This window comes from Gossypium hirsutum, chromosome A05 (assembly GCF_007990345.1).
Source record: "Gossypium hirsutum isolate 1008001.06 chromosome A05, Gossypium_hirsutum_v2.1, whole genome shotgun sequence".
In the NCBI taxonomy this organism is placed as follows: Eukaryota; Viridiplantae; Streptophyta; class Magnoliopsida; order Malvales; family Malvaceae; genus Gossypium; species Gossypium hirsutum.
In genome coordinates this window covers 9,028,407-9,099,629 of record NC_053428.1, presented here as the reverse complement: position 1 = coordinate 9,099,629, position 71,223 = coordinate 9,028,407, and the positions used below count along the sequence as shown (strand labels likewise).

General features: G+C 32.6%; 7 protein-coding genes across 11 annotated transcripts; 3 read left to right on the top strand and 4 right to left on the bottom strand.

Moving 5' to 3' along the window:
• Positions 1-3,777: 3,777 nt before the first annotated feature.
• On the top strand, positions 3,778-5,542 carry LOC107959103 (dof zinc finger protein DOF2.2). Of its 2 annotated transcripts, none has more exons than XM_016895080.2 (2): positions 3,778-4,042; positions 4,194-5,542. In XM_016895080.2, the coding sequence occupies exons 1-2, from the start codon at positions 3,992-3,994 to the stop codon at positions 5,076-5,078; spliced, it is 936 nt and encodes a 311-aa protein (XP_016750569.2). In that variant the 5' UTR covers positions 3,778-3,991; the 3' UTR covers positions 5,079-5,542. The 2 variants fall into 2 exon arrangements, with proteins under 2 accessions (XP_016750569.2, XP_016750570.2); XM_016895081.2 differs by having other exon boundaries at positions 4,197-5,519.
• Positions 5,543-16,246: 10,704 nt separating this feature from the next.
• Positions 16,247-17,164, top strand: LOC107960833 (uncharacterized). The gene has a single exon (XM_016897103.1). It carries the CDS (start codon positions 16,247-16,249, stop codon positions 17,162-17,164), a length of 918 nt encoding a protein of 305 aa, XP_016752592.1.
• An 8,548-nt stretch (positions 17,165-25,712) lies between these two features.
• LOC107959104 (U-box domain-containing protein 13) lies at positions 25,713-30,532 on the bottom strand. 2 transcript variants are annotated; one of them, XM_016895082.2, is made up of 4 exons: positions 29,992-30,532; positions 28,432-28,548; positions 27,600-28,052; positions 25,713-27,186 (listed from the first exon to the last, which is right to left on the bottom strand). In XM_016895082.2, the coding sequence occupies exons 1-4, from the start codon at positions 30,259-30,261 to the stop codon at positions 26,011-26,013; spliced, it is 2,016 nt and encodes a 671-aa protein (XP_016750571.2). In that variant the 5' UTR covers positions 30,262-30,532; the 3' UTR covers positions 25,713-26,010. The 2 variants fall into 2 exon arrangements, with proteins under 2 accessions (XP_016750571.2, XP_040969157.1); XM_041113223.1 differs by lacking the exon at positions 29,992-30,532 and adding an exon at positions 28,749-29,093.
• A 16,265-nt stretch (positions 30,533-46,797) lies between these two features.
• On the bottom strand, positions 46,798-47,769 carry LOC107959105 (18.1 kDa class I heat shock protein). Its single transcript, XM_016895084.2, has one exon. It carries the CDS (start codon positions 47,442-47,444, stop codon positions 46,971-46,973), a length of 474 nt encoding a protein of 157 aa, XP_016750573.1. The 5' UTR covers positions 47,445-47,769; the 3' UTR covers positions 46,798-46,970.
• A 3,333-nt stretch (positions 47,770-51,102) lies between these two features.
• LOC107959106 (putative E3 ubiquitin-protein ligase XBAT31) lies at positions 51,103-54,455 on the top strand. 2 transcript variants are annotated; one of them, XM_016895085.2, is made up of 8 exons: positions 51,103-51,627; positions 51,772-51,831; positions 51,913-51,984; positions 52,090-52,211; positions 52,313-52,453; positions 52,545-52,652; positions 52,821-53,079; positions 53,734-54,455. In XM_016895085.2, the coding sequence occupies exons 1-8, from the start codon at positions 51,448-51,450 to the stop codon at positions 54,127-54,129; spliced, it is 1,338 nt and encodes a 445-aa protein (XP_016750574.2). In that variant the 5' UTR covers positions 51,103-51,447; the 3' UTR covers positions 54,130-54,455. The 2 variants fall into 2 exon arrangements, with proteins under 2 accessions (XP_016750574.2, XP_016750575.2); XM_016895086.2 differs by lacking the exon at positions 51,772-51,831 and having other exon boundaries at positions 51,175-51,627.
• A 1,885-nt stretch (positions 54,456-56,340) lies between these two features.
• On the bottom strand, positions 56,341-58,770 carry LOC107959108 (uncharacterized protein At3g17950). 2 transcript variants are annotated; one of them, XM_016895087.2, is made up of 4 exons: positions 58,385-58,769; positions 58,221-58,262; positions 57,966-58,115; positions 56,341-56,952 (listed from the first exon to the last, which is right to left on the bottom strand). In XM_016895087.2, the coding sequence occupies exons 1-4, from the start codon at positions 58,394-58,396 to the stop codon at positions 56,494-56,496; spliced, it is 663 nt and encodes a 220-aa protein (XP_016750576.1). In that variant the 5' UTR covers positions 58,397-58,769; the 3' UTR covers positions 56,341-56,493. The 2 variants fall into 2 exon arrangements, with proteins under 2 accessions (XP_016750576.1, XP_016750577.1); XM_016895088.2 differs by lacking the exon at positions 58,221-58,262 and having other exon boundaries at positions 58,385-58,770.
• A 10,205-nt stretch (positions 58,771-68,975) lies between these two features.
• LOC107959109 (uncharacterized) lies at positions 68,976-70,502 on the bottom strand. Its single transcript, XM_016895089.2, has 4 exons — positions 70,300-70,502; positions 70,063-70,185; positions 69,806-69,967; positions 68,976-69,735 (listed from the first exon to the last, which is right to left on the bottom strand). Exons 1-4 carry the CDS (start codon positions 70,404-70,406, stop codon positions 69,189-69,191), a joined length of 939 nt encoding a protein of 312 aa, XP_016750578.1. The 5' UTR covers positions 70,407-70,502; the 3' UTR covers positions 68,976-69,188.
• Between the last annotated feature and the right edge of the window lie 721 nt (positions 70,503-71,223).

Here is a 71,223-nt window from a genome sequence, read left to right as displayed (position 1 = left end):
ATTAACCACTAAATTGACTTCGTAAATATTTTTAATAAATATTTACGAATCCATTTTTCAGAAACGGAGACCCGAAAATACACTTTTTCGATAACAGTAAAATTCGGGTCGTTACACATTTAGTTTTGTGAATGGGAAAATAAATGATGTTGAGAAGCACAAATAAAAGAAAATTCGATGTAAAAGGTACGGACTTGGGCTCATATATGATTGTTACTTTTGTCAAGATTGTGCTTAAATTTTACTAATTTTGTTATAGATATGAATTCCCTTTGCTTAGGTCATAATAATAGTTTGAGAATTAGCTGTGATTGTGTCAAAGGATAGGAAAATGGACAATTTTGATATATCAGTATACAAGATTGCAAATAGCTTAAAATTCGTTATAAGAGAGTGCATGGTTGTTTTGTGAATAAGTTGTGCAAGTAATGTCTACCTAGTAATCACCATTTTCAGCTTAACCCACCAACTATGAAACTGGCTGTCCTTTGGAGTTCATGGTCTTTTCCTCCTTGCACAGGTGTTTAAGAACAAGGAGGAAACATGCCCTTTTTGGTGTTATCAAACATGTTATGCTGATGTCAGTATTTAATTTAGGCTATCATGACTGAAACCAAACATTGTGGTTTATTATCTTGTGGTCTACCAAGAATAGGTAACCCTGGGGTAGCATTAATGATAACCTACAGAGGCTTAACAGGGAAACGAAGTAGCTTAGGTTTCTTTTTTTGTCGCAGAGAAAAATGATAAATTTACGCGTCATTCTTCAAGTTCATCGATTTCAGTGATTCGGTAGAGCAAACAAGTATATTGGGTTGTTGGCTAGAGGTACATTGATGTATCAATGTCTAATAGTTTCTTTTTTATTGGTGGTAAAAAAAAGATTGTGGATAAAATTTTATGTAGCTCACACTAAAATTTTCCACTATTTATCAAATAAATAATCTACCGGCTAAATAATTTTTGGGATTTTTCACCTAAATATTATAAAAAAAAGTATTTATTTATATAATGTGTTTTTTATTAAAACCATTCAAAATGAACAATATTTTAATAAAAAATTAACAATAAATTGTCATTATTCATGGAGATTTGAGATGGTATGTCATACATGGATTTAACAAGACAGTCATTTTGAAATCTCAAATCACCAGCGTCATTATTATTAAAAATAATATTTTGATAAATAATTTAGACCGTATGTATTTTTATATTACTTTTTCATATATTTAACACGTGTCAAAATTGAGTGTATATTGGTTATGCGGTATTATGTCTTTACTTCAAAATTGAGTGGTTTAAAATTTGGGATTTTAATTTCCACACCCAATAATGAGAATGATTGTGATTCAAAAGAAAATATTGTTAACATTTATTTAATTGAAAGAAGGAAAAGAAGAAAAGGAGAAAAGTTGCGGCCAATTAATGTTAAAAGCAGAAAGCAAAAAGCTGAAACTGAATTTTCTTTTGGTGTAGGATGTGGGGAAAAGCAAACATACCCCGTCCCTTATCCCTTTTGCTTTTCAGAAGAGATTGATATTTGAAATGCATACTTAATTCCAGCCGAACTTTGGGCCAAATGACTACTGCTTGAATTTGATTGGCAATCTATTACATAAAATTATAGCTGATATGACAGGCCACTACACTTGAAGCTCAATATTACGGAAATCATTGTGAATTTGGACTCAAATTCAAACACAAAGTTGAGCCAAATTGCTTTGAAATCCAATGAAAGAATACAAAAGAAAAAAAAAGGAATACCATGTTTTTGGCTGACGTTAGCTATGAATTATTAAAGTAATGGAAGTGTCTTTTTCTGCATGCATCCCCAGCTCTTTTAACCTTAAGAACTGAGTCTATGGTAAAAACCATGGCCTAACCTGATAAATTACTGATCTTCTTATTAATGCATGTTGAATACCCTACAAATCTCTCTCTCAAAGAACGCTGATGAACGATATGGTGAGGTACAGAAACAACGTTGAAAACTGTAGTATTGCATAGCTTCTGTTTGGGACCTAAAAGTGACAGTGTATCATATTGTTGTTGTCAGATTTTCATGTGCAATTATTACGAGGTAAAGTTTCGGTCAATCCAATGGAAGGTATCCAATCCAACTTCAATATCTACATTTCTCTTTTATTTTCTCCATTACGATTTACTTCGTGTCCAAAAAAAACAAACAAGATTCGGTTGGCAAGAGCTTGAATTTTTGTGAAGGGTCCAAATCCAAAAATTAACGCGCTGCCACATGTATTTCAGTGTTTTGACAGCAGATAAGGAACTGTATCTTTCGTTTTTGCAGAGTGGGAAACCATGTCTGCGGGACTTATCTAGTTGCCCCCCTCCCCCTCTCCTCTTATTCCTCCATTTTCTACCAAATAAGTACATAATATTCTTATATATATATGTGTGTGTGTGTAAAAGAAATAGAGTTCATTTGCAGCATCATCTAGGTACAGACCATCCTTGGCCCGCGGGTTAGCTATACATTCAAAATTATAACAAATAATAATGTTGAAACCGTGGTTGGTGCATGAGTTCATAGGGACAGAGAGAGGAGAGTGGAGACGCGTCTCATTGTCTCAGCTAAAACCCTGGTTAATTAGATTGCAGGTGAGTGGTGGTGACATCCATATGTGTATATATATATGTGTATATAAATAAAGTATACGCGGATTTGCACTTTTCCTTTGAAGTAAATGCTGGCGGAGGGAGGGGACAGACAAATGTGTTAAAGCTGCAAATTTACTTCCTTTCCAACTATAATTAAATCTGTACGCGACAGCTTTTGAGTATGAAATTCAGCCTAAGGTCGTACTCTGTCCATAAATTGATAGGGAATTAGATTCCAGGGCCATCAACTCCATTTCTTGTAAGCTTTAGTTAATATATTCAATGTGTGTATATATATGTTCATCATCATGCATGCAAAGCAAAGCAAAACAAAGAAAAAAAAAGGAAAAAAGAAAAGTTAAAGAGATTGAATAATTAATGGCAATAAAACAAAACTACATGCACGTGGAAGATAAACTGTATAACCCCCACTCGAGAACTATAGCTATAAAGCAATGATAATATTAGATGTTTGCTTCTTTTTTTCATATTGAAGAATATATAGGTTAATATATATATATGCATGGCTAATGAGCTTCAAATATTTAAGAAAAACATGCATTAACTTTAAGAAGAACAAAGAAAATTATTCAAACATCTAGAGTTTAGCCAGCCTAGAGCTTAAAGAACAAGGCTGAGGAAAACTAGGCTAAATGTCGGTGCTTAATTATGAATGATGATATGTTATGCTTTATAAACATTTATACATAAGCTGCCCTAAAGTACTAATAGATAAAGAACAAATATATATATTTAATTAAGGCTTTTTATTGAAAAGTTGATCATGATTTCAAGGAAAAGGAGACGTTAATGGGGAACTCGAGAATGTACAACTGTAATAAAAGAATATATACATAGAAAATCAAGTGCAATATTTCTTTTACAGAAACATTATTTTTTACATTCACGAGTGTAATTCAATCGTTAAATTCAATGATGAATTGTATAGCGTTTAGTTGATGAATACGTATCGTGGGTCACTTTGATTGATTCCGAGAAAATAATGGTGAAATGAAAAGGTGATAATTTGTTGAGCACTAAAACTAATAGTAATGAACAGTGGACAAGATGAAAAAAGAAGGCTTATAGGTGAAGAAAAAACTTCACCCACTCAAAACCCTAATAATATAATAAAACAAAAAGGAGAGATGAGAGAATAATGAAAGAATAATAAGAACCGAAATAAATAAATAACTAAACAAAAGCCATCTCCTTCCCCCCACCTCCCCTTCTTTTTATTTCTCTTTTCTCTTTGCTTTCTTGGCTTCTGGTATTCCCTTAGTGTGATTCTCCGCCTTATTTTTCCTAAAGAACATATCAACCTTTATAAAAGAAGGGGGAAAAAAAAAAAAAAGAAAGCCAAAAATTAACCATGGTTTTCCCATCTGTTCCAGTTTATTTAGATCCTCCCAATTGGCAGCAGGCAAGTTTTTGTTCTCTTATCTTTTTCTTCATCAATTTCTATCCACAGATAAAAGCTAATTGAAAAGATAAATATTCGTATTCCTTTGTGATATTTTCCTGAATATACCAAATTTTAATTTTCGTTGTTGTATATTATCTATGTTTTTCAGCAGCTTAATCATCAACAAGGATCTTGCAGTGAAAATCCTCAGTTCCCACCTCTTCCTACTGATCATCATGTTGGAGCTTCTGGTTCCATTAGGGCTGGTTCCATGGCTGATCGAGCCAGGCTAGCCAAGGTTCCACAACCAGAAGCCGCTCTGAAATGTCCACGCTGCGAGTCCACCAACACCAAATTTTGCTACTTCAATAACTACAGCCTGACACAGCCACGTCACTTTTGCAAGACTTGTCGGCGGTATTGGACTAGAGGAGGAGCTCTCAGGAATGTCCCAGTAGGCGGAGGATGCCGAAGAAACAAGAAGAAGAAAAGTAGTAGTAGCTCAAAACCCTCGGCTTCTGCTGAGAGGCAAAGTGGTTCAAATTCAATCAATGCTGTTATTCCTTCTGAAATCACCGCTCACCTGCCACATCAAACACCTCATTTACCTTTTATGGCTTCTTTGCAAAATTTTTCTCAGTATGGTATAGGAAATATTGGCTTAAACTTTGGTGGAATTCATGGTCAGATAGGGGCAACAAGTGACTGTGGTGAGCGATCTGATATGGGGTTTCAGATAGGAACAAACTCAGACGTGAGCAATGCCATTTTATCAGTAAGGTCAGGCATTCATCAGCAGTTCCCATTCATTGAGCCAACTAATGGTTTATATCCATTACAAAGTGAGTATATAGAAGCATCACCTTCAATGGTGGAAGAAAGCCAGCTTCTTCGTTCCACAAGTTCAAGCTCTAGGGTTTCTCAGCGAGGTCCAGTGAAAATGGAAAACAACAACCAAGGGCTAAATCTATCAAGACCACTGCTGGGTGTTTCGGATCAGAATAATCAGTATTGGGGAGGGAACAGCTGGACAGATTTATCAGGTCTCAAGTAGTCATCTCGTACTGATCATCTCTTATAGCTAGTTTCAATCTCTCTTGATTGACAGCAGCTTAAAGCTGGCCTTGAAGCTTCGGCTGCTTCATTCAAGCTTTAATGGCAAATGATAGTTGACATAAAGTAGCAATGTCCCTTTATCAGTCTTTCGCAAACTCCAAGTCTACGGTAAATTTGCAAGGTGCAATGTGGAACTTATCTCTTATCATCATCATCATCTTTCTGTCGAAGGAAAAACAAAGATCGGTAAAATTAATCTTTGTTTCATACTCTATGCTTTTAACTTTGGGTTTTCTTAAAACATGTGTTTGGCTTTTCTTTTTCTTTTTTTTTTTTTTTTTTGTTTGCATGGGCTTGTTTGCAGATTTTTCCTATATTTGTGTTTGAAGTTATGGGATCTCTTATCTGACTTGAATGGTATAAGCTAATTACTCTGAAATATCCTTTATGGTAACTTCATTCTCTTGATTGTTTTTCTTCTTTCATTATTGTTTGTACGAAGGAAGCAACACCATGAAGATTGAAGTAAGAAAGTAGTCCTTTCGGCATTTGTCACCCACATTTCGAAAATTACAAGAATAAGCAAGAAAATAATCTAACACTACTGTATGTTGCATAAAATCATAGTACTAAAATTTGCTTCCCATATATTTTTCCTGTTTTTTTAAAGAATATTGTTGGAATTGTAGCTGAACATGAAAGCTGATGAAGCCGTCTGCAAATTGGTTTCTCATCAACCAAATGCAACTAGAGGGTGAAATTTATGATCATGACACTATATATATATATACATGCACTTGGAAATCCGTTTGGTTTCATTCATGATTCATGAATTCCCAATCCCCCATTTGAGGTTAAGAATCTCTCACCATGTTTATTGGCTTAGAATCGATATTTCATGTTGCAACTGGCACTTGTTGGTTGTCAAATATTGATTCCTTCTCCCATGGCTTTTCCATTTCCTTTCTTTTATATAAGTACGTGCTTGGATAGAGGTCGAAGTAAAACCACTAGTTCCACAATTTTAACTAAGTTTTTATCAATCAAACCAAAGTTTGAATACCTTTATATCATTCCCAGGGGAATCTGTTCATCTGCATGGATCTGATCCTTACCTTTTATTAATAGTTTTGCATGTATACAAGCATCATTAAATTGAGTGTATATGTATATATAATAGGGACTTCAAATTTTTAAGTTAAATTAAGACAAAGAATCCAAGAAAAACGTCAACAATCCCACCAAAAACCGAAGTTGATTGAAGTATTCTAGCTGTCTAGAAGCTTTATAGAAAGAATAATAGCTAGTAATGTTTTTTTTTTTCTAGTATATAGGAATGGGACGGTCAAAAGAAGTGAACATATCTGTTTTGTTTCTCTTTTCTTTTCTTTACTTTTCTTTTGAATGAGGGTAAGCTTTCAAATAAGATCCCAGAAAACTAAAGATCAGATTTGATAATTAAAAGAAATTAAAGGTGCAAGATCTTTCACTAACAATAATTACAGAGTAAAAGATGAAATAGGGTAATATTATAAGATTTAGAACTCAAAAACTAGGGTTGGTTTTGTCTTTAAAGGAAAAAAAGAGGGGGGGGGGAATCAAAGATTCAAGGGAGGAGAAATTTGCTTTTTGCAAGAACCAAGACACTGCCTGTAAGAACGAATAAAGCAAATCCAAACCCAACAAAAAAGACCAAACCAGTCTCCGTCTTTCTGATAGTCAGTTGGACATAGAACCTAGAATAATAATAACAAGAAAAAAAAAAGCAAGTTCAATCACTTTGGCTACGAATTGTGAAGAAGAAAGCCACAATGTTAATTTGATCATATTTGGGTGGGAAATGGCGGGGATTTGTGGTAATAAAGAGCAAATCAAACTATGAAACGAAGCTGGCAGGCCCAAAGCTCCAAGGTTAACTCTATCACACTCATATATTATAACAACATTTCGTTATAATATTCAATTTTTTTAAAAAAATAAAATTTTATATTTTATTTTAACTCTTTATAATTATTTTTTATTTATAATTGTAAAGTACAATCTTTATTAAATTAGTTATATATTACAATAAATGATCTAAATTTTTAAGCGAAGTTATAACTATTTCATATAAGCAATCTTAACAATTATTATTTATTAAATGAAAACTATTTTAATTAAAATATTGTTTAAATAAAATGATTAAATTTCACATGAAGAAATCTAATAATCATATTGAAAATAATCTTTAATTAGTGAAATTAAATATATCAATTTAATAAACTATTAAGTTTCCTAATTAAATACTCTACTATGAACTTGGAACATCATAAACTTATAAATTGATTACTCGAATTTAGTAACTCATGATAAATTAATTTAATTTGATAACTCATTGATTAATTATAACTTGTTAGATTTATGAACTTTATAATTAATCATGTGAAAGAATGTAAAATAAAATATGCATAAAAGCAATAATACTTACACCTGTTATATGTTTTTTAATTTTATTGATTTGATTTCCCCTTTCTTTCTTTGTTTGATGAAAATTCAAAATGATTATCTCTCTATAACATGTGTTATAGGTGTATAATAGCTGCCTCTCACTAAAATCTGGATGGAAAAATGAGACTATTATAAAGAAGGTTAACTACATTTTTTTATATAATGTCTTTACTCTACAAAATCATAATTTTTTTTTTAGAAATAATAGCATTACGCGATTACAATATTAAAACATAGACTAAAGTATTGATGAACTATTTCTATCCCTCAACAATAAATCATGCATCGAACTTGGAGGCTCTTCAAAGTAGAATAATCCTGAGACATCATTAGGAGCATATTTTTCCATTTGGTTTGCAACTTCGTTTAGAGATATCAGAAAATGGCGAAATCGGACTTTCCAATTCCGGGTTAACAATTGATCTAAGTTTTATTCATGAACTTTTTGTACATTTAAAATCTAGTCATTTTACTTTTATTTGAAGGACTTTAGTCTTTGATCTACTTTTTGGATTTAAAATGCAAGTCTATTAATTGTTAATGCTATTGAAATTCTTTTGTTAAATTTGAGTTCATTACCACACCATTTTTTTTGTTACATGGCTATCAAGTGAGTATATTTTTATTTCAAAATGTCACACTAATGAATCTAACAAAATATTTTAACGATGTTAAAAATTAAACCTAAATTTTAAAATATGGAAAATATAGTGATTAAATTCCTGAAAGTAGAAGTAGAGGTATTAAATTTCAAAATGTATGAAGAATACAAGGATTAGGACCATATTTCATCCACAAATAAAATTAGTATTACTTAAAATTAACAACTTATTAATAATAAATTAACTTTTGTTAATAAAAACATCAATAAATATGTTAAATTTAGAAATTTACAGCACATTCTAGTAAAGAATTTATTGAAATATTAATATAAAAAAGTACCAAATGCCACCTAGCTAATTGGGTAAAAAGACCTTCGGTTGCTCTCAATTTCAATATTTAGTAATTTGGCCTCTCTTAAAAAATAAGCAATTTAGTCTCTTTCAATTTTGAAGGAGCAGTAAAAGACAATTAATCGTTATGTTAATTTCTTTGGCCAATTTATCCTACTTTTTATTGATATAATAGCCCTAATTGTTTACATGTTCTGTCAATTTTGTCTTAATTTTAAAAAATTAACAATTTTAACCCTAAACATTTACACATTCTATCAATTTAATCCTGATTCTAATTTTTTTGATATCCAATGAGGGTTAAGTTTGTTGATTTTTTTAGAATCGAGACCAAAATGACAAAATTTGCAAGCATTGAATGTTAAATTTGTTATTATACCAATCAAAAGTAAGATAAATTGACTGGAAAAAAAAAGTCACCATTAATTATCTTTAATTGCTGATTTTCAAAATTTAGAATCTAAATAATTCTGATTTCTGTAAGATAGACTAATCTGCTTTATATCAAAATTAAAAGGGATGGAAAAGTGCTTTTTACCGGCCCAATAGTTTAGTATCTACATGATACACTCAAGGAGTAAAACAAACCGTTAGATCTAACATTCCTGTTTTTGAAAACATAGCTGAATCCCTATCTCTAATTGTTCAGAGTCTTGGGTTAATGGAATCTGGTATGAAATTAACCGTAGCTTTAAAAAGAAAATAAATCTAAGGCGCTCCATTACTTACTCTAATGTAGACTGAGTTTGTGTTAAGCATTAGTCATTTCTTTCCATACTAGATACGTACTTGCTAACAATCCAACCAAGGGGTAGTAGTGGCTACATGTTAGTTGAAGCCCACTCAAGTTCATTATTCTAGCTAGTAGATTTTTTTAAGCTACTATATCGATGTATATATGGTTGGGTTGAAAAATATTAAATTAATTTTATTAAAGTTGTCAAAATTGGTCAATTTATTATATTTAAATGAGACTTAGATATTTTTTAATTGAGATGCTTTTTAACTAATAAAAGAATTGTTTATTAGCTTCAAAGTGCAATTTGAACTAACTTGTTTTGACTCCAAGAGCTTAATATATGATTGTTTCAGTGAAGACTGTGCGAACACAATTATATAAACTTGATTAAAGTGGGAATAACAAGTTTTAAATTTTATTTAGCTCTTAAATTTGATTATATATAAGCTCATTATTGTATTTATGAACTTTTCTGTGACAGCCCTATTTTGACCTTAGTCGGGAAGTGGTTTCGGGACCGCTAAACCGAGTCACCGAAATATTTGAATATAATATTTTATGTCTAAAATATGTGTTTATGCCTGTGTGAATTTTTAAATGCTTTAATTTTTGCAAATTGATGTGAAATTAATTGAAAATGGACTTGTGTGAAAATTTTGAGAATGTGTTAGGTAAATTTTGAAATGGCCTTGTATTATGTGACTTTAAAACACAAGGACTTGCATGTCAAATTGACAAGTTTTTTTTATAGTGGCCGGCCATGTGGAATAATCATTTAAATGTATGTATTTTATACATATATTTGTATTATAATATAATTATAATTATATATATTATTGGTGTTAAAATAAAATAAATAAAATAGAGAAAGGTGAAAAGAACAAGGCTTAGTTCATCTTTTGTTCTTCAGTTGCCGAATATAGGAGGGAAAGCTAGGCTTTCGGTCACTCTTTGATTTTTGCTTGATTAAGGTAAAAATTTCATGTTATTTCCTTTGAATTTTTTTTAAGTGTGGTTGATAGCTAAGTATTTGACTTAGCCCATTTTGAAATTTTGAATTCTATGGTGATTTGGACATTCGGCCATGATATGGATGGTAAGAAATGGTGGTTGTTTTATGCTCTTATGAGTAAAAGGTCGATAAGTGAGGTTTAAACTTGTTAGATATGCATAGTAGTGGTTTAGGTGCTTTGGGGAATTTTGGCTAACATGTTTGTGCTTACCGAAATTGAATTTGAGGTTTTGAGCATAATTTGTGTAACTTGTGAATGAAATACTTGAAATTATGAATTAGGAACATGAATTTAGTCGGCTACTTAAGACAAATTGTCAAATAATGCTCAACATTAGTGTTATTTACTTAATTGGCAAATTAAGCTTAGAATAGGTGAATTTGTGGGTTTGGGGCAAAGTATTTATATTCGGCCATTAGCTAGATTTTGTTAAGATTTGGATAATTGAGAATTTAGTCAATATGCTTAAAAAGAAGCTTTCATGGTTGCCGAATTGTAAAGTGAGAAGTTGCTAAGTAAAATTGATGTTAAAATCAATGAAATAGAGAATGGTAGGTTTAATTGAAGAAGTCATGCTTTGTGTGCCTTATTTGCTTATTGAACATTCGGCTTTGTCCCTAGAGAATGAATGAATTGATGATAATTGTTTATGGGAATTAGCTTTGCCATGTTTATGTTAACAAGACGAGAAATGAATTAAGATGGTCCTAGTGTGCCGATTGGGAGCTAGGAAATTGCGTTAAAGATAGAAGATAGTGAGTAAATATTTCATAGACATTTTTGACACTTAAGTTCACATGAATTTAAGCTTACTAAGTGATCACATATTCAGCTCTTGATGATTATTATGTCATGAATAATGAGTTTGATTAAAAGATTATGTAAACTTGATCAAATCAATAATTTAGTTGTGACTTGTAACATAGTTGTATTTGGCCGAATGTGTATGTAAAGGAAAATTTTGTGTGTGGGTGTGTGTGTGTCATATTGGAATGAAAGTGTAATTATTGAATGAGAGGTATGAATAAGGTTTAATATAATTAAACTTGTTTAACATAGCTCAAGAGCATAGAGAGGCAACATCGGATAAGGGAAAAGCTAAAGTCACGGAATAGCCAACCCGAAATTTGTTCAGAAAGATACAAGGTAAGTCTTTGAGTAATGGAACTTAGCTTATGATTTGATAAAATCATGATATATAAGCATAATAAATAAATTGTGACCTAATGGTTCTACTTGAATTACGTAGTGAGATAAATAATTTGTGCATATGACTTGTAGCCGAATGGTTATAGAAATCATGTTGGATAGCGAAACGAAATCGTGTTCTTTGTATGTGGCTATTGAGCCGAAAGTGGAATGGTTGATAAGCATGTTGTGCTTGTGTTCTAGTAATGTAAATGAAATGATAATGTGTTATGATATATATATGTGCATGATAATTGAGGATTATAACCAGGCTAGACCCGCAGGCCTTGTGTGAGATTTATATCCGGGCTAAGTCCCAAAGGCATTCGTGCTGGTGTTATATCCGGGCTAAGTCCCGAAGGCATTCGTGCTGGTGTTATGTCCGGGCTAAGTCTCGAAGGCATTCGTGCTGGTGTTATATCCGGGCTAAGTCCCGAAGGCATTCGTGCTGGTGTTATATCCGGGCTAAGTCCCGAAGGTATTCGTGCTGGTGCTATATCCGGGCTAAGACCCGAAGGCATTTGTGTTGGAAATGTGTGATCTTGCTGTAATACTTCCAATTAATGTGCTCACAACCCTAAGATGGTCAGGTATGTACCATATATACGTTGTAAAATTTGATTCGGTTTAAATTGTGATTATTCATTTGGATAGTGCTTTTCCGGCCATTGCTTAGGGTTGTATGAAGTCTATAGCTTATTCAGGATACATGTATTTTGATTCAAGTGGAAATATGTTAAGATTGGCTCTGAGTGTAACGCCCCAAAAATTGGGCCTAGAAGAGTTGGACTTTGAGTCTGGGATTCGGATAGAAGAAAACCTGAATATTGAGAAGTTTTAAATATTACTAGTGTTTAAAAATATATATATAAATTTATAAAATATTTATGTTATTACTAATATTTTAATTTTTATGAAAATTATTATCATTATAATTATTAGATACAAATATATTTATAAAATTATTGTTGTTAATTTAGTGTTTAAATTAAATTATTATTAGAAAATTTTACTGTATCTATTTTTATTGATTTATGGAAATTATAATTATTATTATTAGGAAAAAATATATATATTATCGTATTTGAAATTTTCATTATTATGGTTATTATTATTATTATTTTAGTTTTTAAATAAATTTAGAAGTATTTAAAGTGTGGGAAAATTTCGGTCCAAGACTCTAGCAAAAATTATTATTTTTGTTTCTTTAGGGGATCTGGGCATTAAGGTTTATTAATAAGTTGGGCTAAAATTTGACATGAGGAGGAGCTTGGCCTAGTGGTTAGGCGTGTTAAGCAATAGGAAGGGAGCAGGGGTTCGATTCCTTGCGTGCGCAAATGTGGGTTTTTATTTTAGAAAAACCAAGGGCTGTCGCAGGTAGGCCTTATTAATTGTTCAGGCTAATTCATGTCAGAAGCAAGCATTTGGCCTAGTGGCTAAGTATGCTAGGAGGGCGGAAGAGGTGCTTGGGTTTAAGGCACGGCGTGTGCAATTTGGGTGTTTTTTTAATATGCAGATCGCAGCTAGAATAAGGGTTAAGAGGAGTTGCGAGTATAATTTAACACAAAAAGAGCTTATGGCGCAGTGGCAGTAGGGTGTTAGGAGTTTCACAAGGGTATGGGTTCAAGTCCAAGCGAAGGTATGTTTTAATATTATATTTTTAAAATGAACGGGACTTTAGCAGGTAACCTTTAAGATAAAATGTGATGGTTATTATATTTTTAAAATGAACGGGACTTTAGCAGGTAACCTTTAAGATAAAATGTGATGGTATATTATTGAAAACAAATGCGTCCTAGTGGCCAGTGGCCAGCAGTGTGTTGGGCAACCTGGAGGTCCCAGGTTAAAACAGCTTAAAACAGCGTTATGCGTAAAAAGGTGCTTCTTTTTGTTGTACGCGCGTGGGAGGGACCGTACGGTATTGAAACGCTACTAGCACCAGGAGGAGTCGGCTGAACGGTGGACTGCTGCTCAGCAGTAGGGAGTTTGAATTAAATTCAAACTTTGAATTTGGCCATGAATTAAGGAGATAAGGAAGGAATTAAAATTGGAAAAGGATTTTATTTTATTCTAATCTTATCTTATTTCTTTTGCTCATATTCTTTTTTATTTTTCCCAAAAGCTGAACAATTCTCTCCTTTTTCTACTTTCTATCCTTCTCTCATCTCTTTCCCTCTTCTCTTTTCTTTCTCCTCTTGCCGATTTTCATCATATCTTTTTGTCGAACCTAAATCCTTCATATTCTTCTTCTTTTCTCTCATAAATCCTCAACAAAACTGGTTAGGCGAATTTCCATTGAAGCCAAACCTCGTATCTTTTCTTCCAAAACCGAAATCTTACTACTTTGAGGTACTGCAAAGGCCGAACCCTTGGTTGAGTATTTTCCCTTCTTGTGCGGTGGTTGGATCTACAATCGATTGGGAGTAGTTTCATAACGATATAGGTAAACGCTCGAATCTTTCTTTCGTTATTCATGAATTAGGGTAAAAGCCGAAAAACCCCTATATGCAAAGGGTGCCTGTTGATTGTACTCAAAGGGTTTAGTGGTGATATTTGATTTGTTTTTCTATAGTGTGGATTAAAGGCAACTGATCGAAGGCTTGGATAATTGGAACGATTGAATCTGGATCTAGTTCATATTTCGGCAAAGGTAAGAACACAAGTGCCTAAAGTGTTAATGGTCGATTTTTGGTAAGGAGTTTTGCAGATAAGTTACTATGGATTCATAGTTAACGTATTAGTAATTGATTGTAGGCAGTTCGTGTGTCGAACTCGTCAGCGTTTCGTCGCAAACAAGTATGTAACTGTCACTCTTTCTTAGCCTAGATCGGTAAAAGCCGAAAAGCCAAAATGCCGAAACATTGGTATTTTGTAGATTTACGAATGTGCGAATGCTCGTGAGGTAAATCGATTAATGTTTTTGGTAAGCTGCAATGTTTGGACTGCAAAGTGCATAATTTCTGTGCCCTCGATATTTTTAGGCTTAATGGGCCAAAATTGGAATAATAGGCCAACGGGTCCAATTCGGTAAGAACCCTCGGTAAGTGATTCTGTTAGTACGTGAAAGGTAGGAATATGTATGAAAAACCCTAAAATAGATAAATTACTAAAATACCTTTAAAAGTGGAAAATTTACAGTTTTACCCCTAGGTACAAAATGACCGTTATACCCCTAGGGTTAATTTTGACTGAAATGCGTGATATTCTGATTTTGTTTGTTGTATACCATGACATGTATATCTGTTGCATGGGGTTGGCTTTTGTTATGGAGGAAGAACCAGTTCTGGTGGCTGTGCTATATATTCTGATATAAGCAGCTTTGCTGCGGATTATAGTTAGTGCCCCAACCGGTGCTAACACTGTAAGTGTAGGGATGACGTGGGTGATTTATTCCCCATAGAAAGTGTAGGGATGGACGGAAGCAAGTGCAGGGTTGGATGGGGTTATCATGCATTAATCATATGAGACTGTATTGAAATGGGCCCAACTGTGTTGATATGGGCAAGGCCCAATATATCTCGACTTGTATAGGGCTACGGCCCAGATTGATACTAATATGGGCTAGGCCCAGTATACTTTGTTACTGTAAGGGGCTATGGCCCAGATTAATATTGATATGGGCTAAGGCCCAGTTAACACTGATTTCTGAATAGGGCTTAGGCCCAGTAAAGCTTGAACCGATTTGGGCTCTGGTTAGGATACTTTACACACTGAGTTTTCCAAACTCACCCCCCCTTTCTCTCCCATCCTTGCAGGTGAGCCCTAGTTGGTAGACTTGGAGCTGGGCGGGGTTCAAAGTGGCTACGAAGATTAAGTTTCTGTTTTCTTTAAAATATGTTTCGCATTTATTATTTTGATTATTCTTATTCTGGTTTAAGTTGTAATAAGGCCGCTCTTTTTATTATTTTTAATATTTTGGGTTATTAAATTGGTTAGCTCTAGGGCGCGTTTTATAAAGTTACTTATTTTCAAAATGTCACGATTACCGAGCAAAGCTTCCGCAACGTAAATGTTTTTAAAGGAAATAAATATTTTAAATGGACTTAAACTTAATTTGTTGTTCGTGGACAAGTAATATGCTTTAAGTGTAGCAATGGATGTGTGCATGTCTAGGATTGGATCCATAAAGAGCTTGGTACTTAAGCAGTCCAATAGACTCACCTCCTCTTTTCTGGCTTCCTACCTGGTGCACAGCTTTCATTCACTTTAATCTATAACAAAAATATTATTTTCAAAGATTTTTAATTAAAACATGAGTTTTACAATAACACTCCAATGAGTTTTACATCAAGAAGGGTTTTCAATAAAAATATGGTTTTCGAAAAACACTTCAATGTGAGACGCCGAATTCGGCCATAACGTCTGGGCCGGGTTTGGGGTGTTACATTTAGTGGTATCAGAGTCCGGTTGCAACAACTCGGCTGTGGATCGGGTCCAAAAGTTTTTATAATTTTGAAATCTAGTTCTATGGAAAAACACTAAAATCGATTTTGCGGAAATGTTAGAAAATTCTTTTAAATTTTGTTTTCAAAATGCACAAAGAATAAGTTTGAATTGCTGATTTCTGAAGAAGTGGCACACTGGATCCCCGGCACCAAGTCTGTAAGTACCTTTTCTGAACTTTACTAAGTATCTGTTATATTACTGAGACTCTGCTATGACATTGTAGTTAAAGCTATATTGAGACTATAAGATTGAGACTGTAGCTAGGCTGAGATTTGCGAAAGCGAACTCTGAAACTCTATCTGTGCATAAAACTCTTAATACAGACAATTCGATAGATACAATGAGCACACGTGGTACTCGTGGACGGGGTACTAGGGGCCGTGGTAGAGGCCGTAGAGGGGCTCGAGCTGAGTCCCTTGCCTCTTATACTATACCTGTGGTGGACGCTAGTGAGACACCGGTATCGCCTACAACAAATAGTGGGACAAGACCGTATGATCGTACGGCTAGGGATGACGCACTGTCCCAAGCCATGTTTCGTATTCTGGAGAGGGTCGCTAGACCCAACACTGGTACCGAAAGCCGTGGGTCAGTTTCGGAACGTCTTCGATCGAATGGAGCAGAAGTTTTTAAGGACGTTTCTGGAGTAGCCCCAAATGTGGCTGAGTACTGGTTGGAAGCCACGGAGAGAATAATGGACGACCTGGATTGCACGGCTGAACAAAAGCTGAAAGAGGCAATATCACTACTTAGGGAGGAAGCTTACCAGTGGTCGTTGACCGTGAAAGAGGGTACCCAACTCGAGCGGATTACCTGGGAATTCTTTAAATCCGCATTTCAAGGGAAGTATGTTGAGGCAAACTATGTAGATGCCCGGAGGAAGGAATTCTTAAACTTAACTCAAGGGGATCGGTCTATGGCTGAGTATGAGGCAGAGTTTTTGCGACTTAGCCGATATGCCCGTGGAATAGTAGCAACAGAGTACGAACGTTGTGTTCAGTTCGAGAATGGCCTCCGGGATAGTCTACGGGTATTAATAGCTCCACAGAGGGAGCGAGATTTTGCAGCATTAGTAGAGAAAGCCAAAATAGCTGAGGATGTGAAGCGCGCTGAACGCCAGAGCTGGGAAAAGAAAATGAGTAGAAACAGAATAGATTTAAAGCCCTCCAATTCTGATCAAAGGCATAGGAAAAGTGCTAGGGCAGATGGGCCGGTCCGAGCTGAAGCCCCTGTTGCTGCTGTTAGATTACAACTGTAACGGGCTAATTTTCAGTGGTGTCGGAAATGGTGATTTGAGATCACTAAATTCGACAAATAAGATTGAACAAGATAGTAATTTAATATTTATGAGTCAAGTAAGAATTTAGAAGAATTTGTGAAATGGTGAAATTAGTGAATTAAAAGAATTTATTAGGTCAAACGGGTCAAAAATGAGGTATCGAGACCTCAAAGTTGAAAATCGAGCTATAAATATTTTTATAAATATTTATGGAGTGTCATTGAGTTAGTATTAAAGTTTCGTTAGAAAATTTTAACGTTTGGATGGCTAATTAATTAAAAAGGACTAAATTGAAAATAGCACAAAATTTGTTAAATTGTGAGTAAATAGCTTAAGTATTTAAAAATATGGATTTAAAGAGCAATTAGACCCAAAGGTTAATGGCTGGACGGTTTGGGTATGAAATAAGCAAGAAAACAATGTGAACAATGGGCAAAATTGGAAATAGCATAAAAGTTAATAGTTAAATAATGATGTAATTGAAAAATCTAGACATTTCTTCATATTTTCTCAGCCAAAACGCCATAGAAGGTCTGGAGAAAGATTTTTTTCATATTTTTACATAATGTGACTTTAATTCTTACTTTTCTTAATAATTTTTATGTTTTTATGACTTTTACAATTAGGTCCACTTGTAGAATTCATTAGTTTTTGATTTTATGGGTGAAATTGGAAGTTACCCTGGATGGATAAGGGAATTTTATGATGAATTATTATGAAATTTAAGTTCTAATTTCATATTAAGGTGGTTTTATTAAGTGATTTTGATAGGAAATGATATTTAGGACCTAATTGTGAAAAAGTTGTGAATTGAAGGTTTCTGTTGAAATTAAGAATATAAAAGGTTTTGAAATAGTTTATAATGATAAAATAAAGTGTTAATTGAGAAACATTAGTTCAATTGATGGGTGAATTGAGTAGGGACTAAATTGTGAAAACTGTAAATTTTGGGGTAAAAGTAAAATTTCGAAATTTGAACAGCATAAATTGTGAAGTGAAATAGAATTGAAATGGATGCTAATGAAGGAATGATTTTATAATTATAGATCAAGAAAACGAACTGAATCGTGGAAAGGAGAAAATTCAAGAATAGTCCCTGAATTTCTTCGACTTTTGCAAATTAGTCCAGGTAAGTTCATATGGCAAAGTTTAATGTTTTGATATGAAAATCTTATGATTGTTAAAGTATTTTATTGTTGATGAATACTATCAATTTGCATTAACTAATGAATAATGTGTAACTAAAAGTACAAATTAGTAGGAACAATGGATTTGAGTGCTTCTATTCTGTGACCCTGATGAATTGACGAAAAATATGTGATAAGTGTGCCCGTTTAAGACCATAGCTGGGCTATGGCATCGGTGCAATGTGATAATGTGACTCCGTATAAGACCATAGCTGGGCTATGGCATCGGTATAATGTGATAATGTGATTCCGTATAAGACCATGTCTGGGATATGGCTTCGGTATGATATGTGAACCATGTAAGACCATGGAAAGGCTATGGCTTCGGTGTGTGATGCGTAACAATGTGAAAGTCCATAGTTTACTATGGCAATGTGATAATGAAGCACTCAATTCCCTTATTGTTCCCTAATTTGACAATGAAGTAAATGAGAAATGGGCCTAAGGGAGTTAAATTGTGAGTAGCCATATGGAAATTATTCCAATGAGTTATTAATGAAATTGTGATTTGGAGGATGAAATAGTTAAACTAATAGATATATGATTGTGTACGATATTTGATATGATTTGTGTTTATATGCCTATGAGCTTACTAAGCTTCAATAAGCTTACTTGTGTGTGTTTAATATTTTTATGTAGATTGACTTGAAGTGAAGTGGGTAGATCGGATCAACACAACAGGGCACACTATTCAGATCAATTCTGGTAGTTTTTGTTTTATGTTTAAAGATTTATATGGCATGTATAGAGTTTGAATGAATTGAAGTAAAGATGTTATGAACTAGTTAACAATATTTGTACTAAAACAGTTTTTGGTAAGTAGCAGTAGTTTGACTTTGAAAATTCACCATAAATTGTGGAAATTGAGTTAAGGGCTGGAAAAAAATGAGATTAAAGCCTAATGAGTTTAGTTTCATATAGAGGAAACGGTGCATGCAATTGGATTTTATGTTATGAGATATTTAAATTGTGGTGAGACAGAGTCTGAATGTCTTCGAGTTCCCCTGTTCTGATTTTAGAAAATCATTAAAAATTGCAAAAAATTAATTATGAGTCATACTATATATGTATGGATTCCTCATTTGGTCTATTTTTAAGAGAAACAAACGGCATGGTTATTTGAATTTTTTACAGAGAGAAATTTGGTTCGTAGTGCACAGGGGTCAAAGTAGCCAAACCCTGAAACAGGGGAGGATTTAACTAATAAACTGTACTAATTGGACCAACCAAAAATTATAAAAAAAAAATTGGTAAGTAGATATATGAGTATAAATTCGGGGAAAATTTACGGATTTGGGTTTCGAGTTTTATAACTCGAGATATGAATTATTTAACAACTATGACGCAGTTGGACAGCTTGTCTGAAAAGTATGATATAAATTATCTAAATTTGGTTAAGTGCTCAAATAAGTTTAGTAGTGCCTTGTGCTCGAATCCGGCAACGGTATCGGGTAAGGGGCGTTACAACAACCTTGTGTTGATTGTGGGAAAAGTCATTATGGCGAATGCTGGAAAAGGATTGGAGCCTGTTTAAGATACGGGTCGATGGTGCATCGTTTCAGAGAGTGTCCTCAGAGACCAGATTATGGACAAACTACTGGTACAGGTAATATACAGCCGCCGAGGGGTGGTCAGCAGCGAGCAAGAGGCGTAGCAACGGAATGGGTCGTGGTCGTGGAGCACCAGATAGGAGTATGGAACATGCTGAGGCGAGACAGCCAGCTTTGGTCTATGCAGCATGTTGCCGTGAGAATGGAGACGCTCTGGAAGCAGATGCTGGTACGTACTTCTCTCATGGTGTATTAATTACTTAATTTACAATTAGAGCTAGAGTGCCCAGCAGAAGCATAGTGGTTTGACTTGAGTAATACAGTTAGTTGATAGTTGGAAATTTCGAGGACAATATTTTTTTTAGGGGGATAGAGTTGTAACGCCCTAAAAATTGGGCCTAGAAGAGTTGGACTTTGAGTCTGGGATTCGGATAGAAGAAAACCTGAATATTGAGAAGTTTTAAATATTACTAGTGTTTAAAAAATATATATATATATATATATTGATAAAATATTTATGTTATTACTAATATTTAAATTTTTATGAAAATTATTATCATTATAATTATTAGATACAAATATATTTATAAAATTATTGTTGTTAATTTAGTGTTTAAATTAAATTATTATTAGAAAATTTTATTGTATCTATTTTTATTGATTTATGGAAATTATAATTATTATTATTAGGAAAAAATATATATATTATCGTATTTGAAATTTTCATTATTATGGTTATTATTATTATTATTTTAGTTTTTAAATAAATTTAGAAGTATTTAAAGTGTGGGAAAAATTCGGTCCAAGACTCTAGCAAAAATTATTATTTTTGTTTCTTTAGGGGATCTGGGCATTAAGGTTTATTAATAAGTTGAGCTAAAATTGGACATACAGAGGAGTCTGGCCTAGTGGTTAGGCGTGTTATGCAATAGGAAGGGAGTAGGGGTTCGATTCCCTGCGTGCGTAAATGTGGGTTTTTATTTTAGAAAAACCAAGGGCTGTCGCATGTAGGCCTTATTAATTGTTCAGGCTAATTCATGTCAAAAGCAAGCATTTGGCCTAGTGGCTAAGTATGCTAGGAGGGCGGAAGAGGTGCCTGGGTACAAGGCACGGCGTATGCAATTTGGGTGTTTTTTTAATATGCAGATCACTGCTAGAATAAGGGTTAAGAGGAGTTGCGAGTATAATTTAACACAAAAAAGAGTTTATAGCGCAGTGGTAGTAGGGTGCTAGAAGTTTCACAAGGGTACGGGTTGGAGTCCAAGCAAAGGTATGTTTTAATATTATATTTTTAAAATGAACGGGACTTCAGCAGGTAACCTTTAAGATAAAATGTGACGGTATATTATTGAAAACAAATGCGAGTCCCAGTGGCCAGCAGCGTGCTGAGAAGCTTGGAGGTCCTAGGTTAGAACAATGTTATGCGCCAAAAGGTGCTTCTTTTTGCTGTACGCGCGTGGGAGGGACCGTACGGTATTGAAACGCTACCAGCACCAGGAGGAGTCGGCTGAACGGTGGACTGCTGCTCAGCAGTAGGGAGTTTGAATTAAATTCAAACTTTGAATTTGGCCATGAATTAAGGAGATAAGGAAGGAATTAAAATTGGAAAAGGATTTTATTTTATTCTAATCTTATCTTATTTCTTTTGCTCATATTCTTTTCTATTTTTCCCAAAAGCTAAACAATTCTATTTTCTATTTTCTTTCCTTCTCTCATCTCTTTCCCTCTTCTCTTTTCTTTCTCCTCTTGCCGATTTTCATCCTATCTTTTTGTCGAACCTAAATCTTTCATATTCTTCTTCTTCTTTTCTCTCATAAATCCTCAACAAAACTGGTTAGCCGAATTTCCATTGAAGCCAAACCTCGTATCTTTTCTTCCAAAACCGAAATCTTACTACTTTGAGGTACTGCAAAGGCCGAACCCTTGGTTGAGTATTTTCCCTTCTTGTGCGATGGTTGGATCTACAATCGATTGGGAGTAGTTTCATAATGATATAGGTAAACGCTCGAATCTTTCTTTCGTTATTCATGAATTAGGGTAAAAGCCGAAAAACCCCTATATGCAAAGGGTGCCTGTTGATTGTACTCAAAGGGTTTAATGGTGATATTTGATTTGTTTTCCTATAGTGTGGATTAAAGGCAACTGATCGAAGGCTTGGATAATTGGAACGATTGAATCTGGATCTAGTTCATATTTCGGCAAAGGTAAGAACACTAGTGCCTAAAGTGTTAATGGTCGATTTTTGGTATGGAGTTTTGCAGATAAGTTGCTATTGATTCATAGTTAACGTATTAGTAATTGATTGTAGGCAGTTCGTGTGTGGAACTCGTCAACATTTCATCGCAAACAGGTGTGTAACTGTCACCCTTTCTTAGCCTAGATCGGTAAAAGCCGAAAAGCCAAAATGCCGAAAAATCGGTATTTTGTAGATTTGCGAGTGTGCGAATGCTCGTGAGGTAAATCGATTAATGTTTTTGGTAAGCTGCAATGTTTGGACTGCAAAGTGCATGATTTCTGTGCCCTCGATATTTTTGGGCTTAATGGGCCAAAATTAGAATAATGGGCCAACGGGCCCAATTCGGTAAGAACCCTTGGTAAGTGATTCTGTTAGTACGTGAAAGGTAGGAATATGCATGAAAAACCCTAAAATAGATAAATTACTGAAATACCTTTAAACGTGAAAAATTTACAGTTTTACCCCTAGGTGCAAAATGACCGTTATACCCCTAAGGTTAATTTTGACTGAAATGCATGATATTCTGATTCTGTTTGGTGTATGCCATGACATGTATATCTGTTGCATGGGGTTAGGTTTTGTTATGGAGGAAGAACCCGTTCTAGTGGCTGTGCCATATATTCTGATATAAGCGGCTTTGCTGCGGATTATAGTTAGTGTTGCAACCGGTGCTAACACTGTAAGTGTAGGGATGGCGTGGGTGATTTATTCCGCACAGGAAGTGTAGGGATGGACGGAGGCAAGTGCAGGGTTGGATGGGGTTATCATGCATTAATAATATGATACTGTATTGAAATAGGCCCAACTGTGTTGATATGGGCAAGGCCCAATATATCTCGACTTGTATAGGGCTACGGCCCAGATTGATACTAATATGGGCTAGGCCCAATATACTCTGTTACTGTAAGAGACTATGGCCCAGATTAATATTGATATGGGCTAAGGCCCAGTTAACACTGATTTCTGAATAGGGCTTAGGCCCAGTAAAGTTTGAACCGGTTTGGGCTCTGGTTGGGATACTTTACACTTTTGCAAACTCACCCCCCTTTCTCTTCCATCCTTGCAGGTGAGCCCTAGTTGGTGGATTTGGAGCTGGGCGGGGTTCAGAGTGGCCACGAAGATTAAGTTTCTGTTTTCTTTAAAATAAGTTTCGCATTTATTATTTTGATTATTTTTATTCTGGTTTAAGTTGTAATAAGGCCGCTCTTTTTATTATTTTTAATATTTTGGGTTATTAAATTGGTTAGCTCTAGGGCGCGTTTTATAAAAGTTACTTATTTTCAAAATATCACGATTACCGAGCAAAGCTTCCGCAACATAAATGTTTTCAAAGGAAATAAATATTTTAAATGGACTTAAACTTAATTTGTTGTTCGTGGACAAGTACTATGCTTTAAGTGTGGCAATGGATGTGTGCATGTCTAGGATTGGATCCATGAAGAGCTTGGTACTTAAGCAATCCAATAGACTCACCTCCTCTTTTCTGGCTTCCTACCTGGTGCATAGCTTCCATTCACTTTAATCTATAATGAAAATATTCTTTTCAAAGATTTTTGATTAAAACATGAGTTTTACAATAACACTCCAATGAGTTTTACATCAAGAAGGGTTTTCAATGAAAACATGGTTTTCAAAAAACACTTCAATGTGACACGCCGAATTCGACCGTAACGTCTGGGCCGGGTTTGGGGTGTTGCACTGAGTATGTGAGTATATTGGTTGAAGTGTGAAGTAACATGAATATGTGAATATGCGTATATGTATTTATTTAGCCTTGTAATTGAATTAGATGTATTCGGCCAAATGATGAAGTTGGTTGGATAAAAAGAAGTTATCTACGTGATATGAATTTGTGTTTAAGGAAAAATTTAAAATGACATGCATGAACAATAGTGGTATATTTAGTCATGGTTACATTCGGTCAAAGAAAAGATGATAAGCCTTATGAATGCTATGCTTTAATTTTAAATGATTTCATTGCTTAAAACTTACTAAGCATAAAAATTCTTACTCTGTTGTCCTTAATTCTCTGTTTTATAGATCTCGTTCATTAGCTACGGTCTCGGGAATCTCAAAGTCGAAGTCGTCCACACTATCTAAGCCCATTCGGTACTCTAGTAGCTAAACTTTGATAATGGCATGTATAGGCTTGACTTTTTGATGTTAAATAAGTATCTTTTTGATGATGTATATATGTATAGCCATGCGAAAATGGCTTGTTAAGTTACTATATGTGTTCCACATAGTTAATGTGAATGTGTGGTTGATATTCGATTAATATTTTCCATGTTTTGATGTGAATTGAACTTAAGAATGAATCAATGTACCCATTAACTTGAGATGACTCTTTTGTATATCGTATAATTGAAAAAAAACAAGTTGGAATTCGGTTTTATAAGTGTGCCAACGGCAGTTATTCGAATAAAGTTAAATGGAATTTCGTGCTTGTATGGTAATACTCCTTAACCCTCCGGCAACGGGTACGGGTTAGGGGTGTTACATTTTCTATTTTAAAGTTTTATTTATTATGAATTTTTATGTATTTTAGATATGACTAGATTAATTGCTTGAAGACATAAGTAAAGGATTAAATCGAATTTTTATAATTTTAGGGGAGGACCAAAGTACAATTTTACCTTTACTAATTTAAAATTTTTAAAAAATTTTAAAGGCCAAAAGAGCAAATTTACATTTTAGGGGGGTCGGGGCCCATGCCAGCCCCCCTCTCCCCTGACTTCTCCCCTGCCATCGTATACATTGTATCTTGATTATTTTTATTAATAAAAGTTTGATTAATACAATTATTTTAAGGGAGTTTCAAGTTCACCAAAAATAACTAAATTATCTATTCAACTATTTGCTATCCATTCATTTTATTTCTTCTTTTCATTAATCCATTTATCACCTTTTATTTCTTTTCTTTAATTCTTTAATTATTTCTTTCTATTAATTTATTATCTAATTTTTATTAGAAATTTTTAAATTTGAATCTAAAAACTTTAATCTAAAAATTACTCTACAAATAATAATTCAAATTCATTATCTTCGAATTAATTGTTAACACTCTTAAAATCTAATCCTTGCACATTCCATATGTTTTTTAAGAAACTACGTTATTTCAATTTCAGCTTGATGGACGGCACAAATACTGCCCATCCTCTAACCCCCCATGCGGTAAGTTTGTGTTTGGCAGGTAGCTTAATCCGAATAACCCTTTCATCAATCTTAGAAATTTAGAGAGGAAATCATTTTCCTGCATTTAATATTCTCAAATTTATTCCGAAACTTCCGCCTTGAGTATCTGTTACCTATGGATTTCCTTGCACTTCTTCCATCCAAGATTGCTGTGAATTGTGCTGCCACTTCTCTTTAACACCACAATCCCTTTCGCTAAGGCTTCTAGATATCATAGGAAAATATATGAATATATATACAACTGCTTGGAAGTTCAAGGTTGACAAGTTTGCGCTTGAGCAACCACATCCCCTCTTTTGGTTACATATATATATATATATATAACACTAATGACTTTGGAAAACAAAGTACGATCTGAATTTGGAAAACATCTCTCGTATAAAAACTGAGGATGATTACCGTCGTAACATATGTCATAATGGTACAAATTCAAGTTCATGTCAAGTACAAATCAGCCCTTTTCTTTTCTTTCCTTTCACTTCCCTTTATCTTTAGGGAACTTTGAAGGTTCAATGAATAATGTATTCTTCCACACAAACAAATGAATAACTTACAGGTTTGATAGGTGATCTTTCATCTCTGAAGCAAAGCCGCCTCCCTCGATACTGAAAAACAAACAAGGTGATAAAAGGAACAAAAATTAAGGCAATTTGAACCTCATCTATTAACAGTGTATGCCACAGAGGGTGGGTGTGGTTGTTGAATCTCAGACTGAGACTGAGACTGGGACTGTTGAGCATGGGCCTCAGCTTGCGCCTGTGCAAGCTTTTGCTGCTCAACAAACCTGCTCATGCGCTCAAGCAATTGAGCAGCCTTCCGCTTCCCCCTATCTGTACCATTTTGAGCCAAGTCCAACAAAGGACCCATCACTCCTAGTTCCTGGGCCTCTGCTAAATGCTGTTGGTCTCCGGCACAGAGGTGCACCAAAACCGCAGCTGCATTCTCCCTATTCCTAGGAGATCCATTACCAATAACATCTACCAAAACTGGCACTGCCTCTGCTGCTCCTATGGCAGACTTACCTTCCGGGTGGCTAGAGAGTATTGCAAGTATGGCTAATGCCTCATCCACCATTCCTCCTCCAGGTTCTGTCAACAAACGCATTAATGTTGGGACAACTCCGGCTCTCACTGCTTTTCCCTTGTTCCCTTGGTAAATGCACAAATTAAAGAGTGCTGTTGCTGCATCTTTTTTCCCCCTTTGTGTGCCTTCACTTAGCAATGTCACTAGGGGAGGAATTGCTCCTGAGGCACCAATTGTCACCTTATTTTCATCCACTACTGAGAGGCTGAAGAGAGCAGCTGCTGCATTCTCTCTAGCTTCCATGCTTCCCTTCTTAAGCACCTGGACTATACCGGGAACTGCTCCAAAAGATATGATACTTCCTTTGTTCTCTTCACAAATGGAAAGGTTAAGGAGTGCCGTTACAGCATGTTCTTGGGTCCGTGAATCAGGTGTCGAAAGGAGGGTCACAAGGAGAGGTATGGCCCCAGCTTCAGCAATTGCCACACGATTATCTGCATTTCGTTTGGCAAGAAGACGGATTTCACCTGCAGCCATTCTTTGATCTTCAGGACTGCTGGATGCAAGCTTACAGAGGAGAATTTCAATCTTGGTACGTTCAGCGGGTGAGCAGGCAGATGTGACTTTATTGGGTCGAGAACTACCGGGTCTTTTAGGCGGCTCAATGCCATTTGCCTCACACCATTGAGCTATTAGACTACGCAATACATAATTGGGCGTAAGAGCAGGGCTACTGAGGGTCTGTTGTGTCTTTGGACATGTTCCGTGACCTTGCTCCAGCCATTTCTCAATGCAAGAACGTTCATAAGTCTACAGAAGAGAATAAGGAAACCTGTTAAAAATATAGCACAAAAGTAATGGAAAACAAGATTTCAGCATCTGCTTAAATGTGCAATCATCCAAAGTACGCATTTGAAGACACAAGTTTCTTAAAAACACCTTTTAGTTAGCATCTGACTTCTGTTGCAACTTCAAGTCTAGTTACTTAAAGCAATTTAAATAGAGAACAAATCTATGACTAGAACCGTTTCATGAACTATCCCTTCGCCAATGCAAGATGCTAGGTGTATAGCCAAACAAGTTTAGCAAGCAAATTTAAGCATTTACAGACAGACATTTAAGTAAAGGAGAGAGAAGTGGTTTTCATTTTTCAAGGCTGGAAATGATCTAGAAATAAGAAAAAAGATTGGTCTATCGGGGCAGGAAATCTGCAACAAATGTACCTGCCCTGTGGAAACAATGACAGGGTCCTTCATCAACTCCAGGGATATTGGACAGCGAAAATCATCTGGTATAACTGGAGTCTTGTGATTTCCATCAGTGGTTGCTTGCCCACTACTACTAGGAAGATTCTTTTCCCTTGCAGAAGCATCCAAATTAGGATTTTCTGTCTGTACAAAATCCTTGATTATCTTTAGTAAGTTTGACATCTTTTCAAATGTTTCCCCAGGATCTCCACAACTGGCAGAAACCATCTCATGTAGAGCTAGTGATTCTTGCGTAAGTTCAGCTATCCCAACCAATTGTAACTTCTCGGCTAATCTCCTTAGAACATCTGGATCTGCTGCAGCATCGTTGCTTTTATTGTAGAGTGATAATAGATCCTCGTACAGTTCAACATCCGGAACATCAACCCTTCCTTTAGCTCTCCTGAACTGAGCTAGAACAAGCTCCACCTAAACATAGAAATATTCTACATGTAAAACCTTTTTTTTTTAACAAAATGACATATGAAGTAACTTAAAGTTTCTTTAGAGCTTCAAACTCTAGTTGAATAGTTTTAAGATAAAATGATATGTAGGTTTCGTTCCCCTCCTAGAGTATCTCCATGCTTATAGTTGCTATCCATTCGGTTCCTCAAACCAATTGCCACTCCTTTAAAACTCAACCAATCATGATTGTTGTGATATCTTGAGGTCACTTTCTTCCATGTCAAAGATGACTACGGTTCAAGTAATCATCTTTTGTCATACAGAAAAGGACCTATGACATGGCAAGAGGAGAAGTATCTACAGTGGAATTCTTCAAAAGACGTGTCTACTGATAAATCTATACCTGTTCCTTAACTTCATCTGATATGTCAAGATTCTCATACGAAATTCCACTCAAAGCTTGCTCCACCCGAGCTGTCACTTCATGAAATTTATGCATAATCTGATCCCTCTCTAGAACCTGTAAGCAGAATAAAAAGAGTTTATTGGTCAATAGCCAAATGCAGTGGCAAAGGGTTCACCAACATATAATCAGTTTGGGGTAAAAATTGTCATTTAAAGTTGAACTTGAGTTTCAAACAGCTGATTTTAGAGTAGATAGATGTAGCAAAAATTAACAATATACAATAATATTTATTCAAACAAAGAACATAGAAACACCTTCTCTGAAGGCTATGAACTCATGGCTTCCATCTCAAATTATACAGTGACCAAATATAAGAATAATACAATCATTGGCCATTTTCAAGGATTGATTTTCTGAGACCGTAATTTTCTTAGTAGGCAAGAGCAACACTGTCAATCTCAACCAGAACCTAAAAAACAGTGTTGTAATACAATTCCAGCTTGAAATCCAAAGCGAAAACAGTAACTATGCCCACCCAATTAAGTATCATCGCTTCTGCCAAAATGTTCAAAAAGTTATCACTAAGGCAAGAAACTTAGGATCCATATATTGGGTATGCTACTAGTACCAAGTACCACCTCCCGGCTCCTTTCCCTTTCCATCTCTCCTCTTTTCCTCCATTCACTCTCAATTTCACAACCTCAAAGAACCTCCGGAAACAGAGCAGGCAGTAATATGTCTGCAGAAACAAATCTCCATAATCAGAATGAAAGACTCAAAACGTCCAGCGGTAAAACTTCCTCCTTAAATTTCACAGGCTCTCGAGCATATCATGTTGGCAATTACAGTAGGGATGATGATACCACTTAGTTTCATAACCTTATAAGCAAAGTAACAGAGGCTGAGATAAGGATGTAAAAGACAACTAATGGAAACAAAAGAGGATCAAAATAGTTATATAGTTATATTAAATGAATGATTCAGAGTTGACAACAAGTTCATACACAAAGGGACAATCCTATAATTTAATCAACAACGTTATGCAATTTTTATGAAGTAAAACCTATTGCAGGACTACATATTATACTTTAGCCTTGTATTTATCGATGACTGTGACGCTTGAAAATCTTTGAGATGAGAATTTCTTATATAATTATCTGAATGTGTAAAGGGAAATTAAAGATAATAACAATCAGAGATGAATGCAACGGGAACTTAAAATAATAATCAGATGAAGTTGTGGCTAGAACATCTACTGAATTGGCTTGAGTGGTTTTTTTTTTTAACAATATCGTTTCCTAGTACTATTAAAAAAAAAAACAAGGCATATCAATTTCCTTTATGAATTAATAAGAAAATGTAGCAGTAATTATCATATTAGAATTTCAATATTCCATTATCTTCCGCTGGGCTAAGCTAAAATTAAGCGTAATATATTATCAATTGATTTTAGATAATGTTATGGTAAGAAATGTTCACACTTGAGAAGCTAGTTTTCCTCGACATTTTCAGCAACCAAATAGATCCAAAAGAAATCGAATAACAATACTCACACACCAGGTAAATCTTGCTGCCTTCACTGCCAAACCTGAGCAACTCCTTAGCTGAAACCAAAGCTTCTTTCAGCGAGACCAGAGCTTTAACAGTTTCTTCGGGGATTTGCTCTTTGCTTTCTCTAATCTCCTCGAACATTGGCGTCAACAGCTTCAATCTCCTAGCGAGATTGCAAAACTCCTTCTTCACGGCGCATCTGTAATCGCCGATTGGAGCTATCTGGTTCACCGCATCGATCAAGCTCCGCAGCAGCTCTCCTTTCTCTTCTTCCATTCTGAAATCTGGATCTTGCTTAAACACAGCGTTTTCAAACTTAAAGGCTCTGATTTGGATGGAGATTCAGCTAAGTTTCCGAAAGCTAAAATGAGAAGGAACTCGCCTCCGTTGAAGAGAACACTTTGACGGGCGAGAAAGATAATTTATATGCAGCCTACTTGGACCTTTTTCTTCCCCCAGCTCGGCTTAGTGAGCTGAACCGGACCGGATTGAAAGAGGAAGAAAATCGAAGAGCGGAGCCGGAGAGGGCTCAGAATTAGAAATAGATGTTAGATGGACTCATGTCATGTGGTCTTTTACCTACGACTCGTTGCAAAGTTCAGCTTGGCTCGGCTCGGCTAGGATTTGGACTGGACGTTGACTTTGTGTTAAACTAGCGCCGGTCGTCTTGCGGTCAGTGAAGACCGAAAAGGAGTTTAAACAGTTAATTCTTTACAATTTCATGTTTAATTTTGCCGAAAAATCTCAAATTTTCATAACAATTTTGGTTTAATATATAATTTTTTTATAAAAATTTTAATTTTATATAAAATTTTAATTTAATTTAATTTTCATAAATTATTAATACAATTATTTTTTTACAAAAATTAATACAATTATTCACATGCAAAATATTTCAGTAATTTGTTAATTTTGTTTGTTATTACTTGATTTCTTTTGGAAACAATTTAATCCTTTTAAAATCATGCATATTTTTAAAGGCGTAATTGAAAAAAAATTAAGGTTAACGTTTATGATTGTTAATTTAATAAATAAAACCAATAGTTAGAGGGTTTTATAATTCTTAAAAAAATAAATTTTATTATTTAAAGGTATAATAATAAATTTAATTCTTAATTATTTCATCTTTTATTTATTTAGTATTTGTTCTTTTTTTAGCTAAATTTTATTATTGTTTAAAAAGAATAAAATTATTTTTTTATGAAAATGTTGATTATAACATCAATTATTTAACCATATTGGTTTGGTAACTTGTGTGGCAATCTGCATGTACTTTGTACTGACATAATAATATTTATCATATATGACACATCAACAAATAATTTAAAATTTATAAAATATTCAAATATAAATCATTTATAAAAATTCAAAAAAGTTATATAAATATTGTCATGCGAGCTGTTATATTTAAAATTTTAATATTTTAATCAAAAATTTTATTTTTAAAAAATGACAATTTAACATTTTTAAAAATATTAATAATCAAATTTGACTTATTTTAAAATATTTAATATCAAATTAAACTATAAAAATAAAAATTAAATTGATAAAAGACATAAACATTAAAAAATTAAATTTATCATTTATTAATTAAATTGGAAATCAAACAACCTATTATGCAACATACTAGGGAAAATTTTGGTTAACGAAGGCCGTGCGAGAAGGATTCAGAGCTGAAATTTGTGTGTATATTCTCCACTAATGTGCTGTAAAAATTTTAGACTGCACATAAACTTTGTAATGTAATATAAAAAAGTAATTTTGTCTATTATACATATAAAATGTTAATTAATTTTCTATTATTTATTTATTTACTAAATATATTAGATTTTTTTTAAACTGCATAAGTTATAATTTAGGAGAGAAAGCTTATATCAATAAAATTGGAATAAATCTTAACCACTAAACTTGTATGCCGTGGACACCCCTAATAGTGCCGACCGAAACTTGAATAGAAGCTTTTTTTAGGGACAAAGAACTTAAAAGGCCAATTTTTTAACATTTGGAAAAATAAAAATGAAGAAGACATTTAAGCGGTTGGCTAAGATCCTGTTTAGTATTATTTTTCTAAACTGGCTTTTTACTTAAACGTATTAATATCAGTAAAAAAGAATGATACGGTATTGAGTACTTTAGGTTGACAGTACACTGAAGGATAATGCGTATAAATAGACTGTCTTGTAAGGGTCAATGGGAATTTGATTATGATGGTGATTGGCCTACTTTGTCAAGTTGGCTTGTCCTCTCTTTCACATTCTCTTAATTAATAAACCACGTGTCTGGTTAAGTAATAATTATAAACCACTTGTGCCCTCAGTATTAATACTCGGAGAAGACCAAACCCATTTGTCATTTCAAAATTCATGACATACACGATAGGTTAGGTCAGGATATGCATACATACATAACCCCAAATCCATTATGTGCACTTTCTTTTTTTCAAATTTCTACTAATTAAATTTAAATATAATTATTTATAATTAGATATGAGTGACATATTTAAATAATCATGGTAAATAGCAAGTCACACTAAAATTAGTATAAATGGATTTTCTCAATTATGCTTTTCAATTGTTAGGAGGAGGTTAAGATTTGAGATAATTACACAAGTGATCAGAGGTAATTATCCTATAATTTTTTAAATACTTACGTGATTTAAATTTTTTAAAAAATATTATATAAATTTATAAATATTATTTTATATAATAATATAATATTTTAATTTTAAGAGATATATTTTATTCCTAAAAATTATGGTTATATTTCGTTATTTGATAAAAATATTTTGTTATTGAACATAAGTTCAAATATTTCATCCAATTTTTTATCTAATAACAAATTAGATTTATAGAAAATGTAATATGAATTTTATATTTGTAACATCTCCAATCCATATTCGTCGTTAGAACAGAGTTATGGAGCATTACCGGACAAACGAAACATTAAACCAATCAAACCATACATTAATACAAACATAATCAAATTCCATTCAAATACATCCATAATGTCCCTTAATTGAGCCCTCGATGCCCTAAAAATACTATAGAAACAATCCGGGACCAAATCAAAAAAATTTAAAAATTTTGGACTGCAGGGTCACATGGCCATGTACCCATCAAAATGATCTCACGCCCACGTGCCAGACCGTGTGCTAGGCCGTGTAACAGCCTAACTTGCGTACCTTAGACCTATAGAGGACACATAGCTGAGGCGCACGCCCGTGTCTCAAGACGTGTGGCCTCAAAATGAACCTTAAAACATAAGTTTACCATTTCAATTTACTTGAACCTTAAAAAACTCAAATACTAACTAAAATATCAAATCAAAATGACATTAATCAGGTCAAAAATGCATCATAACCGACCTAATATGTGCCTAACCAATGTACCATCATTGGTACCACAATTATATACAACTTTACCTCAAAATACACATTAATTCAATTCATCAACTCATTCAAGCAATACCAAAACAATATACCTAATAAAGTTACCACAATCACAACAATTCAAATATATACAAGCCACACATACTAGCATAACAACTATACTTCATTCTCTTGCCATTTGCAAATTGGTTATTTGCACAAAATATCATTCATCACATTTACATAAGTCAAACATTAACCAAAATAGCACAAGAGCCTATACATGCCATATAATCTGAATTAAACGTTTCAAAAACTACCAAGATAAGCTGGATAGTGTGACTTAAGTGCTAATCCGATCATCCGAACCTTTCAAAAATCTATAATGACACTAAACAACACAAGTAAGCTTAATGAAACTTAGTAAGTTCGACAAGTTAAATAAAATCTTATCGAACTAACTATAATAAATCAAATAATAAATATCATCCAAGAATACTCCCTGTCATTCACAACTTCAATCGATAAATACATTCGTATTCAAATCAATACAAAAATAAATAACATGTCTTTCAAATTCATTAAATAAATCACCTTACCGGCATTTTTCCATTCGAAGAACGACTTACTGGTAAGAGTACATTGTCAACAAAAGCTCATAAGAACTGGTCCTCCTGAATACACCAACAAAAGCTCGAAAGCTGAACAGAAGCTCATAAGAGCTGAATAAAAGCTCGTAAGAGCTGATCTACCCAATCACGCCAAACAGAAAGTAAAATATGAGAGTTCGCAACAAATGCTGAACCCCAGTTTACCTAGGTAAACTGCCAATATCTCCTTCCAATATCATCTCCACTCCAAACTCCCGTCATACACCAAATCACGAATATACTCAAATCCCACGTTCAATTCAAACCGAATGTCAATTTCAATATTATAATTCAAACAATATAATATATGCATAATATCAATCAACAATTTATAAAAAATTTAAATTTTAACCGTACGAACTTACCTGAACTGAATTGTAGTAATTGCAGAAGTTCAGGGACTATTCCGCTATTTTTCCATTTCCACGAGTATTTATGGGATCTTGATCTAAAATATAAAATTACTTATTTATTAGCATATATTTCATTTCCAATCTATTTTACAATTAATACCCTTTTATTTTTTCAAATTTATGCAATTACCCCAACTTTTACAATTTTTGTAATTTACTCCCTTAATTAGATAATCTATCAAATTAACTAAAATTTTCAAATCAATAATCTATCCAAATATTCTAAACTGTCATACAGTCCCTAATAAACCTAAAATTCACTATCAAACCCTAATATTTTGATATTTTTACAATTTAATCCTAAAATCAATATTTAACAAAAATCACTTTACAAAATCATCACACAACACAATCAAAGCTCTAAATCCATGCTATTCATAAAAAATATCTAATACTTATCAATGGAAACTTCTAAAATTTTTAACAGAATCAAAAACGAAGGTACGAGCTAGCTGGACCTAATTGCAACGATTTCAAAAATATAAAAATGATAAGAAACAGGATCAAAATGACTTACATGCAAAGAAATAAGCCAACCAAAGCTTTCTCCTCACCCTAGTTATGACATTCGGCTTGTAACAGCCAAATTTTTCAGTGGTGTCGGAAACAGTGATTCGAAATCACTAAATCCGACGAGTAAGTTTAGAAATTTTAACAAATAATAATTATAGGCCAAGCGCGAACTTAAAAGAATTATTTTTAATTAGTGAATTTTGCGATTTTAAAAGAATTAATCAGGTAAATTTGGTTGAAAATGAGGTATCGAGACCTCGGATTTATAAACGAGCCATAAATATTTTTATAAATATTTATAAATATTTATATAAATATTTATGGAGTGTTATTAAGTTAGTATTAAAGTTTTGTTAGAAAATTTTAACGTTTGGTTAGTCAATTAATTAAAAAGGACTAAATTGAAAATAGTGCAAAATTTATTAAATTGTGATTAAATAGTTTAAGTGATTAAAAAGGAGGGATTTAAAAGGAAATTGGACCCAAATTGTATGGGCTGGACGGTTGGGCAAGAAAATCAGCAAAAAAGACAAGGAGAAACAAGGGCAAAATGGGAAATTTAGCAAATTAAACATATAAAACAAGACAAATTTGAAAAATCTAGAGATATCATCATTTTTCTTCAGCAAAAACGCCATGGGAGGTCTGAAAGCTGGTGGTTTTTCATAATTTGACATATGTGAGTTCAATTCTTGCCCTTTTCTTTGAGATTTTTATGTTTTTGTGACTTTTACAATTAGGTCCAAGTGTTTAATTCATTAGTTTTTGATTTTATGAACAAAATTAAAAGCTATCATTGATAAGTGTTAGCTGTTTATGATGAAATAAAATGAATTTGAAGCTTTGATTTTGTTGTTTGATGATTTTATCAAGTAATTTCAATAGAAATTGATTTTAGGACCTAATTGTGAAAAAGTTTTGAATTAAGGTTTAGTGTTAAAATTCTGATTTTCAAAGGTTGTGTAATAGTTTAGAATGATGGAATAAAATTTTAATTGAGAAAAATTTAGCTTAATAGATGGGCTAATTGAGCAAGGACTGAATTGTATGACCTATGAAATTTAGAGGAAAAATGGTAATAAACATCTTGAACTAAAACAATATTGGACAGCAGCAGTAGACTAACTTTGAAAAATCACCATAAATTGTAGAAATCGAATTAGAAGATGAATAAAATATTAAATTAAAGCTTATTGAGTCTAGTTTTTCATAGAAGAAACGCTGTAAGCAATGGATTTGTAAATTATGAGATATAATAAATTTTGTGAGACAAGGTTAGAATGAATTTGGGTTCTCCTGTTTTGACTTTGGAAAATCACTAAAAATTGGAGAAAATTAATTAGAGTCTCAAATTTATATGCTTAGAATTCTTAATGAGTATATTTTCAATAGAAATCAATGGGAACATTATCCGAGTTTTGTACTGTGATATAATTAATTTTTAGTGAAGAGAGGTCAGAACTGTGGATAGTGAAACAGGGGAAACTTAAATGAATAAAATGTACTAATTGGCTAAACCAAAAATTCTTAAAATTTTATGGTGGAATGATATGTGAGTCTAGTTTTAGGGAAAATTTACGGATCTTAATTTTGAGCTCTGTAGCTCGAATTATAAATAATTGAGTGACTATGACTCTTGTGAACAACTTGATGTGAGCATTAATAAGTAAATTGTGAAATCGTACTTACAAGAATGTTATATACATTAAGGATGTGGAATGGAGAGGAGGAGGAAAAATATATATGAATATTCAGTTAGCATGGCTAATTTGCATGTTTTAAGCTCATGGACTAAATTGAATAAAAGTAAAATTTTAGGGGGTAATTTTGTAAAAATGTCAAAAATGACTAAATTGAAGGGAATAAATTGTTTTATTATCTAAATTAATAAATTGAATGAAATTATCAATTTAAGATTGGGTGAAATTTGGGAAAATGGTAAATTACCAATATGCCCCTAAATCTTGGTATTTCTGCAATTTAGTCAGGTAGGTTCGGATACCCTAAATGAGCATGTAAATATAACAATTTAAGTATTGTATCGTATTTTATATGATATTTTGAATTGAATATATGAAAATGATGTTACATGAAACATGAAACATGAATACTAAATAATATAAATTAATTGAAATTATTCTGAAAATTTCGGCAATGCCTCGTATCCTATCCCGGTCTCAGGTACGGGTATGGGGTATTACATTTAATGGTATCAGAGCTAAGGTTTAGTCGGTTCTCGGACCGAACGTAGCATATGTGAAGTCTAGAAATACATGTCATTATATAACTTGTGATAAGATAATGTAATATCTTCCAACTCTGATGAGATTTATTTTACTTAAAGATAGAGATACTTTCCCAACCAAGCTACTTACGATAATGTTGAAAGCGATACTCAAATATATGAGCAAAAGTAGATCATGATGAGTCGGAACTCAGAAAGGTATGAATAAATGTTATATTTAAATTTATGTGTATGGTAAGTAAAATTTTAAGGTAAGTATTAATATTGAATTGAATTTGTATGGATATATGTGATTGATGTGGAAATAGAATTTTGGATATATGTTATATTTGAAAATTTTATTGATTGGGAATGTGATGAAATTGATATTAATATGTGATTAATTGAAATGTGTATTGATTGGAAACTAGAAAGTGAATTGAATACCCTATTAACTGTACCGGACTGAGTCGGATATAGTTGGCATGCCATAGGATTTTGAGAAGGCATTTGGAGATGAGATTTGGATATGCTGATGTTTATATCCTTCGGATTTATCCGAAGAGGCACTTTGTGCTATTCTGGTGTGTTTTGGATGGATTATATTATTCTGGTGTGTTTGGGAGGATTATATGATACTGGTGTGTTTTGGAGGATTATACTGGTGTGTTTTGGTTGGACATTTTGGTGTGTTTGGATGGAATCCGTGTATCCGCCAAAATCCGAGTCTTGTTAATAGGGGTAAATATGAATATTAAGTGAAATTGAAATGAGAATTGAATTCCCTATTAACTTGTCGGACTAGTCGGATATAATTGGCATGCCATAGGAACTGGAAGTGTACAGGATTTGTCGGCTATACTGATCAGGCACTTTATGTGTCGTATTTCAAGCACCTTGTGTGTCGTATCAAGCACCTCGTGTGTCGTTTCAGGCACTTATGTGCCGTATATTGATCAGGTACTACGTACCGTTTTAGGCACAATGTGCCGTACTGGTGTGTTTGGTTGGATCCATGTATCCGTCTGAGTCCGAGTTATGTTAATAGGGTTGAGTAAATGAAATGAGAAAGTCAAATGAATTTGATCGAATAAACTATTGAAAGTGTGAAAAAGTGGAATTATGAAAAGAAATGTGAATTGTGAATTGAAATAGAGATATGAGATTGAAAGCTTGAACCATGAATTGATTAAAGATAATATAGATGATATATGATGCAATTTGATGAAAGACTATTGCCGAGATATGAAATTAAAGCATAATTAACACATATGACTTATATTGTTACATGTTTGATGTCTATTATTTATTATAGTATTTATAATTTGAATTATGGTAATACCACTGAGTACAAACATACTCAACATACGATTATATTATTATAATTCAAATTATTTATTATTAAGTGTTAAATCGCTATCACTCCATATGAGATTCAATTCTATTATGTTTGGAAAAAAAAAGTCAATGGTGAAACTTACATGAGACTATTCTTCTGTCTCTTCCGGTTTTCTCTGAGAAATCATTTGGATATTTATTATTATTTTCGTATGAGTTATGTTCTCGGATTTCTGGTATGGTATCGTTTTTGGAGTTCTTTATCTCAATTTTCCTATCACTCTTATTTCATAAATTATCGATCATGATTTATCCTTAAAGTATGTTCTTTGGTTTATGATGACTATGTCTATTATGATAAGACTATCCGTGTCTGTTTGGCATGTCTACGATGTTATGTGCCCAACATGTTTGATTAAGTAAATTTTATTCAAAACTGAATAAGTGTGTGTTTATGTACACTTGGTTGAATAAGTATGATTAGTAAATTCATATGGCTAAATTTAATGTTGTGATATGAAAATTTCATGAATGATATAGTATATTATTGCATATGAATGTCATTAAACTGTGATAGTTGTAAAATGATATTTGAATAAAAGTACAAATTAAGTGGAACAACGGATTTGAGTACTTTCGTTCAGTGGCTAAGACGAATTGACGGAAAAGACCATGGTTGGACCATGGCATCAATGTGATATGTGATTCATGTAAGACCATGGCTGGGCTATGGCTACGGTGTGTGATATGTGACTATGTACAAGACCATAGTTTTACTATGGCATGATGAAAACGAAGTACTCAATTCCAAAATGGTTCCCTAAATTGATTAAGAAAGGTAAGTGATAAATGGACTTAAAAGATTGAAATTGATTAATTGTTGATATTGAGCTAAACTAAGTGAATTCATTGTTTGAAATTGTCGATGGCAGAAAATATTGATAGACTATATAAGTGTATAAATTTTCTTGAAGTGAATTATGTGAAAACGATGATGTTATGTATGAATGTCAAGTCATATGTGTGTAGTTATGAGAGTTAAGTTAGAGGCTTTACACGGCTATTTGAAGAAGATAAGGATAAAGTTTTGTTTTTCATTCTTTAATTTAACTTAATTTAATTAAACTTCCATTTATTTATAAAATTGTCATCCAATTCGCACTATTTTATTATTTCCTATTTAATTGCCATCCCATTATTAAAGGCATAATTGTCACTTAATTATTATAATTAACATATTTTGTACATTTTACAATTTAGTCATTTTTTTTAATTAACTAACTAAGCGTTAATATTTCAAAATCAAATTTTAATACGACTATAATGACTCTATAAATATTCTAAAAATAATATTTATGAGTCGATACGACAGAAATTTGTGGTCTCGAAACCACTATTCCATCACCACTGAAAATCGGGTTGTTAAAATATTGTTCTTATACCCACAAGTATTTGAGCACACTAGTATAATTGTTATAAATTCTATATAGTAATTGAGATATTATAACAAAAACATATATAAAGGTGGTTTATTATCTGACTATAACACCCTCTAACTCTAAACCGTCGCAGGAACAGGGTTATGGGCATTATCAGACAATCGAACAATTTACGATTAATATTCAAATAATTATCAAATATATTATATTAATAAAATAATTATAAAGTCCCTTAATTGGACACTCAAATCCCAAAATACGTATCAGAGAGGAATCGGGAGTTGTTCGGGTGCTTCGCAGATTTTTTTTTAAATTTAATATAACCCCTTTATAAATATCTAACATTCCCTGCAATTTCAAACAGGGACCAATCCAAAACCAATATTTCAACCAATGCAATTTCATGTTTAATCGTATTAAAATCATACCTATAACATTAATTTTGTAATTTACTCTATGAACATTTATGTCACCATTAAAAATTAAATTAGAATTTCATTCATCCATTCTAAATTTAGCACCAATTATACCATGTATATCATATAAATTTTCATACCATTTCATTAGTTTAAACACCAAAATATCAAATTCATTCTTTACAACAAAAAGCATATAGCATTTTAAAGTGACCAAATTAACATCTATGTACATGCCACTTTTACTAAAAGAAGAATATATCACCGAGATTTGCCTTGGAGTCGGGATCGCCTAGATGCTGAACTGAGACTCTGAATACCTATTAACCTGCGCAATAAAACAACCGTACGCTGAGTATTTTATATTCAGTGATATTACCATAATTCAAATTATAAGCATAATAACCATATCATTAAATCATATAACTTTATTTATATATATATTTTTTACTAAACTAATTCAAACATAAATTTGTCATTCTCAATATATTCATACAATTTAATTTAGCTAATCAACAATTGAAATCATATACATTCATGTTGAGCCATTATCCATCTCATGAACCATTGGTTCATGCTTTCCATTCTCATACTCACATTCAAATCACATTTTTTTTATTCGCGTTCCATTTTCACGTTTCTTTTAATGGCTCAACCAATTCATTTTATTCAATTTAACCTTTCCTTTAATTACCCTTATTAACAGACTCGGACTGTGACAGATACACGAATCTAACCAAACACTCCAATATGGCACCCAGTGCCTCATTGGATAGTTCGAAGTAAATAATTGATGGCCTGTGTCTCATTGGCCAAGCCGAAATAAGTTGGTACCCAGTACCTCATCTAATCTATTCGAAGTAATATAGTGACACCCAGTGTCTCATCGACTCGAGGTCGAAGTATCCTTGAACTCTTCCAATCCTATGGCCATGCCAACTATATCCAACTCAGCCCGACTAGTTAATAAGGTATTCGATTCACTTTCTCAATTCAATATTATTTTCAATTCATTTACGAATCAATTCAATTTCACTTTTCATCAATATTCAATTCTATATCAATACTTATCCATCATCAAATCAATTTCCTTTTCAATTTCATAATAATGCTTACCTCATAATTTACTTACCGTACATATAATTAAAAATTTAACATTTAATAAAAATAACTTGAATTATAGTAATACAAACCCGGATTTCGCGATTACTCCTCGATAACTTTCTCCTTTCCTTTTTGTGTCAATGCCTCGGGTTATTTGTTAGTTATGAAAATAATAATAATTTACACTATTAATTACAGCACTAATTAATAATAATAACTAAATTTCTATCTAATTTATACCCTAATTCCAATTTAATCCTAATTAACTCATTTACTTTTCTAACTCAATTCATACTTTATTTCTATTCAATTTCCTTCCATATTCTACATAACTATATAATGTTCATAATAAAACCCTAATTTAAAACTTCTTTCAATTTAATCCCTACAACACAGAACTTATAGCCTAGTTTACAATTTGATCCTTTAATCAATTCTAACTTAAAATTCATTCAATCAAATCCCTAATTCATTATTTTGTTCAACGTGAACTATGTTCAAAAACCTGAAAACTTCCAAAACTTCAACTTAATTTCAATAAAACATTGTTCTAAAGCTTCTAAAACATCAAAATTAAGTAAAAAGAACTAAATTGAATTACAAATTTAAGGTCCAATTTCCCCCTTTTTCTTTTCTTTCCCTTTTTATAATAATAATAATTTTTATAATAAATATCTATTTAATAACTAATATTGATGTTACATTTGTACACACATATATTTTACACTTGTCTATTATCATCACCAGCCAATTGTCCTTATTTTATTTATTTTATATAATTTAATATTTTAATATAATAAAAATCTATTTACTTAAATAAAAATTAATTAAATAAATATATTACAATTGTACAAATATAATTATTACACATGTATATTTTTATTACCATACATTTGTTTTTATTTTAATTTACTTCATAATATAATAATATAAAATCTTAGATTTTTCAATTCATTTGCCGCCTCAATTAGGACAAATGGCATAATTGTCATTTTGGTCATTTATATTTTCTTTTAATATATAATTCAACTTTTTCTCTTTATTCAATTTAGTCATTTTTCCTAATTATTCTTAATTAAGCTAAATTCACTTAGTTAAAGCCTAATTAAACACACAACTAGACTCGCAAATATTCCTAATCAATATTTATGAACTCGGTTTACTAAGATGGAGGCCCTATAACTCACTTTTTCGGTGCCCGTAAATTTTTAGGTCATTACACTGACACCTTAAAATAAGTTAGGAGCAAATTAGGTTTATATAAATTATTACAATTGAATAAATACGAAATTAGTTTACTTGAAAAATGTTATTTGGTAGAAAACCCTAAATAAGTTAAAAAAAACATATGATAATTCAAAATTTTGATTATGTAGTACACAAAGTTCTCTTGTATCATGTAATAGGATACAATACCATGTGAAAGAATGGAGCTACACACAATCACTAAAACCAAACTCTTTAATCCCAAGACATTCGAATATTCAAAATGTGATTAAAATGACATTTGTTATTAAAAAAAATTATCATATTAACAATATCATCTCAATATAGTATAAAAAATCAATATCAGATAGCATGTTACATATTTCATAACTTCATTAATAGATGGAACTAGGATGATCCAAGCTTTGAAGAGTACATATAAGAAGTTCATGGTAATCTATATACATTCATATTTCGAATGAGACGATGAAAAAAAATTGGCCAAACATAAGGGCGGAACTAGGGGGTTGACAGGGGCCTCGGTCCTCTTAAAATGAAAAAAAATTCCTTTTAGCCCATTTACAACTTATAAAAATTTAAATTAGTATATGGTAAAAGTGCATTTTACCCTCAAATGAAAAAATTGATTTAGTCATTTAAAGATTATAAAAATATAGGCTATTAAAATTATGAAATTGTATTTTTGCTATTGTAAAAATATACAACTTAATTCTGACCCAAAAAAAATATTTTATGACTTTGCTCTTAGGCAAGGTCTAATAGATTAATGAGTAAATGTTAAATGTCAACGAGGGAATAACCCACTAAATGTAGAATGGTAGAGCAATAAGATAAAATTACATATGATATTTTTTTTTATTATTGTTAGTTGCAAATGCATTATCAACTATTTTCATAGATTAACATATGATTATTTAATTTTAATTCTATTATTTATTTAGAATTTTTTTTACAAGTATTATTAATATTTTTATAGTAAATATCATGTTTTAAAACTTTAAAAGGTAAGTTACCTAGTTGATGATCTAAAATTTTTTTAATATTTTCATTTTCGTCGTTTAAATAAAAATACCTACAATTTAGTCTACAATTTAGTCAGGTAGTCAGGAGAGAAAAAATTCATTTTAGTCGCGCAAACCGTTAAATCTCTAAGGCACGCCTCATCATATTTTTGACCCTTTTTTGACCCACCACTACTGTTCATCATCTTCTTCCCCTCCACCCCACCCCTACTTCCACCGTTCTTGTTCTTCTTTCTTTGTTCCCTGATTCCAACCACCACCCCATCTCATTTTTAAATGGGACAAGATTTCAACTCTAAAGTTTACAAGTTGTTCCAATAAACAAAGAGAAAAAACCCGGTTTCTAAGGATTGCAGTAAGATAGGGAAATCAAACCAAAAACCCAGTAGTAAAATCTCAAAAACTAGACAGTGATTCAGCAAGAATACTAAAAGAACATTCTTACTTCACTTCAAATACTAAAAAATAACTCAATTGCTGTTTATCCATTAATATGAAGAAAACCAACAATTGATCCGAAATCAAACTATATATTAAAAATAAATAAAAACCTCGAAAAATTCAGACCACAACCCCCCAAAAGAAAGGATTTCTTTTTCCCCTGTTTCCCACTGCGTGTATGGAAAAAAAGTATGACATTACAGCTAAACTTCAAAAGAAAGGATCAAGGCCAACAATGGCAACACAGGGAAGCAAAATAAACTTATAAACTAAAACACCCCCATCAAGAGATAAAACAACACTCTTACTTGAAACCTGGAGTATGCATATATGAATATGTATTCTTTTATATACATAATAGTCAAATTATGAAATTGTCTATCTATTTTAGACAAAAGACAAAAGATCAAATATAAAATAATAGTTAGCTTTCTGTTGAATGTAGGTTTCCATAAGTGAATAGTAACGATTGCTTCAAAACAAAACGAGAGGCATAGATTTTTGCCTGTCTACTCTTTCTTACAGTTTCTTCAACAGTCGGCCGGAGACTCTCATCTACGATTTTGGTAATGAGTTTCTCGATAAAAACGCGGCGTTCCAATAACATCGACCACATTCCTCTTCCTGTCAACTTTGACATCCTCTTCTTCTTTGGTAGCATCTTTTAAAAGCTTGTGATCGAACAGTGAGGTTCTTAGGCGCTTAAAAAATTATATTGTAATTTTCAATCTGTTAATCAAACACATTTGTAATTCTTTATAATTTCTAGAGATACTAATTACATTTTACGTCCTCTTAATTCAAAATATATGAAAACTAACAAACAAATTACAGTACTCACAACCAAATCATTATTATTTATCATTATAAGTAAGAATGCAAAGGTAATATTCAAAAAAGAAGAAGCAAAGATTGGCTTTGGATGAGAGGTAAAGTCTGGGTTTACGTGTCTCGATTCTAGTGTATATGCACTTGGCTCAGCTCAGTCCGGCTCTTACAAGTAACAACCGAGCCGCTCTATAGGGATAAGGCGATAAGCTACGGAGAAAGTTCATGTCCCTTTCTGGGTCCCATTGCACAGGGAAAGAAAACCGCGGCACATGGTCTACGCGGAAGTAATGATTCTCTTATCCCACGTGGACTATCTAATTTCGGAGCTGGACGACAAAATATCAAATTTTCTTTCCGTTAATTTTTTTACATGATTATTTATTGTAATTTAATTATCATTTATAAATATAAACTTACAATTCATAAGCAAATATTACACATATAAATTTCGATAATTAATATAATGAAAATGTAAACTGAATCTCAGTTCAGTATTAGATTTAGGGTGAGTTTGGATGGGTGATTGGGTGTTGTGCGTTTAGCTTACTTTTTGTTTTACACTACAGTATTGCTACAGTATCTAATTTCACCGCCACCGCTGTTTTTACACTAACCGCAGGTAAAACTTAGTTAGCGATCGCATGTAGAATCTTGCGTTAAATTCAATTATCCACCGTCCATTGGAGCGTGGGTTATGGGGGCCACAGACAGTGACGAAGGTGCACGTGATCCGCTGGAAGGACAGCTCAGATTTCTAATACACGTGAACTATATATATGATTTTCATCTAGAAGTTCAGTTAAGGCTTTAAGCTGGAAGGGATATATTCAAAGTTTTAATTTTTATTTAAATCCGTTTCAAATGGAGAATCAAATTTACCGGCTTTTTATTTTATTGTAGGCGCTGTTTCTTTTTGGTGGTTGAATTTTTGTCATATGATTCGAAAGCCCATTGAACCCGACAATTTTGAAATTCCGTCCAATTGTTCGCTGGAAATTTCCATATTTCTTACTTGACATCAACAATACTAATATATGGAAAAACTTTGGTGTTTATTTGTATTTTATTGGTAGCAAGTCGTTGTAATTATCATACTAAGTCGATGCAGGGAAATTCCTGTGTTTTCTATTATTGAAGTGGCATTAATTGTATCAAGTTGTGCATGTAGTATCAATTTCTCAAGTCATTAGTATTTCATTTTATTTCATAAATTTTAAAAATAATTTGATATGTGGTATATATAGTGTTGGAATTGACCTAATTAAGCAGCGAATAAATAAAAATTAACGAAAGCAATTGAGAAATTGAACAGATAAATTTAAGTGAAAAAATCTCTCTAAAGAGAATAAAAAATCACTTGTAAATATAATTTTACTATAATGATAAAAGAACAAAAAGTATAAAAAATGAAAATAAAAATTAAACCTCCGAACTTGAAAATAAAAAAGGCTCAAAATTCTTCAAAAATGATATGAGTTCTAATGATTGTAAAGAAACCTATTTATAAACTAAAATTCGACTAAAATAAATAAATAAAATTTAACTGTGAGATTATCTTTTAAATTTAATGAAATATGAGATATACTCAATCTATAATATTAAATTTAACTATTTTTGTAGCATTTCTTTGTCTCGATGCCTGAGCTCCTTTTCAGATGAATTCTGTCTGGAAAAAAAAAATGAAACCAAATCTTAATCTGCTTCTCTGTTATATAGGGTTGAAAGGTTTAATGAATATCATGATACTGCAAAAATTGGCATAATCAAGGCTCATGGCACTGTCTGCATCAGTGACCGTTCTGCAATCATGAAGCATTGACAACCAAATGAAACCAAGCCACATTAATTTATTCATAACTCAAACACCTATAACATACTGTTACTGTTACATCATTTTCAAGGAAAACACAGGTAATATCTCACGTACAAACAAAATACTTCAACACCCTTTGCTTATTTTTCTCCATGCATTACTGAAACCTAGAAACATTTGAAATGTTTTAGCCAGAAATATCGATAGTCTTGACCTGAGGTTTCTTGTCTTCTTTCTTAGGGGCAGTCACAGTTAAGACGCCATCTTCCATGCTAGCTTTAATCTGATCCATCACAGCATTCTCCGGCAACCTGAACCTCCTCATGAACTTGCCACTGCTTCGCTCAATGCGATGCCATTTATCATTCTTTTCTTCTTCTTCTTTGCTTCTTTCTCCACTTATCTGAAGAACCCTACCTTCTTCAACCTCAACTTTCACTTGCTCTTTCTTCAGCCCTGGAAGGTCGGCTTTGATAACATGAGCTTGGGGTGTTTCTTTCCAGTCGATCCTTGCATTAACAATGGCTGCAGTCTCACGTGCTGATGAAGGCACGTTGTTAGCCAATGCGGAACTGAACAAAGGATCCCATACGTCTAAAGAAAATGGATCAAACACATTGGTTCTTCGACCGCCAAAAAGGCTAGGAATGAGTTGGGACATCCTGCAAAACTATGGGAAAAGCTTAACACCCAAACGGAAAATGTCTACGAATCCAGCTACTATTCTTCTTCAGGATGGAACTCGGTTGAGATCGGAATGCTATATATAGAAATGGTTCAAACTGAAAGAGGGTTCTAGTGTTTGGTATTCCGGAATGGAGAATAATGTATAATAGTTTATTAGTTGCAATAGTTTTCAGGTAGTTTCATGGCCTTTCTCCCATTATATTTATTCATCACTAACTTTAGCAAAAGAATAATTGAAATAAATGTTCTTTAATGGATATGATTGCATAGCCTAACTATATATTATTCTTCTACGATATTCTACAACATTCGCTAGATTGTAATATGGAAAATTAGGTACTTTTGAGACTATTAGCCATTTCTGAGCTTTGAAATATAGTTATATAATTTTTTGGCATTTAATATATTTTAGGGTCTAAAATAAATCAATTTTGAGTTTTTTTAAATACATTAAATCTTTTGTTTTTAAAAAATTAAATATGTTAATATTGAGAGAGTAAGAAGAGATCCAAAGCATGATTTTGTTTGCCACCGTTTTATGTACAAGTTATATTCTTCATTTTCTTGCCTTCTTAGTTACCTTAACCTGGGTTGTTGGGTGGCCCAAAATTGAACGACTTAAGTAAGGCAGTGGCCTTATGAGATAAGAAATAGGCTTTAGGTCTTCTAGGCTTTAGCCTAATTTTGCAGCTTATATCTTGTGGTTCATGTTACAGGATTCTTTTCTGAATTTATGGATATCTAATTTGGGTAATTTTTCATGTCTGAAAAATCATAATTTCATATTTATATTTCGGATGCAACATGTGGAATCAGACGTAAATCTTTTAAAGAAAATGAAAATTTTGAGTGGCGTAGTCTGGAGTTTATTAGTTTTGAGCTAGGTATAAATCTGCGTCTTAAAAGGTTCATCCTTGCCATCATGCTCATGCATAAGGGATGATAAAATAGCATATATAAAATAAAAACACCACCAACAGCGTCAATGTTGGAACAACTTACATGAGAAGCCGAAACCAAACACTAGTGTTATTGTGAAACAAGTTAAAAATCCATAGTGAAATATCAACCAAAGTATAGTCTTTTACCAAACAAACTTGAAAACATGATTCAGCTGACAAAGCAGCAATAAAAATCAAACACTCTACCCTTCAAACTTGTAACCATCTTGATTATTGCTACAACAGTTACGTAAAAGATCATGCAAGCCTGAGAACAGGGAAGAGAAAGATTGCATGTAACCTTCCAGGGCTTTAGCATCCACAATATAACTTGTTATGTGAGCGTACAAGCAAACATCAGATCTTCAAATGGTGGAAGATCCATGATGTCCCACACTAATTATTATATTATTTAAAAATCATCAATAATGCCCCTTACTTTTTTTTACTAAACCGATAATCAAAGCTTAATCAATCATTATCATTAGTCTTTTCCATGGGAAGAAAATTAAAAAAAAAAAAAGAAAAGAAAGTAAAAGTGGTAGTTAGATGTTGCATACTTCTTAAAAGAAAAGAGCTTGGTGAAGCAAAATATCTTCAAATATTAGGAATTAAATAACAATTTGAATTTAGGGCTTTGGCAATGCTTGCATCATGTCAGGTGTAGCTTTCAACGATTGATCTGATAGGAAAAACAAAAATATTTATGATACCTGGAGAACAAACAGATGTAATCTTCCATTAAAATAAATGGTTTGAAGCTTATAGATATAGATATAATAGAGGATGATGTTGCTGATGCAGATATCATGTTTATCAAATTTTATATAGTGATGAGGTCACAAATCATACTTAATTAATAACAAATTAATTATAGATTTTTTTCTAAATTAATGTGTTTAGTTGTCCAAATGGATAGAACTTGAACTGAGATATTTATATTAATTATATATTTGAATGAGTCTAAATTTCAAGTGTTAGAGAATATGAGACTTGCGTTTTGAAGCTCCTTAGCTCTAAAATATTGAATCAACCATGTAAACAAATTGACCAGCCGTGAGAAGAAATTAATATTGTTGATGGCAGCCATCGGCAATGTGACATATTTTCTACATGTTATAGTTAATTAAAATTATATTTTACTCAAAGTTTAAGGTGGGAGGTCTCTTTGGCTTATAGTTATACATGTATAAAATAATAGTATTAGGTAATAGGTATAATTTTCTTTGATTGTACATATAAAATGTCATCTAAAACTATATCGTCTTTTATCTTCTTTGACGGTAGGCAAAATCTCACCATCTCTTTTCCAAAAACATTTCTTTCAAACATCAAACTACATATACAAACACATCAAAAAGGGAAAAAAACCAATGATATCAAGAAATCTAAGTTGTAACCTTTCTAAAATCCTAGAAAGGCAAATTTCTTTTAATATTGTAGGTTAAGTTAGTTAAGAATGGGGTTGAAATTGGTATAATAATAATAAAAAAGCATTGTATGGAGCAAAGGGATTCAATAATGAGGATTTTCTACAATGATGGATACAAATATAAAGTGGCAGTAGTAGAAGGCAATCCTTGTGAACCATTAGTCATAAGGGGATAAGCTTCACATTCCATTTGACTGATATGATTCGGGAGTAGCATAGCCATTTGTAGTTGATAATGTGGAGTGAAGAGAGAAAACACATGGCCTCCATAGATAGCTTTGGATCCACACGTAGAGGTTTCTAACTTGGATATGCATATATTATTAATTAGTGTATGATTGATGGGCATTCTCAAAATAGGGAACCCCACCAATAAACAGTGAAACTAAGTGACTTGTTATGGCTTCTTATCTTTAAGCTTTTTTCCCAAAATTATTTCAAATGGACAGTTTGCATTTGTTTTCATTTTCAACGTAATAATTCACATAACTACTGTTTTACTTTTCTTCACTTAAATTAATCTTATAATCGAAGAAGAGAATTTGATACCATTTGTTAATAAGTTGGTTTCATTCATCACTAGTATTAGCTTGAGAATTGAGATTGGTCCCAAATGCTTTGCTTCGGCTTTGACATCTACCCAAGGTTCCAAAATGGTGGTTAAATTAAACAAGTTTTATAAGAGATATTATTTAGCAGTTTATTTAAATATATAAAAAAGAAAATACTGTAATCCAAATTGTAAATACACAAAGGGATAAAAAAATCCCTTCCTTGAAATGTTTTCTTTAGATTGCTTTTTGCTTTTTGCTTTCTGGGCGAAAAAGAATGCTTATACTATACAAAATGTACATTCCGTTTAAGGAAATTAGCCTTTACACAACAATTAAAAAACAATGGAGTAATAAAACTTTTATTTACATTTTTTTACTGTTTAATTTAGTAATGAAGTTTCTTTTCACGGGTTAAACGACGCCGTAATTTTGTCTTTCGACACACACTGTCATTGTCTATTTGGTAAAAGATAATAGGAGGGAATTGACTTGACAGTGACCAGTAGACCGAAGACAAATCGATAAAATTTTACAATGAGGGTATTTTAGGTAATAGAACCTTAACTTTGACTTACTCGCTGCTACTTTATTGGCTGAACAATTCGCTTTCTTTATTTAATCAACCTATCCTCCCCTTTTTACCCTTTACAATCGTACGGCTAGAGCCCACTTATAAAAGAAATCTACGGCTGAGATCTTTCATTTGGATTTTATGTACAATAATCTAATTTGATATATCTGATAACTGCCTGACAACTTCGTCCCCGTAGCTGACACGGGCAGCTCTTACTTGTCTCTTCGGGCAGCTAAAAAGAAAACTCCAACATTTATAAAAAAGGAAAAACTAAAAACTAAAATAGAAAAATACTTTTTTTTTCTTTAAAATTTTTTTTCCCATCACTCGCTTTTAAAGGCAAACTACTTGAATATGAATTTTTTTTTGCTAAATTAAGAGAGGCCAGACCACTACCCGCCACCACAGGAGGGCGTCGCCGGCGACGGTGGTGAAGGGTCGTAGGAAGTGTAAAGCCCGTTTTGTTATCTTAAAAGATGGGTCAAGGGCTGAGTTGTGGAGCGAGTCAAGAGAATGTATTGTTTAGTGCAGTTCAAGTTGGAGACCTTGAAACTGTGGAAGCTTATGTAAAGAGAGAATCCAATCTTTTACATCATACGACTGTTTATGATCGCCACTCTGCTCTTCATATAGCTGCTGCTTATGGCCAGATCGAGGTGGGTAGTCCTTCTGGAAGTTTTTGTAAGATAGCTTTTTGAATTAAGTTTTGTTCTTTTTAACTTCATTTACCTTAGTTTTGAGCTGTTGAATCCATATTTGGTTTCATTCGCTTGATGGGTAGATGAATTTTGTTTTGGTAGATTTTGGCTATGCTTTTGGAGAAATCCGTGAACCCGGACTTAGTGAATCGTCAAAAGCAGGTCATTTTTTTTTCAAAGTTGTGTTTTCTTTTTGGTTATATAATCTTTACTTAGTTCTTTCCCCCTTTTCAATGGGTTTAGACTCCCCTTATGTTGGCTGCAATGCATGGGAATATCTCTTGCGTGAAGAAGCTGATTGAAGCTGGGGCAAATGTGAGCCATTATTTTTTTATTTTTCTTTAAGTTACAATCTAATGCATTATGTGTGCTGGAAATATAATAAAAATTGTTTTGAATGGTCTTATATATGCTTTTCAGATCTTAATGTTTGATTCAATTCATGGAAGAACTTGCTTGCACTATGCAGCCTATTATGGTCACTCTGACTGCCTTCAGGCTATTCTCTCTGCTGCTCAATCTAGCCCTGTTGCTGTTTCATGGTGAATTTTATAAAAAAAAAAAATCCAAATCCATTTTGATTAGTTGGACTATTGATCTCAGTTTACATCATGTTTTATTTTTGGATCGGATTTGATATCAGGGGATATGCACGTTTTGTGAATATAAGAGATGCCAAGGGAGCTACTCCCTTGCACTTAGCAGCTCGTCAAAGGCGGCCTGATTGCGTACATATCCTGTTAGACAATGGTGCTCTTGTTTGTGCTTCAACTGGTGGATATGGGTAATAGTGCTGTGAAACTCTTGATCATAATTGTTTTTTTGCCCCCAGTCTTTCTACAGATGAAAATGACTGAAAATATGTTCATTTTCAGTTGTCCAGGAAGCACACCTCTTCATTTAGCTGCTAGAGGTGGATCTCTTGATTGCATCCGCAAGTTGTTGGCATGGGGTGCGGACCGTCTTCAAAGAGATGCATCCGGGTATAGTTTGGTTTCATTTTATGTATCTAGATTTTTAAGTTGCTACCTTATCAAAGTTCTATTGTTCATGTAAGGTGCTATTTGGGCTGTAAGTTTTGAGCTTTTGTTGTATATATATGTTTTTGTTTCGGCTTATAACTATGTTTTGTTACGTTGGTATGTTTACAGGAGAATACCTTATGTAGTTGCTCTAAAGCACAAACATGGGGCATGTGCAGCTCTGCTAAATCCTTCATCAGCAGAACCTATTGTCTGGCCGGCACCTTTAAAGTTTATTAGTGAGCTTAATGAGGAGGCAAAAACACTATTAGAACAAGCCTTAATGGATGCAAACCGGGAAAGAGAAAAGAACATCCTGAAGGGAACAGCTTACTCAATTCCATCACCTTCACAATCTGATTCTGGGTTAGATGACAATATCTCTGAGGTAAAATATCAAATATGTCTTCCTTGAAATGATTGCATTGCTTTTTCTTTCACATTTCTAACTCCCAACCAAATAAAATTCATTAAAACCTTTTATTTTGATTCCTAGGGGCAATTCTTGAATATTTCAGGTTGATTCATAGCTCAACTAGTCCGGTTTTTTGTTCATAGTTAGTGTTCGTTCATAGTTAGTTTTCCTTGTCAGAAGTAATTTGTGTATAAACTTTTTGTCTTTGCTTGAGATCCCTACCATTCAAAGTCGTGCCGCCATCAATGGCTTTAATTCTTCTTAGTTTTCTTTATGATTATATGTATGGAATAATAGACTGGTCCATGACCCTAGGTTTCCGTTTTGGTCCTCACACCAATTAGTACAGTCCCTGTCAAATTGAGATGCTATTCAAGGTCTTGAGTTTAGTGGTCTACAATTTACAGAATACACTTTTTTTTGAAACTTTAGAATGCTCTAAAACCTATATTAGCCCACTGTAATCCATTTTTGGTTTGACCCTATGATTTATCAGTTGTCTGCTAGGTTTTTGTTATTGAATAAATTGTGAAAGATTGTATTTTCCTTTAGTATGTGAACTATTTATAACAATTGGATGTTGGCTGTAACGGAGCTAATATATTCTCCCGGAAATATTTTATGTAGGCTAGTGATACTGAACTATGCTGCATATGCTTTGAGCAAATCTGCACAATTGAAGTTCAAGACTGTGGTCACCAGATGTGTGCACAATGCACACTGGCATTATGCTGCCACAACAAGCCAAACCCTACAACTGCAAGTCTAACACCCCCCGCATGCCCCTTTTGCCGGAGCACCATTGTCCGATTGGTGGTAGCCAAGATAAAGAATCATGATGATGTGGATCATGACATCGGAGAGGTTAGTTCCTCAAAGCTGAGAAAAACAAGGAAGTCAAGGAATTTTAGTGAAGGAAGCAGTAGCTTCAAGAGCTTATCTGCAGTTGGTTCATTCAGCAAGATCAGTGGCCGAGGCTCCGGAAGGATTGCTGCAGAAAATGAATGTATTGATAAGCCTTGAAAAAACATGGGTTGTCAGTCAAGGACATTCTCTTTCACACAATGGGAGAAAAATCGAGCAATCATGGTCAGTGCTAGACCCATTAGTTATATATGTTAGATGGAAGGGAGGTCCATATGTAGATTTTGGGGGAAAATAAGCGAAGGAAATAAGTTTCATTGACTTGGTAAGTTTGAAAATAGCTTCATTGGGTCCTATATTTGTTGTAATCTTTTGTTTGCTTTAGATTGAAGTGGCGTTGGCCTTATTGAGGGTGTATTAATTTAAATGCCTGAATTAATAGTGAAAAAATATATACCAAAAATAAAAGAAATTCTTTTTTTTTTTTTCTTCACCTTCTGAAAGGCAACTTTCAACATGCTCCAATGGCTACCTCCTAAAACCCACGAGGAAATGTCAAAGGATATATATAGTCTTCAGTTGGTCTTGACACTAACGAAGTCCCATTTTCTATTTTGAAATATATAAATAGAGAAAAGTGTTTGAGATATAATGTATAAAGCAGGATTGGATGTTGATTAGCATGTGATGATGTGTCCATTTCTTAAATAACTTTAGCATCACATTAATACATATAAACATATTTCTTCAAAAATTTGCACGGATCTTTGATTTTTTTTTTTAAAAACCTTTTCTTTTCAGATCATTAAATGTATTGTTGTAATGTCAGACCATTAATTTATAATCCATGAATGAATTTTTAATGTAAAGACAAAGAGGTGGGGAAATTGACGTAGATGGTAATAGTAGTAGGGTCGATGAGTAAAAGAGCGGGCAAATTAATGGGGCAGACACCTAGTTAAGAGCAAGGGTCAATTTTTTGTTGGTATTTTGTTTTTATTCTTTTGTTGTATACAGGACATGTACTGATGTACCAACTTGTTTTTTATGTGCCATGGATTATGGGATGATGATGAATGAAGGATAGGGATGTGAATGGCACGACACATGGCTACAGTTAGACCAACCCCATTCAGCTATGGGGGAAAAAAAATCTTGTTTTAACTAATGAGAATTTTCTTTTGGCACAAAATTAAAATCAGCAAGTAATACAATTACTAGCAGTCAAAGACGGCCACAATTTTCCATCACTGTTGGTTTTGTTTCAGAGTTCAAACTTTTTTTTAGAGAAATGGAACTCATTTTTATTTATTTGTAATGTAAGAATTATCGGTTTCTGTTGAAATATATAATTTTGTTAGAAGAGTTTGAATTTAGAACGGTCCAACTATTCTTAATTCAACATTATTAAAATATCAAAGATTAAAAAAAAAGTATCTACCGGAGAGGTCATTGTCATTGGGTCCTTTAAAATCCTCTTGTTAATTCAAGTCTGAACCACTTTAAAATAAAAAAGGAAAACGCCAAATTAATCCCACTTTCAATTAATTGTTGAGTATTTAATTTTATTACGTTTCCCGGGCTTTTTTTTCTTATATTCTACAGAAATTTGGGCACGTCAGGATTGAAATATTTGGAGTTTTAAGTAGGTCAATTCATTTTTTAAATGGAAAAAGTCAAGTAACAAATAAACGGATTCATTGTTATTATAGGAAATAATAAGAATATGGTGGCCAAATTTGTGGTTCACGACAGGTTTTGGCCAACTGCATTATTTTCATACGAAAGTGTTTGGAGCTTTTGATCATCTAAGAATCTGATTATTGATAATAATTTTTAAATTATTATTAGATTTAAGAGGACAATATTTATCGTTATTCGGATTTTTAAAAATGGTATAATTCATATTGTAGTTAAGCTAATGAATTGGACTAACTGACACATAATTTCACATAATAAATCTTAAATTAGATAGTTAAGATCCAATAGATTAACTTTTACAGACTATATTAAAATTTCATTGGCCCTTTATCCCGACTTCAAATAAATAAATAAATAAATTGTGTATCACATAGTAAGTTTTGAATTATAAACTTACTGAATATTCGCATTTTAAAGTTTAAAAATGATTCCCTCAAAAAATATATATATACCATGCATCAATTGAATTAATGTACTTCGAATTAAAACTTGAACTCGTTGCGGACACTAAGATCATGGGGTTTAGATGGAGATGATCTTGACCTTGGATAATTAACAAGATTAGCCGTGGGCTTGACCCAAGCAGAGGATGCTGTTGGCCTTGTTTCGTTAACTAAATTCTATGGTTATTAAACACTCAAATGTTAAGTGCATTAAAAGTGATCAAGATTCAAGGAAGAGTGATTCCATTTCTATGCTAAAAACTGAAGAAAAAAATGAAGAAATCACAAAGGAAATGAACATTAACAGTTCCTAACACATACATAAAAACTCAATCAGAATATATGAGACCAACAAGTTAGGTGCCAATGCAAGGCATGTTTAGAGGGAGGGCTGTCCACACATGCATGAAAACAGCACTGGAACTCCATAATTGTTATCATCATCTGCAGCGTGACAAGAACTTGTTCGAGGAGGAGCGACGCAGCCATTAACAAATAGCGTGTTCGATTCTGAATTAGGCTGAGCCAAGGCAAGCTCATCCGGTCCATAGGCAGTAGTGGTAGGACTGTGGGTCCTTCTATATTCACCGGCGGCCCTCCTTTTCTCTGTGAGGAAGTGGCCGAGCGATGGTGCATCAACATCCTCAGCATCAGTACTATCCCTTGAGCACAAGGAAAATAGCCCAACTTTTGACCTGTTATTGGTGTTGCTTCTTTTTTCTCTGGGGGCTTCGATTTTCCTACCTTTGACAGATCTTTTAGACATTTCCAAAATGCTAGAAACACCAATGAGGCTCCCAAGTGTAACGCTCTTGTCATGGAAAAAAGACCCCGTCGACTGAAATCAAGCAATCGAAGAGTTAACAAACCAGAAATGGATGCCTTTTGTATGAAGTGTACAAATGATCATCTAATACATCAATCTACAGAAATCACTGCTAGATTGGTGGAAAATCACTAGAAGAAAGATGCATAGGGTTGTTCTTTCTCAAAATCTATCAAACAAGCCAAGTGTATTTTGCTACAGAAGCAGAAATTTTCATCCCAGAACCAAACCAAAGCAATTTAGTATCCTATTACGTACAATCTTAATGAATCTTTAAGAGGTAGTGCAGAGTTTTGGGCTCCGTTAGCGGCTTTAAGTGACATGTTTAAGACTGTTATCGAACAATTATATGATCAGATAGAATTTTATCATTACACGTTTATAAAAACTTGTACCAGTTTGTTGACATAGGGATGATATATGGCATCAAATCCAGACAACAGGACATGAATTAAACCAACAATGTTAGGGCACCCTTTCATGAAATAAAGGGCCTAAAATGTGTACCATCTGACTTCTATATGCTAGGAGCATCCAGCAGCAGTGTTGCTCAGTGTGGTCACACCTGACAGTACTATCTGTAATCACCAGCACCAGTCATTACAAAAAGTAATGCCATCTACAGTTGTTGCCATTATTAAGTGGTGATAGCTCTTGAAGACCTCACTCCCAAGGAAACCATCAAATAGCACCCGACTATTAAAACTATGGTAGAAGCTAGAAAACACCAAATCAGGTTCAAGGTGCCAACCTAACAACAGGCTCTAAAACAGCCTTTACTCATAAATATATACCAAAACTTGGTCTAAAGCATTATATGTTATGGAGGACAATAACTGGGGGAAAAAAAGGCTATTTAAGTACAATACAATCATATAATTCATTAGTCATGAAAGGTGATATGTAAACTGAAAAGGGGGGTTAAAAAAACAAAAATGATTGTCAATGCAGGAGCATTGAAAATGTAAGAAATATAGGGGAAATATTTGAACTAAAAATGCTGCGATTACGACTGAGTCACTGACCTGTGTGTCTAGATCAGAAGAGGAATCTGCAGAGGAAGTTGGAGAAGCAGTGAGTGTAGTGTTGAATGAAATTGAGCCAGAGTAATCATGGTTTCTAGCCAATCCAAGTCTCACATTCAGGGGCTGCAATCCCAGCGGCCAACCTCCTTCCTTCAATCAAATCAAATCAAATCAGAAATTTAATTCAGTACCCTCCGATCAAAGAACATCACTGTCAATAAAATGAAAAGAAAAAAAAGATGAACTTAGCATAACTGTACTGTCTTGAGAAACAGAAGGCAATACGACAAACGAGAACTGGACACAATCAGAGAACTTATGAGAAGAAAGCAAGGTGACCCTCAATTATAAGATAGAAAATATATATAAAAAAAAAATCTGGGGCAATCCACAAGAACTAGAGTGAAGACAGTCATTACCTGTATTGCCATGTATCTGCCAAGCTAAAGTACTTTTGAAGTTGGATGTTTATGCTTTTTATTGTTCTTAAGCAAAAGAGGAAGCTTGGAAGTTGAGCAAATGGAGTTAAACTAGTTATAGATGTTCATAACTTCATATGTAATAGCGACATTGAAGAACAAGACAGGTTACATGTCATGAAATAGAGTGGAAACTGGAAGGTCAGATTAAAAACAAGCCGAAGATGGTCAAAAGAATGGAATGAAAAAGGAGTCTTATCAAATGGAAGGGTTTTTTTTCCCCTTCTTCCTTTATTCTCATTCGTTTTGTTGACTGAGAAAAAGAAAAAGAAAATCATTATGAGCTTTGAGAAAAATAAACTAATCAAAAGCCAATGTCCAGGAGAACTTCAGATGTTGTCCTCCACAAAATTACTTTTATACCCAACTTGCTATTAACTGCCTTATTTTCTTTGAAGACTGTAAAATTTTTTCCATACTATTGAGTTATCGACCATCATCTTAGCTAAAAAATATTTTTTCTATCTTTTTAATATATTTTTATATAAAATAATAAAATTTTACAAACGGTGAAATTAAAACCTAAAAGCTGAAACACCATAATTTTAATTACTCAACTTTATATTAATACTAACATAGATTTTTAATATATATTTTTTACATTTTTTTTATTCGCATATGTGACCCAAAACGAGTAAAACTTTAGTAAACCAGATAAAATTAATTGCATCTGTTCATATGGTGGTCTGTTTGATTTTGTTTTCCAATTATTGAAGACAGAGAACTAGATTTTGAAGTAAAAAAGATTATTATTAGAGTTGAGACATTCTTTAATTGTCCAAATTTTGTTTATACTTTCGCATTTAAAAATTAATATGAAGAATTATAAAAAGAAATAATATGAAGAAGGGTATCACTCGACACTCGGTGAAAAAGGCACGTTGCAAAAATATCAAGGCAGAATGGTGATGTAAGAATTTAATGAGACAATCCAAGAGGATCCGAGGTAGTGGAAGAGCACAGGGACAACTTTTACGAAAATTTAAAATGGAAATATATTAAAATTATATGTACTCTTATTATAGAATCTTTGGTTTGCTGTAGGGTTAATAATTTTTTTTGTATTTTTATATAATTTTAAAATAAAATAATTGAAAATTACTTACCCAATGATGAAACGCGTATTTAATAAATTTTATGTATAATTCTTTTACCACCCTAATTGTAATCATTATTGAATAACTTTAAAAAAATTACATAAAATGTTTTCTAACATAATCTAATAACATATAAATTAGATTATAGCTTTTCCTTTGGTCCACAAACAGTAGAGTCAGCCCAAGCTTTTCAACTTGAAGGGGCCACAATATATGGGCCTCAAGGAACCCAATGAACTGCCGTTTTCACGGTATCTTCGCTGTCATGCCCCAAAAGAAAGCCATATCTGAGTTTTTAAGTTACCAGAAACTGGTGGTCTAATTAAAAACAGAAAAATGGGATGTATCAGGGTCCACCTAGGGACTTTACAGCAAAGTTATAGTGTTTTTTTTTTCCTTTCATATCTGAAAGGGATTTCGGGATGATTTATTTTCCGTGCAGTTAAGTAGCAATTGGAATCAACCAACTCTTTGTTGTTTTGCATCATAATGTTTATTGCCTATGATTCTGCCATATTGGCTTGCAGAAAAAATGGATAGAATATTTCTTCTCTATTTTAAAATATAAAAAAAAATGATTAAGAAATATAAAAGGTTTAAATTAGGATGGCGAATATCGTTTCTGTTGAATCAAGATGAATATAGTTGTCTTGTTGATCATTATGACAAACCCACTGGCCCCAAAATCTATCATTTTATTATTATTATTATTATTATTAGTGTGTTTTTACATGAAATTAATAAAAACTTAAACTCAAAAACTCTCATTTAAAATATTCAACTTTATCTATTTAACCAAAAATATATTTTACCTAATTGTTTCTCTCCTAAACGCGATCATTCCTGCTCAACTAAATGACCTGATAAGTTAAATATAACTTTTTTATCTTTTGGAATATTATGTCTAATTTTGCTCATGGATCGGGTCATCCAGCTAAGTTCAAAAGTATGCTCAAAAAATTATAAGTTTGTATAAAATACGAGACTTAAAAAATAATTTTGAGTAAAATTTAAAGCATTTTTTTTATATGGGCTGAATGTTGGGTGATTTTTTTGGTCCGAGCCCAATACGATTCAACTTGAATATCTTATGTTATAAAAAATATTATATTAATTATATATGTTAAATAATAATATTATATAATTGTAACGACCCGAACTTTAAGGTTATTAGAAAAGTGTATTTTCGGGTCACCGTTTCTGAAAAATGGATTAGAAAATATTTATTAAAAAAAAGTAAAAATATTTATGAAGTTGAGTGAGTGATTAATTAAAGTTTAATTAAGTAAATTTAGCTTAATTAAGGATAATTAGATAAAAGATTAAATTGAATATAATGTGAAAGTTTAATTTTAAAGTAATAGAAAATAAAAGGATCAAAATGGCAATTAAGCCATACCCATGAAATGAGGCGGTGAATGGAAGAAAAATCAAGATTTTTCTTGAATTATGTATATTATTAAATTATTAAATATATATGTATATATATAAAAAAAAGAAGAAAAACAAGTGTATAAAAATGATTGGCACAAGTGTTAAATAAATATTTGTTATTAAATAAATTTTTATTATAGTTGTTATTGTCATTATATATATATAAAAGAAACAAAAGAAAGAAACAAAAGAATAAAAAGAGGAAAGAAACAGAATAGCAGGGGACGAAACAGAGAAAGGAGAAATGAAGAAAAGAAAAAGGAAAAAATAAGGTTTTAAAGGTTCCAAGTTAATTTGCTAATGTTGTCTCGGGAAACCTCGGCTAAGCAAGGAAAAAAAATGGCAAAGACAAAGGGAGTTAGCTCGAGAAAATACGGTTTGTATTTCTATAATCCGAACCTAGTTATTAATTGTTATATTTTTTTTATTCAATGCATTTAATAAATGTTGAAGTGAGAATTATTGTGTTTATAATGGACATGGATTAATTTGGTATGTGATGAATTTATATTGATTGAATTAAATTGAATTATATATTATAAATATATATGTGTGTGTGTGTGTGAATGAGATATTATGCAATTATGATAATTGAATTTTGGATAAATATTATGATAAATAATTAAGATGGGAATTATTTGTATTGTGTCTTTATAATTGAAATGAATTGATTTAGTGTGTGATAAATTTATATTGAATTGATTTATGAATATCTGTTTTACTGAATTTATATTGATTGAAATTATTTTGATTGAATTTATATTGATTGAATTATATAATATATATGATTTATGTAGAAATTTGAATATTGAATGAATGTTATATTGAAAAATATATTGATTGGAAATATGAGGAAATTGATATGAATATATGAGATTGTGATATTTGAATATTTGATATTGAAAAATGAATTGAATTGTATTGAATTATGAATTAATGTGAATAATTGAAATCTATTGTTGAATTGAATGAAATTGTATGAATTGTGAAAATGGGTAAATATATGTAATTATCTGAATGAGATATTGATGAAAGAATTATTAAATTGAGAAAGTGAATGAAATACTGTAACAGCCTAATTTTCAGTGGTGTCGGAACAGTGATTCGAGATCACTAAATCCGACAAATGAGTAGGAAATATTATTAATTTATTGAGCATAAATTAAATGTGAAGTTAGGAAAAAAAATTGAAAATAGTGAATAGTGTACTAAAAATAAATATTAAAATAATTAGAATCGAAAACGAGGTATCGAGACCTCGATAATTTTAAATTGAGCCATAAATATTTTTATAAATATTTATGGAGTGTTAATATGTTAGTATTAAAGTTTCGTCAATAAATTTTAAAGTTCTGATAGTTAATTGAACAAAAAGGACTAAATTGTATCAAATGCAAAATTGTGGAAAATGATTAAATAGCTTAATTGATAAAAGAAAGAGGGTTTAAAAGGAAAATAGACCCAAGGTCTATTTGGGCTGAACGGCAAGGGCATGAAATCAGCAAGAAAATAAGGAGAATTGAGGGTAAAATTGGAAAATTGCAAAATTTACTTAATAAAGCTAGGACTAAAGTGGAATTATCTAGATTTCTCTTTATTTTTCTGCATTCTCATCAGAAAAACGCCATGGAGGAGTTCTATTAAGCTGGTTTTTCATATTTTTTACTCCAAGTAAGTTCAATTCTTGATTATTTCTTGAAATTTTTGTGTTTTTTGTGACTTTTACAACTAGGTCCACTTGTTGAATTCATTAGTTTTTGATTCTATGAAAGAAATTGAAAGTTTATATACATATTTTCTGGAAGTATATGATGATTTGGCATGGAATTAGAGTTTTAAATTGTTTATATGTTGATTTTATTGTAAGAATTGAATAGAAATTGAATGTTTGGGACCTAATTGTAAAAGAGTTTGAAGTTAGAGTTTTATGTGGAAATTCTGAATTTAAATAGTTGTGAAATAACTTATAATGTTTAGGAAAAGTATTAATTGAGAAAATTATCTTAATTGAGGGGTTAATTGAGCAAGGACTGAATTGTATGAATTGTGAAATTTGGGGCAAAATGGAAATCATCATTTTGCACTAAAACTGTTTTGGACAGCAGCAGAAGTCTAACTTTGAAAAATCACCAAAACTTGTAGAAATGGAATTAGAGAATGAATAAAATATGAAATTAAAGCTTATTGAGTCTAGTTTCTTATAAAAGAAATTATGTAAGCAATGGAATTTTAAATCACGAGATACAATAACTTTTGTGAGACAAGATCAGAATGATTTCGGGTTCCCCTTTTTTGAATTTGGAAAATCATCAAAAATTGGATAAAAATAATTAGAGGCTTAAATTTATATGTTTAGAATTCTGAATGAGTCTATTTTCAAGAAAAACAAACGAGGACATCATTCGAATCTTGTACGAGAAGATAATTAATTTTTAGTGAAGAAGGTCGGAACTATCAGACAGCAGAACAGGGGAGACTTCAATGAATAAACTGTATTAATTGGCCCAACCAAAAATTATGAAACTTTTATGGTAAGAATATATGTGAATCTAGTTTCTGGGAAAATTCATAGATCTTAATTTGGAGTTCTGTAGCTCAAGATAAAAATAATTTAGTAACTATGACACAGATGGACAGCTTGAATATTCACATAAATAGATAGTGAAAATTATAGATAATGTTACCTACAAGTGTGTTGTTTATACTAAGGATGTGGATGGAGAGGAGGAGGAGGAAAAATATACAAAAATATATGAATGAATCGTGTATAAATTTTGATTACATGCCCGATTATAATCAATAAGTATTGAATTAGAAACGATATAATATTTTATTTGGAATATTTATTATGAAATTATGATTATCGCTATAATATAAAAATCGAACTTGTGAGTTTATATAACTAAATTTAGTAACCATTTGTTAATATTATTAAATTTCAATATTATTTTATGAATGGTGATTAATATTTATGTATGTTAATTGTTGAAAATAAGTAAATTATGTACAAAAGTTATGAAATTAAACTGAGAATTTCGGAGGAACGGAACGCAGGAAATGAGTATAATCTTTCAGTGAAAAAGATGAATTGACGGTAAATTACCCAAGTAAACCGAGATTCAGCATTTGTTGCGAATTCTCGTGTTTGCTTTCCGTTTAACTCGTACGAGCTTCCGTTAACTCATATGAGTTTCAGTTAACCCTTTTGGGGTTTCAGTTCAACTCTGATGAGCTTCAGTTAGCCTCCGGGCTTCCGTTTAGCACTTATGTGCTTCAGTTAGCCTCCGGGCTTCCGTTTAGCACTTATGTGCTTCAATTAGCCTTCGGGCTGCCGTTTAGCACTTATGTGCTTCAGCTAGATTTCGGGCTTCAGATCATGATGTACTCAAATCCGTAAGCTGTTCATTGGATGGACAAGTTGGTAAGTCGTAAATGTAACATGTGGAAAAAGAAATGTAAGTAATGTTATCATTATTATTGAGCTCAATTATGTGATTTTATCATTCAGAGATTGTGTTTGACAAGATATGTTAGTAAATTATGAGTATGTGAATCAAAGTGACAGAATTTAAACACCTAATGAGGTTGAGCTGATTCACACGAATTTGTCATTTGAAATTGTCATTGACAGGAAGAAACGGTGAATTACATGCTTATCAATGGTTACACATAATTATCTGAAAAACAAGAAAAATGACGGTTATTGATTTATGGAAATGTAAGACATTGATATATGAATATGGAATATGTTTGATAAATGTGTTCATTCTTAACTATGGAATTATGTACCTCATGTGTGCTATTTGCATAAAGATGATATTTCAAATACTTTGGTGAGTAAAGCTTAAATATGAAATAGTATAAAATCGAGACAAGTTGTTATGAAAATATATTTAAATTATCTGTAAGTGTTTTTGTACTCCTCGGTAATGCCTCGTACTCTATTCCGGCGACGGATACGGGTAGGGGGTGTTACAAATACCCTATTAACTAGTCGGGCTAAGTCGGATATAATTGGCATGCCATAGGATCTGAAAGTGTACGGGATTTGCTAGCTTTACCGATTAGGCACTTTATGTGTCGTATTTCAGGCACCTTGTGTGTCGTATCAGGCACCTCATGTGTCGTTTTAGGCACTTTATGTGTCGTATACTGATCAGGTACTATGTACCGTTTTAGGCACAATGTGCCGTACTGGTGTGTTTGGGTTGGGATCCGTGTATCCGTCAAAGTTCAGGTTTGTTAATAGTGGTAAATAAGTGAAAAGATAAATCGAGTGAATTTGATTGATTGAACTATTGGAATGAAATGAGAAATTGAATTGAGAATTGAAATTGAGATATGAGATTGAAAACATGAACCAAAAGGTTCATGAAATGAGTGAAGTTCAAATGGATGATGATTGATGTTAGAATGAATTAAAATGGTATATTGTTAAGAAGTAAAGTGTGAATACAAGTGAATTGTGAATATATTGAAAGAATTTATACAGTAAGCAAATGAAAAGAATTGAGCAAATATGTTGTTGTGTTTGTTATATGGCTTGTATAGAATTTTTATGGTAAGTAAATGAAACTTATTTATAAAATAAATAAATGAATGGTTATATTTATCATTGTGATTTTAAGTTTAATTATTATATTATCAAGTGTTCGGATTATAGAAATACCACTGAGTATACCATACTCAGCGTACGGTTTGTTTCCTTGCGCAGGTTTAGTAAAGATAGAACGTTGAATCAGCATCTCAGTCCGATCCCGAATTCATTAAGGTAAAGTGTGTTAATTATTTGTAATTACCTAGGATGTCTTATGTGTATGTCATTTTGAAATTGTAAATGTAAGGATGAAATAAATAAATTTAGATTTGGCTATGGTATAAAATAGGATTTGACTAATTTGGTATGAATTCGAATTTTTGTGAGATAATGTCAGATTGATTTTGGAATTCCCTATTCTGAATTGGGAAAATCATTAAAAATTGTATAAAAATAATTACAGGCTATAATTTATATGCTTAGAATCTTTAATGAGTCTATTTTCAAGAGAAATAAACAGGAATATCATCCAAGTCCTGTGCTATGAGATAATTAAATTTTAGTAAAGAAAGGTCGAAACTGTCAAACAGTAGATCAGGGGTAACTTTGAGGAATAAACTGTACTAATTGGCTAAACCAAAAATTCTGAAAATGTTATGATAGAAAGGTATATGAGTCTAGTTTTAAGAAAAATTAACGGAACTTAATTTGGAGTTTCGTAGCTCTAGATATAAATATTTTAGTGACTGTTACTCAAGAAGACAGTTTTGACATGAACATAAGAAAGTAAATGAAATTGTGTGTAATTATTCTGTAAACTCCGGTAATGCTCCATAACTCTCTTCCGGGACGGTTTGGGGTTAGGGGGTGTTACAATAATTATATGCATATTAAATCACTGATCCAACAACAATTAAATTCATTACCCAAAATATAAAAAAAATTACCCAACTAAATAACTCAACCCAAAATATAAAAATATAAAATTTATATTTAATACTATAAAATATATTTTTTAATATAATTTTTTAATTTATTTTTAATGTTTTAAATGTTTTAAATGCATTTAGTTATTATATTTTTTTAAAAATATTTTTAAATAAAAACTAATATAAAAATTAAATCTAAGCAAGTTGTGTCTATCCAATTTAATTTTTTAAAATTAAATTGGGTTGGGTAAAAAGTAAATTCATTTTTGAGGCCGAATCCAAATTAAAAAATAAATCTTAATATGAGCTCGGCCCAAACTTAACTTAACCTTGATGAATACATGCTAGATGAAGTATGTATGTACGTACGTACGAGACACTCTTTCTTTTTAAGATGGATGGGACACCGGTTTTACGGGTTTGGACTTTGAAGCGCTCCTTAACCTGGAAAGAAGCATGCAACCGAAGGACCAGGTAAATATTAGAAAACAAAAAAGTTTCCGATTCGTGCTTTAAATTTAAAAAACGTTTGATTTTTTGGCTCTTTTTCCTTTTTCGTTTCTCCTTCTAGAACTCAATGGGCGGGCAGCCGAGAGGTTATCTTGCTCTAGTTTTCCTTTCGTCTCCTAATTTCCAGTTGCTTTTGTGGCGGGTGATTTCTCTTTCACTTCTGTTTGGTTCCTGAGAAATTATAAGGAAAAGAAAAAAAAAAAAGAGAATACAAGATGTGAGTATATCATTTTTTCGTTTATTATGTAATATTACGTTTCGTTGATCTTATCTGATTTTGATTGGAATTGTTATTAGATGGTAGGATTTTATTTATCCATCCTCAGTTTAATTCATTTTAATAGTTCCTGTAACATTTGGATAAGTTATGATTCTTTAGCTTCTCGTGTTTTGATCCTGGATGGTTTATGAACATTGTTGATCTTATCCGATTTTGATTAGTATTGCAAATATTTTGTAGGAATTTATGTATCCGTTCACAGTTTAATTCATTTTTCTGGTACTTGTTTGGAATCTGTGTATACTTTATTATTCTTAGCTTCTAAGTTTTCGATCTAGAATGGTTAATGGTTTCTTTTACACTAGGGTTCCATGAGTTAGTTTTTTTGTTTTATTTTCCTTTTTCATTAACTAGACTACAGGATATAACACTTATCCAATTTCCTTTTTGTGTTTTCTTTTGGTATTATACTTGTAAATTTTTTTTGTTGTTGATGGAGCTTGTCTTTTACCGCCTACAATGGGTGTTTGTTGTTTTTTTTGTTGTTGTTGTTTAAATTGTATGATCCAAATTAATAAATTTTCCTTTAACAAAAAATCATGCTTATTGGCCTAAGGGTTTACTTACCTTAATGTTGTGATGTTTGGTTTTAACTGGTGATACAAGATCAAATGGTGAGGATATTCAGCTACTTGTATTTTGATGTGATAACGGAACCGGAATGGTTAAGATAACAAGTTATCTGGTGGTGCTCTGAGAGTTTTGTTTTAGATTCGCATATGTTTTTTTTTTCCGCGATACTTTTTGCTCTTTTTAGGCTGGATTTTGTGAGACAATGCTCCAAGAGCTGAGTTCCCTGGCATTGTGGGGTCGTGCATGACACACGGGTGTTCATCTGTCAGAAAGATGCATATGTTGCTGATGAGGCTCAATCCAAGTAAATACCGTATTGAGCAAGGTATTGTTAATAACTGGGATGATATGCAAAACATTTGGCACCATACCTTCTACGATTAACTCTGTGGGGCTACAGAAGAATACCCTTTTCTTCCTGTCAACCTGAAAGCCAACAGGATGAAAATCAAATCATGTTTGAGACCACCTTCAATGCTCCTGTCATGTAAGTTACTATCCAAGCTGTTACCTCAAGTTAGTTGCAATTTCTCCATATTATAGTTGCAATTTATCCATATTATAAATCCAACACCATAATTTTTAGTTAAATACTAGGATCAGTTCTTATGTACTATGTGTTTTTTCTGCTCATTTTTCATTCGACTAACTGTTTTCACCAGAAAGGAATGTTAATATCAAGAAGGATAGTATGGAGACATTGTTCTCAGTGGTGGATCTACTATGTTCCCAGAATCCCAGGAATTGCAGACAGAATGAGAAAGGAAGTCATGGCCTAAGCATAAAAATTAAGGCGGTGGCTTCCACCAGAAAGGAATATAGCTTCTGGATTGGAGGATCCATCTTAGTATCTCTGAGTACCAGGTATTATCTTCTTCTGATGCTTGCTGCATGGAGTCCATTCACGTAGCTTACTCTATGCTTTTACCATTCACATAGCCAGTACTAATTTTGGAAATTAGCTTCTTCTGCTTCTTCAAAAGCACTTTAGCCAGATATAGTTGGGTTTGGTATATTTTCCGTCACGCTTCCCGTTTTCACTCTCAAACATATAGTAATACTAAAATGAGATTTTCCAAATACATATTTGATCAAGCAATCACTTCATCTGTAGATAAATAACTAAATACTTTTCCTTGTTAAACCAGACAATCAAAAACCTTACGTTGAATTAAACATATAAATTTGAAGCTTCTATTCTTCAAAAAGGTAAAAAAGAAATTAACCTAAAATTTTCAGTTTAGATATCTAGCTTCAAGAACAAGGAAAGATTTTTATACCCTGAGGAGCAAAAAACCATGGATGCTTAGTTCGATGGCATATGTACAAGGTGTAAAAACATTGGTAAAAACCTTAGTTATAGCATAAAAATCCATAAAATCTCTCAAAATCCTTGAACAATGCCATCTCTAGGAAGGAGCATTGAAGAAGCAGTTTGATTCTCATGGCTGTTGAAAGGGTGGTGGACATCATCTTCTATCATTATTCCTCTTCTCAGTTCATTGTTTTCACTGCCCAAAAGTGGGTTAGACTCTGCAATTGCAGTCCAATTATGAAATTGTTCCTTGATAACAGCCATGTTTTCTTTGAAACTTGTTTGAATTTCAGGTTTTTTGACCCCATGTCCTTCATTGAAACAGCTCCAAGACTTGAAATTCTCATGTTTGTTTCCTACCTCAAAAGGTGCGTTGTCATTGTAGTGCTTTGAATTGTGAGTTTCATTATGGTTGAAGTCAGAATTACTTCTTCCATATGATGAATCCTTTAAATTTCCTTTTTCTGACGAGGATCTATAGCTGAAACTCCCAAAACCTTGGATCCCTCTTGTCAGCTTCCGAGCTCGGGCTCTCTCTTCTTTCAATACAGGTCCTTTCTGAAGCAATTTCAGTATTCTCTCTGATTTGTTTCTAACAGCTAAACCCCAATTGAATCTGCAGATTAAAAAAGTTAAAGATCATACAAATGCAAAGACAAATGAAAAATGAAGTTTTTAGGACAAACCCTTTCTCATCTATGCATTGGAAGCCTTGCATCTTTACTATAACATCTTTATCACCCTGAAACTCCTCTGCTGTACTCTCTGGTCCATGAGTTAACAAATGCTCAAGAACTATCAGAGAATTGTAAGAGATTCGCCAATTCTTTCTTTCAAATTTCTCCAATCTGATTTCATACAAAGCAAAAAATCAAATGGAATATCACATAAAACACAAACTAAAGAAAATGAATTAGAGATAGATAGTTCATAAAACACAAACTTATTGTGTAAAATCTCAACAATTCTCCAGTAATCATCTAATTCAAAAGCAGCCCTTGAAATAGAACCCAGGGTACTGGTGTCTGGTGTCCATGTATTCCCATTTGTAACTTCTTCAGTCAATCTACCGAAAACAATAAAATGAACCCAGAGGAAATACAAACAAATTCAAAACTATATCTTGGATTTAATATGCCAAAGACAGGAAATATGAAAAAGAAAAGAAAAGAAAACTTACAGCTGAGCAGGAGTAACATCAGTTAAAGCTAACCGAGCAGTTCTAATCTTTTCCTTGAGAAAAAATGAAGCTTGTTTCTTGAATTCATGGAATAAAGGAGAACCCATTTTTGGCTGCTAGCTTGCTACTGCTTAAGTTGGACTCTAGACATGATCAATGGTAAGAAATAAGAGGAAAAGTTGGACTCTGGATCAAGATTTTGGATATGGGTAGACTTTATATAACGATCAGGATAAAGAAATTCAATGAAATATCGGAAACTACACCAAATATATAGCAAAAAACAAGCACTATAGGTGGAAAGGAAATGGATAGTTTAGATTGTGAGAAGATCTCAATGATGGTTTTAGGTGGATTTTGAAATGTATTAGTTTCCCATAAACAGGGAAAAAAATTGCTGTATAAAATTCACCTTAAAGTTTGGAGTTTTTGTAGAATGGATTAATCAACTATGGAGGTAAAGTCAAGATCTGCACGAGGTTGAGCGGCGTGTGTTTTGCTTTTGAATATGTAGAAGGCAGTACTATTGCTAGGTACAGGTAAGTTTCACTACTTCCAGGAACTGAGATACCACTATGGTCTAGAGTATCTAATATATGACTAATAATATTTTTGTTAGTTTTTTTTAATATGCAAAAGGTAGTACTGTTGCTAGGTACAGGTAAGTTTCACTACTTCCAGGAACTGAAATACCACTGTAGTCTAGAGTATCTAATATATGACTACTAATATTTGTGTTAGTTTTTTTTTTGTATTTTTTTTTCTTTAATTTCATTTCATTTTGTTTTAAATAACTTTCATATCACGTTTGTATTCCAAAATTTTATATATGTTATTTGATATATGAGAGTTGAAAACGAAAATATTAGATTGTCTATATTTTAGAAGATAGAAGAATACGAAAGCCAAGGTTTTCACAAAACT

What these genes read in the sequence shown, in the direction of transcription:
- LOC107959103 (XM_016895080.2), top strand. Translation starts at nt 3,992, where the DNA reads ATGGTTTTCCCATCTGTTCCAGTTTATTTAGATCCTCCCAATTGGCAG. An exon ending in ATCCTCCCAATTGGCAGCAG is followed by an intron (nt 4,043 to 4,193) that starts GCAAGTTTTTGT and finishes TATGTTTTTCAG; the next exon opens with CAGCTTAATCATCAACAAGG.
- LOC107960833 (XM_016897103.1), top strand. Translation starts at nt 16,247, where the DNA reads ATGAGCACACGTGGTACTCGTGGACGGGGTACTAGGGGCCGTGGTAGA.
- LOC107959104 (XM_016895082.2), bottom strand. Translation starts at nt 30,261, where the DNA reads ATGGAAGAAGAGAAAGGAGAGCTGCTGCGGAGCTTGATCGATGCGGTG. An exon ending in AAGGCAGCAAGATTTACCTG is followed by an intron (nt 28,549 to 29,991) that starts GTGTGTGAGTAT and finishes TTCTGCTTACAG; the next exon opens with GTTCTAGAGAGGGATCAGAT. An exon ending in CAGATGAAGTTAAGGAACAG is followed by an intron (nt 28,053 to 28,431) that starts GTATAGATTTAT and finishes TTCTATGTTTAG; the next exon opens with GTGGAGCTTGTTCTAGCTCA.
- LOC107959105 (XM_016895084.2), bottom strand. Translation starts at nt 47,444, where the DNA reads ATGTCCCAACTCATTCCTAGCCTTTTTGGCGGTCGAAGAACCAATGTG.
- LOC107959106 (XM_016895085.2), top strand. Translation starts at nt 51,448, where the DNA reads ATGGGTCAAGGGCTGAGTTGTGGAGCGAGTCAAGAGAATGTATTGTTT. An exon ending in TGATTGAAGCTGGGGCAAAT is followed by an intron (nt 51,985 to 52,089) that starts GTGAGCCATTAT and finishes TATGCTTTTCAG; the next exon opens with ATCTTAATGTTTGATTCAAT. An exon ending in CTTCAAAGAGATGCATCCGG is followed by an intron (nt 52,653 to 52,820) that starts GTATAGTTTGGT and finishes GTATGTTTACAG; the next exon opens with GAGAATACCTTATGTAGTTG.
- LOC107959108 (XM_016895087.2), bottom strand. An exon ending in CTGTTTCTCAAGACAGTACA is followed by an intron (nt 58,116 to 58,220) that starts GTTATGCTAAGT and finishes ATTTGATTGAAG; the next exon opens with GAAGGAGGTTGGCCGCTGGG. An exon ending in CTTCTGATCTAGACACACAG is followed by an intron (nt 56,953 to 57,965) that starts GTCAGTGACTCA and finishes GCTTGATTTCAG; the next exon opens with TCGACGGGGTCTTTTTTCCA.
- LOC107959109 (XM_016895089.2), bottom strand. Translation starts at nt 70,406, where the DNA reads ATGGGTTCTCCTTTATTCCATGAATTCAAGAAACAAGCTTCATTTTTT. An exon ending in GTTGAGATTTTACACAATAA is followed by an intron (nt 69,968 to 70,062) that starts GTTTGTGTTTTA and finishes GTATGAAATCAG; the next exon opens with ATTGGAGAAATTTGAAAGAA. An exon ending in CAATGCATAGATGAGAAAGG is followed by an intron (nt 69,736 to 69,805) that starts GTTTGTCCTAAA and finishes TTTAATCTGCAG; the next exon opens with ATTCAATTGGGGTTTAGCTG.